Source organism: Rhinolophus ferrumequinum, chromosome 13 (genome assembly GCF_004115265.2).
Source record: "Rhinolophus ferrumequinum isolate MPI-CBG mRhiFer1 chromosome 13, mRhiFer1_v1.p, whole genome shotgun sequence".
Lineage (NCBI taxonomy): Eukaryota > Metazoa > Chordata > Mammalia > Chiroptera > Rhinolophidae > Rhinolophus > Rhinolophus ferrumequinum.
The window spans coordinates 7,510,419-7,582,507 of NC_046296.1; the positions used below are offsets into that span (position 1 = coordinate 7,510,419).

The following is a 72,089-nucleotide window of genomic DNA, read 5'->3' on the forward strand; positions in this document are numbered from 1 at the left end:
TTTCTGTTGTTCCGTTTGGGTGATCTCTGCTACCTTGTTTTCTAAGTCGCTGATTCGATCCTCTGCTTCATCTAACCTGCTGGTAATTCCTTCAAGTGAGTTCATAATTTCGATAATTGTGTTCTTTAGTTCTAACTGGTTGTTCGTTATGATTTCTACATCCTTCTTTATGTCTTCTCTAAGCTCCTTAAACATTCTTATCACCAGTGTTCTGAACTCTGTCTCTGAAAGGTTGGTTACCTCTGCTTCATTTGGTTCCAGTTGTGGAGGTTTCTTCTGTTCTTTTATTTGGGACGTGTATCTTTGTTTCCCCATTCTGGCTGACTTTCTGTGTTTGCTTTGATGTATTAGGTAGGTCCCCTGGTGTTCTTAGTTCTTGCTGGGTTATCTTATGTAGTACGTGTCCTTTATATTTGACTTGCACTACTTCATTCTTCTCCTCTGCATGTGCTCCAAAGGTGACTCTTGTGTTGTGTATATTGTCCTGTTCAAGAAGATTTTTAATTGCTTTTTGCTTGTGAGTAGGTGGGGTTAACTCCTAGGCTGACTCGTTGTGAGACTTGGCTCTGCCCACCGCAGGGCGTTCTGCTGCGTGAGGGTTGACCACTTAAATGTGGTTTGGCCTCTATGGGCTCTTGTGCCGCAGAGAATTCCCTCTGGGTGTGTGACTTGTAGGTCAAACCCGGTGGTACTCTGGTTTGGTCTGGAGTTGGCCTCTGGATATGTTGAATCTTGTGCCTCTTAAGCTGGGCCCTGGTAGGGCAATTTCAGAACAAAGCAAATCACCAAGCACAACAACAACAACAAAGAAAATAATCAAATACATTCACATGTAAAAACACCTGATAACCCCCACTCAACACAGATAAAGATATGAAAGATATAAAGACAAAACACAACAAAACAAAACAAAGCAAAAGAAAAAGCAGTGCCAGTCTTGGCTTAAGCCCACCAAGTAATGTCCAGGTTGTCCTCTGCTGTACCAAAGAGCCCCCTGCTTATTGCGCAGGCAGAGCCGGTCACCGGGTGCCCAGAGTGACTTTGGGACTGTAGATTTAAATGCGTGGGCCTGAGGGGGCTGGATGATAGTTTTTACAAAGTCAGTGCAGTTTCTGCCCTTGCCTGCACATATGCACACTGAGAGTAGCACCACCAGCCCCGTGTCCAGTACTCCTGAGTCTTAGGGCACTCTTCTTCAGTGTGTGTGTGTATGGCGGGGCGGGGGGGGGGGGTGTGGGAGGGAGATTTCTGAGCTGCTGACAGCCCAGAGCTGCGTCTGCTGCTTATTGCTGATCCCTGGGAGTGTCTCGACAGTAGCACTTGCCCCGCCCTAGGCAGGCCAGAAAGGGTGGGGGCTGGTGATGGAGGAGTCTTCTCTCTCCCAGCCCAGGCACACCACCCTCTTCCCGCAGGTCAGAAAAGGTGGTGGCTGAGGGTGGAGGAGTCTCTTCTCTCCTAGCCCAGCCAAAATCACACTCTTCCCCGCCTCTTCCCTGGGTCAGGGCTGCCTGTCAGTCTTCCCAGAGCCTGAGAAGAGAAGAGAAGAGCACACTACTACGGCTCCTCTGTAATCTGACACTACTCCTCAGTTCAGGGGCCAGCTTAAGTCTCTGGAAGGGCGGGGTAGGATTGGAAGGGGGGGGCCCAGGTATGGAGTCTGTGTTCTTTGTCCACCCTAGGGCCCACTAGCCACCCTCCCGGGGGGAGAGATCAGCTGTGGGACGCAGGGAAAGAGATCACCTCCTGGTCTCTGTGCTCTCTGTTCCGCCCTGGGATCCCGTGCGTGCCCGGAACTGTGGGTGCCACCACGGTTTTCGCCGCCGCCGCCGCCTGCGAGACCCAGCCACGGGCCCACGCGTTTTCACTCCGCTCCCTTCCTTCCTTCCCTTCCTCGCCCAATTAGTGCACCTTCAAGTAATCCTTCCACGAGTCTCTTAGCTGTTCTGTGTGATGAGCAAAGAGTTCTTTGATGGGTTATAGGTCCCGTTTGTAATAAGATCCGGAGGAGAACTCAGAAAGTGCGCCCCGCTGCCGCCATTCCTATGACGTCATCTCGAATCCATGATTTTATACTGACACTTTGTTGAAGAAAAGGATATTCAAAAAGTATTAATGACTTTTCCAAAAAACTTATTAGTTTCAAAGGGCAAAAGAACAGCTGTGAATGAGGCATTTAGGTCCCCTACTACAGTGGGGTTCTATCAATTTCTCCCTTTAGTTCTGTTAGTAGTTGCTTTTATATAGTTATTTCCATATTATTGACGATATTCCCTGGCTTTCCCTTACATCTCCGTGACTATTTCGTAACTACCTATTTATACTTAATCCCTTCACCTTTCTTACCTTGCCCCCCAAACACCCTCCCATCTATGATTCCAATAAATCTAGTACCAATCTGACCCCACACATAGTTATTACAAAATTATTGACTATATTCCTTATGCTATGCTCTACATCCCCACGACTACTTTATAACAACCAGTTTGTACTTCTTAACTGCTTCCACTTTTTCACTAGCCCCCCATTCTGGTAGTGTATTCTCTTTTTTTCAAACCATCAATTTTTTATTATCAATCCATTTCTGAGGCCTCGGTAGGGTTTTTCTAGCCAGTTTTCCGTAGTTATCAATTGGGTAAATATCTCTTTGGACCATGACAGAGGTTGGACTGCTGCTGGTTTCTTTAAGGGCTGCATTCCTGCAGAAGTGTCCGCATGTCATTTTCCCTACTTTCTAGAGAGTCGGGTTTAGAATGCTCTGGGATCTTAATAGCTAAAGCAGCATGTAAAAGTATGCATCCAATAGCATCCAATAATTCCTGAACATGTGGACCATTTTTTATTTACTCTAGAACCAAGGAAGCCTGTAGGCTCTACAACATTCCCAAATCCTACGCTACTCCAAAAGATTATCTACTATCAGTATAAAGGTTGGCAGTAGTTTGCTTGGCTTAAGTACAAGCTCAGATAAGAGCATATAATTCAGCCTGTTGGGCCGAAGTAGCTAAAGGTAAAGATACATGAGTTACATCAAAGGCTGTGGATAACGAATGTCCAGCACAATATTTGCCATTTCATTTTTCAAAACAAGAACTATCACGAAACCATGAGAAATCAGCATTCCCCAGAGGAGTTCTTTACAGAAAATCATGAGGGGTCAGGAGTTGATCCATGAATGTTAGACAGTTTTGAGGGGTTCATAGATGTTGAAAGGATGAAAAATAACTGGGTTAAGGTTGTAACAACATGAAAGAGTTACGGGAGGAGCAGTTAACAAAAGGATTTCATACAATGTGAGGCAACTGACTGAAAAAATGTTGGATATGATTAGAGCTTCTACTGGTAGAGTACAAAGTTGCTTAAAAGGAATCCCACAAAAAAATCTCCTCAGTGGCTTTAAGCAAAAAAAGAGCAGAGGCAGTAATGGCTCTAAGGGTAGGGGTTACCCCGATGCCCCAAGATCCAGTTACTGACTGTAATACCCTATGGGTCTATGGTTTTCCACATGTTTTTGATTGAGAACTGAGAGGGTGACTTTCCTTTTCATATACACAAAGGAAAAGTAAGAGAATCTGTTAATTGTGATGCCCCAAAGAGGTGGGTTTATTGAACCCTCCTTTAAGTTTTAAAAGCTATGCTGCCCTGTTCTTCTCACAAAATTGTGTCAGGGTTTTTGTGCTTCAGTAAAACACACAATTTTTGCTATGAAAGTGAGAATTGTTTTCAATTCTGACAATAATCCACTGAAATAACAGCTCAGCTGATGCTTAGTTTTGGGTTTTGGGAAACTTTGGACACCATCAAGATTTCTGGATTTAGATGAGGCCCTTGTGTTAAGATATCAGGTGTCCTAAACGTCAATCCTGGGTTTGGGTAAACCGCAACTTTTCTTGGAGACTTTATGTTTTATAAGGGCCAAAATTTTTAGGAGGTGGATGCTGTCTTCCTGTGACAAGAGCAAGAAGCAGGTCATCCACATATTGCAATAAGTAGAACTCCTAGGGAAATGTGTACCATCTAGATTAGCCTTCAGGATTTGTGAGGAACAGAAAGTGCTCTCAGCAAGACTCTCAGGCGTTAGTGTCCAGGTAACTTGTTTTCCTTCCCACAGGAAGGCAAAAAGATTTTGACTAGCTTCATTAGCTGGAATACTGAAGAATGTATTGTGTAAATCAATTACAGTAGGAAATTTACTTTCAGTTGGGATGGATGCTGGTAGTATGTGAGGGTCAGGAATAACAGGATTCTGAAAGATAACAATGTTGTTTATTGCTCAGAGGTCCTGGACAATCTCAACTCCCATTCCTTGGGTTTTCTCACAGGAAAAGTGAGAGTGTTACAGGGTCTAGGAACAGAATGATGCCTTGAGTTTTGGGATCTACTGTAAGCTTTTTCTTTATTTAAAGTTTATTGGGGTGACACTTGTTAGTAAAGTTACATAGATTTCAGGTGTACCATTCTGTAAGACAACATCTATATCTCACATTGTGTATTCACCACCCAGAGTCAGTTCTCCTTCCATCACCATATATTTGACCCCATTTACACTCTTCTACCGTCCCTCTCCATCCTTACTCTCTGGTAACCATTACACTATTGTCTGAGTCTATGAGTTTGTTTCTTCATTTGTTTGTCATTTTCCTTTGTTGTTTTCAGTAATATATACCACGTACACTGTTGGTGGGAATGATGATTGGTGTATCCACTATGGAAGGCAATGTGGAGGTTGCTCAAATAATTAAGAAGAATTGACATGTGACCCAGCAATTCCTTTTTTGGGTATCTACCTTAAAACATTTATCTATAAAGATATATTTGCTCCGATATTCATTGCAGCCTTATTTACGGTTCTCAAGACATAGAATCAACCGAAGTGTCCGTCAATAGATGATTGGATAAAGAAGATGTGGTACATATATACACAATGGAATACTATTCTGCCATAGTAAAGATGAAATAGATGAAACATGGATGGATCTTAAGATTATTATGATAAGCAAAATTGTCAGACAAAAAAAGTAGAGAATCACATGATTTCACTGATATGTGGTATATAACCAGTTTGGTTTTAAGGTAAGTAAGATTGGGGATCTCAAAAATTTCTCATGATGGCCATTGTATTGTGTATTATTTTTGGTCAAATCAGTCCACTTAGTAAGAAATGAGCATGAGGAAAAACCACGGTTTCTAAACATAAATTTGTCGATGGTCTCTCTGTGTATCAGGGTGGGGGACACCTGAAATATATAGAATACTGAGATCCCATTTTTAGAGGATTTTTTTCCTATGCAACGTCCCAAAGAGCCTAAACAGCCCAAACAACTTAACCATTTTAAGGGGGTCAAATAGCCCAAATACTTTAAAAGGTTAAAGAGCCCAAACAGTTCGCAAGCGAAATCAGTCATTCTTATCTAGAGCATTTTGATCTCCATGGGGCTAGGCTGAAGGCAGAAGCAGCAGTGTCAGAGAAACAACCCAGTCATGACGTCGTCAGGCCAGACACTGAACAGTGCAGCTCTGGTAGACAATCTGCTCATGGGAGGAATAGGACGAAAGCTGAACAACTGTGTTTCAGTGAAACAGTCCAGCCTAGAATTGAACCGAAGGTTAGCCAATTTCATAGAAAAAGTCGGGTTCCAAGGGAATCAAGCCACAGGCTAGCCAGTCTTACAAAACAGCCTGCACTTGAGGAATCAGGCTGTTTTGTCAAATCGAGTACGCACAGACAAACAGGGCCTTTAGCAGAAAAGTCAAAGCCTCTGACAGATTGAATACAGTCAGGAGAGCTTCAAAGAAAAACAGCAAGCTCAAAAGGCTGTGTGGGTGCCACACCTGTTTGCTCACCATCCGTGGTGTTCTCGGGGGTCTTCTCTGGACTCTTGTACAGGCCGCCAAAGATGTTGGCCTTAAACAAAAAGTCAGCTAGATATTTCTCCAAAAAAAGCATTTATTTGCGAAAAAGAGACAATTCTGATCTGGAACATGCACCCAGGGTGAGACACGTGCAAAAGAAGAGGAAGTTCCATTATAGGGCAGAAGACATTAGGAGGGTGGTTATAACCAGTGTTCTTCGAGTAGGACTTGAAGATGGACGTAGACATGAGACTCCTCCTTCAGGCCCTGTCAATTACAATCTCGCTTGATGTGTTGTTTACTAATTTTCTAACACATTTAAACTATTGTCTAATTTATAAGGGTGACAAAAAAAAAAATCCCAGCATCTCTTTATATATTTTAAAGGAAGTAGAGAAAATAAAATTATTTACTATACATACATGTGTTCATGACTCAAGCAATTACTGTGAAGCAGCTTCCTTAGTGTTTTTAATCCTCTGTGTTCCCTCAGGTCTTTCTGTGTGGGAGGTTCTGAAAAGGCTAAACCACATGCCTTGCACTCTTGATCGGAGATGTGACTTAGACTCTGCCCATCAGATGCATTCATGAGGAGTGGTTGTCAGAACAGAGTGAGGGGAGGGGACCTGCATGACCACAGTTGCTCATTTTGCTGGGGTGGGTCCTGGGCAGACAACACATTCTGGTGGACACGGCTTTCTGATTCTCCAGATTGCTGTTGCCATGGTAATATCTTCTCTGCTCACAGAAAACACTAGGGGGTTTGAGGGATTAGAACTTTGAGTTGCCAGGGCCTGTTCATGTGGCCTTTCTCTCCATTTTTAATCTTTCTAACCCATGACAATAAACCCCTTTCTGCTGAAACCAGCCATCAGGTCTTTTCTCATATCCCACTGGCTCAATCATAGAACACATGCCAGTAAGATGTCAGCCTTAGTTAGATGAAATGCATGACCCCGGTCAATGCCTGAACTGCCATTGCTGGTTCCATGATGTCTGTTCATTAGGCTCACAGGGAAAGCTTGGAAAATTGACTTCCTCAGCATCTTTGGGCTGCTATAACAAAAATACCTTACACTGGGCAGCTTGTAAACAACAGAAATATATTTCTCACAATTTTAGAGGCTGTAGATTCCAAGCTCAAGTTGCTGACAGATTTGGTGTCTGGTGATGGTTCTCATTTTGGTTCCTAGATAGTTTTCTTGCTGTGCCTCACATGGTGGAAGCAGCTGGGGAGCTCTGTGGGGTCTCTTTTAAAAGTCCCATTCACCAGTGTTCCACCCTCAGGACCTAATCACCTACAAAACTCCTCAACTTGTAACGTAATTACATTGAAATTTAGGATTTCAACATATGAATTTTTGAGGAGACAAACAATTAGACCATAGCAATACCTGACTGTCACTTATGCTTATGTGTCATCTAATTATGGAGAACCTTCTACTCAGCAGTGGCCCTTAGATTAGCATTCACTTGGGAAGCCATTGTTTTCAATGTTGGCCCATTTTGAAAGGTCCAATCATAATGCTTCCCAAAATACTCGTAACTGTGTCTCCAAACTTTCAGCCTGTTTCTTCTAAGGTCCTGTATTTGTTAAAACCAGGAGTCTATATCACTGAATTAGCTCTCTCTCCTTCCAAAGTGATCATCAGATATAACCCTTGAATTTTCCCTACTGTCGTGACTCCCCTTCTTTTAAAGCATTCTGGGTATAGAAGCAATATGGCATCAGTCCAGTGTTGTTCCGACAAATCTCAGGCATGAATTTGTTCCCAATTCCAGAAATGATTCATAAATATAAGGAAACACCTGAATTAATCTGCAATTTAAAACTCTCAGGGTGCTTTTTGTTTGTTTGTTTGTTTGTTTTGTTCATTCCCAGTCACCTGACCAGTGAATATTTCAACCTTGGTAAATATTTTTCTAAGTATCCATATCTTTACATGGAAAATGAAGAGATGGAGGAATCTATACCCTAATGGTTCATGCAGTGTGGCTCTATGTTGAAAGTCATTAGGACATAGTTTGAGTTATTTCACTCTTCATCAGTTTTGGCTAAATAACAACCTGTTAAATTGTTCTCATTTTCTCCAAGTTTCTTCAGTATCAATTGTCTATAAAATATGAGATATGATTACCTAAAACATCTAAATGTTTAACATATTGAGTGTGCCTTTCTAAAGTGTAATTTTGTCCTCTGATTTGCCAAAAGGCCAGGGTAAAACACAGTCAATATTTTAGAGATATAGCAACTTTCGATAAATCAATCCTAGAGAGATTTTAAAATATACTATTAAATAAATCTGATCAAACTTCCATGAGATTCTGATATACTTCCTCCAGCACTAGGCTGATTTAAATAGAGTTCATTAAAAGGAAATGGAAAAATAAGACCCATTTAACTAAAGTATATGTCATCTAAAACAGAGTATCTTAAACCTTATACATATCTTCTGATATCTTGTTGAAATGGAAACCCTCAAGGAAAGTGTAAGGTGGAACCTGCTGTTTTGCATTTGTAATAATTCCCAGGGATGTCAGTGATGCTCTGGCTCCAAAGAAAATTTTGAACAGCAAGATATTTTCATATAGGAGAGAAAGAAGTTTCCATCCACATTGAAATTTTGATTTTTTTAAATCAAAATGAGCTTCCATTCTTTGTCAAATTATTTCTATATATGTAAAACATTTCCAAATTTTTCTATTATCTCGATCATTTAACAGATTTCTTGTTATGAATCCAGACAATGATGATGGTTGGAGCACATCCAAGTGAATTGTAACAGGCAAAATTCTGAGACATGTAAAAGGAATGACCATCCAGGCTGCCGGCTGTCAGTTCCCATCATCATTCTCCCTTGTGGAAGCACATTTCTCAGAACCCCTTTGCTCTCTATGATTTCCCATAGAGTTGCTCAGTGAGGGGACCTCCCTGACATGTGGAAATCAGACGAGGAGGATTCAGTCCTATCCGTCAGGTCCTGCAGGCAGAGTGGAGGACTGGAGAATCACTGGTGGCTGAGAGCATAAGCACCCCCACTCCTGGGCCTCCCCCACAGGTCTGGGGACTACATAGTTAGACAGCCTCTGTCCGCAACAGCATGTGTTCTCCGGTTTCTAGGTGAGCACCAGGGAATCACACATTTCCACTATCTGCTTCCCCTGTTATTATTTCCCTAGCCCTTCGAAACAATGTTCTTTAAAATTAATTCCCTATATTAAGCAATTCTTGCTAGGAATAACTAGAGTGGCTTCTCTTCCCCTTTATAAATTCTGACTGATATCGCAGCCAGACAGCTCAGATGAGATTATCTTTGTTCTTTATGAAATCAGGAGAGGCGTTGTATGTGCTACTGAGGTTGAGGAGAGACAAAGAGAGTTAGCGTGCAGAGGAGCCTCCCTGGACACTTCTACCAACACTTCCAGTCACCATCAAGGAGTGGGTGCATCTGAGAAATGCTCTCAGCCGATGGAGGCCCAAGAAGAGCAGCTGGGGCAGCCTGCTCTCAGCTGTCTGCTTCGTGGTTTATGTTCAGGCTCATAACACTGTGGGAGGCCAACTGCTACGCTGTTGACAGTAATAAGTTGCCACATCTTCAGGCTGCAGGCTGCTGATGGTGAGAGTATAATCTGTCCCAGATCCTTGGCCACTGAACCTCGAAGGGACACCGGTTTGCAAACTGTTTGCATTATAGATCAGGAGCTTAGGAGCTGTCCCTGGTTTCTGCTGATACCAGGCTAAGTTACTGTAAATGCCCTGACTGGCCCGGCAAGTGATGGTGACTGTGTCTCCCAGTGATGCAGACCGAGAGGATGGAGACTGGGTCATCTGGATATCACATCTGGCTCCTGAGAAGGGAAACATGAAAGCAAACATCCTTACTCTTAATGATGTTACCAGTCTTATAACTACCCTGCAGTCTAAGTAGTACTGACCACACTGGCAGAGTAAACCCCCACTTTTCCTTCCTTACCTGGGAGCCACAGCAGCAGGAGGCTGAGGAGCTGAGTCGGGACCCTCATGTCCATGCTACGTCCTGCCCGGACTGATTCCTGCACAGGGTGTGACCACACTATTAATGTGTCCAGGGCTGTGGGTTGCACCCCAGTAACATGCAAATAAGCAGGGTTGGGGCAGGTTAGGCCCAGCTGCAGGGCTGACTGGTCTCAATAACCCGGCACAGTCAGTGTCTGCCAGGTGCCCCAGCCCCACAGGGCAGCACACATTTGTCTGCAAGAAATATGTTTCTCCCTGGCAGTCACAGAATCATTCTACTGTCCTATGAGTATAGTGTTCTTGCTCAGTTCACATTTCAGGACATGTTTCTCTTGCTATTTCTCCATAAAATACAGTGTTTCGAGTATGACACAACCCTAGCACTTGCAACAAATTTTACCAGCTCTTTGCATTGGTAACTATGCACCATTTTGAGGACAAGGAGACTTCCTTTTGGGTTGAATTCTTAAAACCTTTGGTATGATAAATTAACACTATTGGCAGCCAGAGATGCAATGAGGTGTAAGAGTAAATAACTGGAAAAAAAATGTGGGTGTCATGATTTGTAAGGAAGTGTGCGATGACTGAGTATCTGTCATTGCTATCCTGTCATCTCTAGCTTAATGATCTGTCCATCCGAGTGCTCTGACACACCACTTACATCTAGGCCAGCCACGGTCAGGGATTTTCTCCTCCACATCTGAAATGTGTCAGCCACCTTTCCTCTCTGCAGGCCTTTCCCATGCCCATGTTACATGTCCCTGAGCTCCTTGGGTTACTACCTGTGCTTCGCTTCCTTCTTAACCCAAGCTATTCTCTTCAGAAGCTGAAGGCTTCCCTAGGCTAAGTGCTTATGTATAACCTGATACTACTATGTTCCCTTAACCCGCATATTCCTCCATCACCAAAGCTTTTGTAGTTTCTAAGAGAACATAGTTCTCAGTGGCTGGATGTAGGGCCTTGGGCACAAGCAGGGTGATTGGAAAACCACATGGGAAGGTGAGGTTGGGAGACTTGCACAGGGTATTAGAGCCCACACAGTACAGAAAAGGCATCCATGTGTGATAGAGGAAGAACCCAGCATGGAGCTAGAGTGGGGTGAGGACTGGTGTCCCCACATGGCAGTGGTGGCACTAATGAACCAGTACATGTGCCAAGGCCAGAACAAGAAGAGGACATTCACCGAGGCAGAGGCACTCAATGTAGGTCTCAGAGCCCAGGCATGGAGGGGAGGGCATCCATGCAGGAGTGTGAAGTTGGCAATGTCCTGACAAGTGTATCAGAGCCAGAACAGGGTATGTGTATAGATGTATGGGGGAAGTTATGTGCAAGGGGATGGTAGTTGGCTGTAACAGAACGAAATTGCTTTCCTTCAGGATGTTGATGATCATATAAGTCCAAGTATTGAGGTTAATTAGAGATAAAATTTTCACTGTTGGAGACAGTTGTTACAGATAAGGAAAACGAAATTCCTAGGATAAACTGGTTTGGGACTGAAATCGGAAATATTAGGGTTATATATAGATTAGATATGAAAATGTGTGTTGATATATAAATAGAGGATGGATATAGATAGATAAACAAACATATTTTCCCTAGACTAGTACCAATGACACCCACGTCCCAAAAACCAATCACAGTGCCCAGATCTTGATTTGTTAATACTATATTCCACTAAAAGAAAGCAGTACTTCTTGGAGAAATGCCTCATTCCTGGTCTAGAATAGAGAAAGTAAAAAATTACTCTGGACAATTTGGGCCAGAAGTTAAGAATTGCTCAACAATGATGAGGTGAAAAGAAGCGATTTGGAACGGGACTATCATTTGCCAAATCTGAGAAATTTTGAGAATTAAAATCAATTAAGAAGGTAACTCATTGAAGGAAATATGCACCCATGATTTTATACTGATGCTTTGAGGAGGAATAGGATTTCATAAAGTATGAAGGAATTTTCCAAAAAAAAATCTTATTAATTTCAAAGGAAAAAAGAGCAGCTGTGCAGGGCCGGCCCGGTGGCTCAGGCGGTTAGAGCTCCATGCTCCTAACTTGGAAGGCTGCCGGTTCGATCCCCATATGGGCCAGTGGGCTCTCAACCACAAGGTTGCCAGCTCAACTCCTCGAGTCCGGCAAGGGATGGTGAGCAGCGCCCCCTGCGACTAAGATTGAACACGGCACCTTGAGCTGAGCTGCCGCTGAGCTCCTGGATGGCTCAGTTGATTGGAGCGCATCCTCTCAACCACAAGGTTGCCAGTTCGATTCCTCGACTCCCTCAAGGGATGGTGGGCTGTGCCCCCTGCAACTAGAAACGGCAACTGGACCTGGAGTTGAGCTGCGTCCTCCACAACTAAGACTGAAAGGACAACAACTTGACTTGGAAAAAAGGCCTGGAAGTACACACTGTTCCCCAATAAAGTCCTGTTCCCCTTCCCCAATAAAATCTTTAAAAAAAAAAAAAAGAGCAGCTGTGCAGCAGAGAAGTTGGTAGACACCACCTTGATCTTTGATCCTGGAATTGAAGTGGCATCATCAGTAATGGAATGAATTGGAATATTGGACCACCTAATAGGATGCAGTGAGAAGAGCAGACAATCACGTTCAGATATGCCTGCCAAAGATGCATTATGTGAATCTGATCATGAGGGGAAATCAAACAAATCCACATTGATGGACATCTTACAAAATGACTAGTATTCATCTTCAAAAGTCATTAAGTTCAAGGAAAGAATGATGAACTGTTCCAGGCTGAAGGAGACTAAAGGGATATAGACAAGTGAAGGCAACACGTGAGTCTGGACTGGATCCTTTTGTTATCAAAAATAGTGGTGGGATATTTGTCAAAGCTTGAGATAGGCCTGAGGACTAGATGATTTAATGTATTAATGCTGATTTCCTTATTTCGTGTTTGTACTGGATTATGTAAAAGAATGTCTTTTTTTGGAGGGAATACATAGTGAAGTCTTCGAGGGTAGGGATATCAGGTCATCAGCTTACTCTCAAATGATTAAGGAGTAGGAGGGAAAGTACCATGTGCTCTGCCTACAACATTTCTGTGAAGTTGTTTTGAAATTTTATGAAAGTACCAAAAGCAGTTCTTGAGAGTCTGTTGAAGGTATTAAAAACTGCACGTCAGACTGGATCCTGAATTCTTCCAGCTTCCCCTAATATTTGGACATATCTCTCCAAATTAATGCTTCCAAATTTCTCCTACCCTTCTGCCTTGGACTCACTAAGAACTGAAACTACCCTTTTCTGAAGCCCTACAATAGAAGCTGGATGATTTCAATATAAACTTCAGAGAATTCACCACAGGAGATGGTATTTGGGTAACTTTTGTTCCTACTGTTGTGGTGTCACTAAACAAGTTTATCAGAACACAGAATGCCATCAGCAAAGATTTAAAATGCAAAAGATGCTTGGAGCTCACCATCAAGAAACTTTGAGAGGCTGCCCCCATACTCAGAAACTGGGTTTTTGCTCCCACCATTAATTTTTTTTTTTTCATAGAGTTCCCCAATTAAATGCCTAACTACTTGAAGCATCCGGTAAATATCCTCCACAACCAAGTCCCAACAAATAATTCAGCTGGTTCTTAATGAACAAAGGAAAAACCAGATGAGAAATGGACCTTCGTATTATCTAAAGGAAAGAATAATATCTCTTCTTTCATTAAACAAGAGGGGTAAGTGACAAAGACTCTGCTGGACTAGGCCTGAACTGGGGCTTGTCTGTGGAGAATCCAGTTTGAGCAAGAATCCTGCCAAGTCAATTTAGTGAAATCCCTCATTCTTGGTATATGACCACTCTAGACATCCTATCACCCTGGCCTGACTTCAGCAAGAATTTTGTTAGTCAGTCTAACAAAAATCCTCTTTAGCTTTGATATTTTCTCTTGGTAATTTTCCATCTACTGAGCCCACTGTGTCCCTTGCATATTAATCACCACTTGTTCTTTTACACATCAGAGTTAAGTCAAATCTCCGCCCTCCACTGCAAGACCCCATTGCAGTGGTCCCTACACTGCTCATGATGCCCTTATCTTTTTTGAATAAATATTGATTTATCGTTCTTTAAAAAAAAAAAAAAAAATCCAGAGTGGAAAGCTTAAGGGAAAGCTTGATGTAGTCTCTTGTTTTTATCACTAAAATCCAGTTTCTTTCTTCCTCATCACTCTGCCTTTCATGTGCTAGTTCCATATTAAGGGCAACTTTGGAATTATATATTCCTTATCCTATAGGTGTCTATTCCTCACAGTCCATAAGGTATTTGAAATTCTCTGCATGTGGTCAAGCTTAGGTAATAACCCTCCTTTGACAGATCATTGAAGTCAAGGAAGTGGCCTCACTGAAGGCTTATCTGGTATTTGGCCTTTCATTCCTGGATTTGGGTTGGAAATGGCATTCTCAAAAACAAATCATCTATCAAATAGTAATTGAAAGATTTGAAATAGCAAAATAGATGCTTTGGAGGAGAGAACATAAATGTCCACTCTTTCATCTGTAACCAATACTCTGAGTTAAGCATTAAGAAAGGAAAAGTTAAATGAAAGCTTCAAGGAAGAGTCCTGTAAATATGAGAGATATAGGCCATTTCACTATTTTAGCCCAGAAAAAGTGTATTTTTCCACGCAAATCAGAGAAAGAGAAAGTGGAACATGTTATCTTCACTAAAAATGAATATTAAACATACTACAAGATGCCCTGTTAGGTCCCGTTTATTTTTATAAATAGCGTCAGTGCATTGATTCTTGTCACTGACCTTTGTGGAGAGTGGTTTCATGCTGAGGAATGTGGTGAATTGAAAAACCAGTGCCCATGATCAAAAGACGTTTTGGATACATGACAATTAACGAGACTACAGTAATGACAATTTTCCAAGAAACACAAGTGTTAAACTGCACCAGCTTGTTCCTCTGACTGTTCATGCTGAGGGTTGAGGATACTCTAAATGGATCTGGACACGTGTTGCCCCACTAGTCCTCAGGAAAGGCATTGCTCCAGGGGAAGGATCTCAGAGGGAGCGGGGTGGAGTGGCAGCAGACACGTTGTTTGCTTATTATCTGTCCTTCCTATTAAAATTAAAACTCTATGAGGTCAGAGTTTCTGTTTGACTTGTTTAAAATGCTCTATGCCTAGCAGAGTTCATGATGCTATGATTTCGGTAATCCTATAAATATATATTTTTTCATTCTGAGCAGAAACATTGAAGATGTGCTCTTGCAGAGGCGGGGTGCTGAAGGTATTTTACCTCTTACCCCCATGATGTTACAGACATCTTCGGTCTCTTAGTGAAGGAGAAAACAAGAACTTCAGGTGTAAGTTGATGGCCTAAAAGATCAGTGACAAAGGTGATTCCAAAGTATGTGGTAACAGATTTTCCTATCAAGTGTCTGGTTTGGATGTATTGGGGTGACTTTGTGTTGTCCAAGAAGAACTTCAAATTGCATTTAAAATTCAGAAGAGAGTCTAAGATAGACATATGAATATGTGCACTACATTCTCATTCTTGCCAGTGACATAAATATATCCTACATACTGACATCATATTAATATTATTTCAATTAGGTTCTGAAATTACATGCTTAATCATGGAATAATGTGCAAGTTTCAAGGGAAGATTGAATATATTAGCCTGTTCTATATCTCTTGCACAAAAAAATAGTTCTATGAAGCCTCTGTAATAACGTGCCATGAACACTTCTCTACATTTTTCAAGATTTTTTGCATCATTTGAAGCTGTGCTGTCCATACTGATAGATTTATATTATGGAGCCAATCGTGGCTTCAACTGCATCTTGCGGAGAATTTGTGCGTTTTACACCCTGCTGGATCCTCTCTCTCTGCCCTTTGTCTGATTAACCTCAATTTTTCCCACTTTATCCCTTTCCTGTATCCCTCTGATTTCACTCTCACTCTTTCACCTTGGGTTCATTACTCATTCCCTTATTTGTAAGCACCTCTACTCTCACTCATCTACTTCCAAGCCAGACTGTTGTTGTCAGCATTTCCAGGTCTGATTTTCTGCACTCTTGTCTCATAGTTTTGTTTCAGAACTGGCTTGTTTTCTCTATTTCATTCCTCTTGGTTATGTCTATTTTCTCATATACATTCTCATATTCCACATTCTTGTTATAGGTTTTTTTGTCTATAAGTATAGCCTGTGGTGCTCTTTATCTCTGCCAGCAGCCGTCCCTATTAACTGTGAACGTGCAATATCTCCATGACTCTGATCCATCAATTATAGGTCACCTGCAGACTTGAAATTTAAATTTAATGGGCCGTTTTCCACATTTATCTTGTCCGACCTCTCTTTCCTATTTGGACACTTATAATCATTACAATTCTTGTGCTTCTACTGTGCGTACTATGTCCATACATCCACTTATGTGCACTCTTCTAAGTCATTGACAGTGTTAAAATATTTAGTAGGAAATATTGCACAAAAAATTAAGAAAACAATTACTATATGACCCAGTAATCCCTCTTCTGGTTATCCACCCCAAAAATCTGAAAACATTTATCCATAAAGATATATGTACCCCTATGTTCATTGCAGCTTTATTCAGTGGCCAAGACATGGAAACAACCAAAGCGTTCTTCGATATGTGATTGGATAAAGAAGATGCTCCACATATATACAACGAAATATTACTTAGCATTAAGGAAAGATGAAATACTGCCATTTGTGACTACATGGATGGGTCTTGAGATTATCATGCAAAGCAAAATAAAACAGAAAAAGTCGAGAACCATATAACTTCATTCATACATATGTGGTATATAAAACTGAAAGCAACAAATGAAAAAGACAAACAAAAACTCATATACACAAACAGCAGTTTAATGGGTACTAGAGAGTAAAAGGAGTGGTAAAAGATGGAAAAGGGGGCAAATATATGGTGATGGAAGGAGAACTGACTCTGGGTGGTGAGCACACAATGCAATACAGAGATGATGTGTTACAGAGATGTGCACTTGAAGCCTATATAATTTTACTAACCAATGTCACGCTCATAAATTTAATTTTAAAAATTACCTTGCCTTTTATCTCAAAAGAGTTGAATAGACTCTTCCCTATTGCAATCGTTTCTCTCCCTTATTGCAATTGACTTAAATAAAGTTTATTCTCGGCCTCTTTAACTGGTCTAGTGCAACTTTTCTTTTACATAGCATGCCTTTGAACATTGTAAATTAGAAAAATAGAATCATGAATAAGAATCTCTTTTGTTTATAATTTTTGCACATTATTATACTTGTGAAATTTTCACATGTTCTTGGATGTACCAACAGTTTTGTTTATCTTCATCCATACATAGCTTTTTATTTCGTGCATCTGACTAATTTTATTTATTCATTCTGATGTTGATTGACACTTAGACTATTCCCAGTTTGGGGTCATCACAAATAATGCTGTGAGCAGTATTGTGCATTTGTTTCATTGTGCATTTGTTTCATTGTACATCTGTACATGCTTCTTACTAAAAGAGCTGCATTACAGGGTATGTGTATGCTCAGTGTTAGTTCTCAAACTTGTACTACTTTATATTTCTGAAGACAATGTATGCACATTCTTTCACATTACTGGTATTATTAATCTTCTTAGTTTTTTTAAACCATCCTATTGAATATTTAGTGGTGTTTTTTTGTAATTTTCATTTAAAGCTCTCTGCTGATTATAGATGTTTGTTCACCTTTTATATACTCATACCTTGTCATTTGTATGTATAATTGACAATGAACCATTTCTTTAAAAAGAGGCCTTTCCCACAGTATTCTAGTGTCATCTTTGTCGTTAAAAGCATCAATATATGCATTGGTCTGTCGCTGAATACTCTCTTCTATTATCTTTGACAGTTTGGCTGAACTCATCTCGAACCACAGACTTGACATCCACCATGTAAGTCCTCAGTCTGGTGTTTCTTCAGGTTTGCTCTGGTTTTTCTAGTCCTTGACATTGTCATATGAAATTTATAATCAGCTTATAAGTGTCCATTAAAAATAGTTGAGATTTTGATTTTGTTTTGAGATTGTGAAGAACTGACATCTTTATGATACTGAGACTTTCAATCCTTGAACATAATATGGCCTTCCATTTATGTAGGGTGTTTTGCTTTGTTTTGTTTTGTTTTGTTTTCTCTGAAAAATGTCCTAGAGCTTTCATGGTATTTTGTTTGTTTTTTCTAAACATTTGATGTTTTTGAGGCACTAGTAAAGGATGTGTTTTATAATTTTATTTTTTCAGCATTATTTCAGTTATACAGAAATCAAATTGACTTTTGTATGTTGACTTTGAAACCAGTGATTACCTATTTCTCTTATTTATAATATTTCTCCATAAATTATTTTGAATTTTCTCTGCACAGTCTTTTCATCCATGAATTATGACAGTTTTGAGTCTTCCTTTCAATCCTTGTCTGTTGTTGTTGATATTGTTGCCTTATTGAACTGGCCAGGACCTTTCCAAACAGAACAATGATGTTAAAACTCAACAGCCAACACCACAGCTGCTTATAGAGGAAGCAGCTGGTATAATGAAATAAACATTGAAGGTCTTATGAAAGTTTTTGTTTCATGTTGAATCACTGTGAATACCCACTGTTATATTGCTGACAATAGTAAATTGCAAAATCTTCGCGCTCCAGACTGCTGATGGTGAGAGTAAAGTCTGTCCCAGACCCACTGCCACTGAATCTGGCTGGAACGCCGCTGGCCCTTGTGGTTGCACCATAGATGAGGAGCTTGGGAGCCTGTCCAGGTTTCTGCTGGTACCAGGCTAAGTAGCTACTAACAGTCTGACTGGCCCTGCAGGTGAGCGTGGCTCTTTCACCTGGTGACAAAGACAGCAAGGCTGGAGACTGGGTCATCACGATTTCTCCGGTGGTATCTGAGATTGGAAACAAAACACAAAGGTCACCTGTGTAACATGGATCATACCCTGGTCTTCCCAGCAGAGCCAGATTGTTGATCTACATTGAGCTTTCATTATTATACTTGCTGAGCAAATGTGTCAGGTCACAGGACCCCACAGGGACAAAGTTTCCACTGAAATACAGAACCAGCCCATGTTCCTCTCACCTGGGAGCCAGAGTAACAGGAGGCAGAGAAGCTGAGCTGGGGCTTCCATGGTTCACTCTGTGTCCTACCAGAGGCAGACCTTCCCCAGATATGGGGACTGATATAGGCCCTGGTCAGCAGGATGGGCTGGGAGGAAGATGCAAAGCAGCGGGGGAGGGGCGAGCTGGGCTTCCAGCTGCTGAGACCATTTGCCTCCTCTTTTCTACACTTGAGCAACCCATCCCGACGTTGTCATGTCAGAAAAGCCTGTTAGCTCAGCCTGAGGGATGATTTTTTTTCTCCAGTCATAGAATTTACTTCTGTATCCCCTCATCTCATTATTGACCTAGATTCAGACAGATGGTGCTTGGCACAAAACAGATGCTGTGATTCTTGTTACTCTCTTTATCCCTACTTTGCCTACACCTCTCCCTTGGTGCATCATTGGATCAGACTGGATTAAAGAGCTGATCAGAAATTTTTCTTCCTGGCACACCTTTCCTGCTTAGTGATCTTAGTAGTATCTGTAAAATCATTTGAAAAGAAGTCAACAGCTACTTATGACAAAAACCCTCAGCAAGCCAGGAATAATGGAAAAATGTCTTATTCTGATAAAGTTCTATCAATATCCTACAGCAAACATTATACTCAGTGATAAACTATGGAACATTATACTCCTCATAGTGCAAAAAAGACTAAAATTCCCATTCTCGCCTCTTTTTTTTTTTTAATTTATTGGGGTGACAATTGTTAGTAAAATATTCTCACCTCTTTTACCAAAATTATACTACAGGTGAAACTAAGGGTCCTATGACTTTGATTAAAGTTAATTTTAAATCCTAACTATAGAAATCATCTCTCTCTTTCTCTGTCTCTCTGTCTCTCTCTTTCTGTCTCTGTCTCTCTCTCTCTCTCTTTCTCAGAAACCTAGCCTTTCCCCAGATAATCAGCAACCTTCGAGGCAGCAGAAGACAGTAGCCTAGATGTGACTAGTGGTGACATAGTCCAGACCTGTGCCAGACTAAGGAGAACACCTTGACCTAAATTACGTTTCAGTTCCTAAGCCCTAAGGTGGAACAACCACTGGCTACTTTCCCATGAGACCAGAGAGAAGGATGTCAGAAAAGACCTCAGAGCTGTCCTCAAGACCTGAAAAATGATTTATTAACCTTACCTCACCCCTGACCAATCAGCTCCCAGCACAACCCCAAACTGCTAACTCACAGTGTCTTGAGATTTTGCCCTGTATAATCTGTAACCTACATACCATCAGGGAGTTGGGTACTTAGAAGCATAAGCTCCCTGCCTTTGAATTGGCCAATTCAGTATTAAACTATTTTTTCCTTTCTATACTACAAACTCCTGCTTTTGCACATCTTTGGGCTAGTGTACACAGGCAGAAAGACTCAAGAAAAAACATTGGGGTTCCGGTCACAGGTCCTAGCCAATACAATAAGGTCAAGAAAAGATGAAAGGAATGGCTATCATCAACAAGACAAATAATAACAAGTGTTGGAGAGGCTGCGGAGAAAAAGGTACCCTCATACGCTGTTGGTGGGAATGCAGACTGGTGCAGCCGCTATGGAAGGCAGTGTGGAGGTTCCTCAAAAAATTAAGAATAGAATTACCATATGACCCAGCAATCCCTCTCCTGGGTATCTACCCAAAAAATCTGAAAACATCTACACATAAAGACACGTGTGCTCCAATGTTCATTGCAGCTTTATTTATGGTAGCCAAGACATGAAAACAACAAAGTATCTTTCGGTAGATGAATGGATAAAGAAGTTGTGGTGTATATACACAATGGAACACTATTCTGCCATAAGAAAAGATGACATAGTACCATTTGCGACAAAATGGATGGATCTTGAGATTATAATGCTAAGCGAAATAAGTCAGACAGAAAAAGTAGAGAACAATATGATTTCACTGATATGTGGTATATAAAACTGAAAACAACAAAAGAGCAAGACAAACAAATAAAGAAACAAAAACTCATAGACACAGATAATAGTTTAGTGGTTACCAGAGGGTAAGGGGGAGGAGGGTTGTAGAAGAGGGTAAATGGGGTCAAATATATAGTGATGGAAAAAGAACTGACTCTGGGTGGTGAACACACAATGTGAGATATAGATGATGTATTACAGAATTGTACACCTGAAATCTATGTAACTTTACTAATAATTGTCATCCCAATAAACTTTAACTAAAAAAATAAAATAATAAATAAGACGAAAGGTATGAAATACAGAAAGGAAGAAACAAAATATCTTTAAAATTGTATACAAAAAAAATTCTTAATATACAATGAAACCACTAGAAATAATGACTTAACAAGCAAAGTCTCTGCACACAATATCAATACATAAATCTGTATTGTGGATGAAAGGAGACTTTCATAAATAGAGTTTTTCCGTGTTCATAGGGTAGGAAACTCAATATTTTTAGGATTTAAGTTTTCCCAAATTTGACATATAGTCTCAATAAAATTCAATTAAAATACCCTAAGAATATTCTGAAATTGAAAGGGTGATTCCAGAATTTGCATGGAAATCCAAAGGACCTAGAATAGCCAACCATATATTAAAGAAGAAAATATAATACCTGATTTCCAAACCCATTATAAAACTACCGTGATTAAGTTTCTTTGTACATTGTAGGAACAAAGACAGACAAAAAGTAAATGGAAAAGAACAAACTGTCAAGAAAAAGACCCACACATACACAATCACGTGATTTCTAATAGAGGCACTAGAGTTAAATATAGTTTTTTGGTTATTGTTGCTGGTTTTTTTCTTTTGCTGTTGTTCTTTTTGTTAAATGTATTGAGGTGACATTGGTTAGTAAAATTATATAGGTTTCAACTGTACAATTCTATAATACATCATCTATATATTGCATTGTGCAATAAATGTTAAGGAGCTACGATTTGGAATGAAAATAAAATGAGAAATCAAAATAAAATCTTCACCCACCTAACACCAGGTAAAACTATGAATTATATGTCGACCATCGTCTATGTGTGAGAGGTAAAATGATGATGCTGCTAGAAGAAAGCATAGAAGAATATCTTTAGGTCCTAAAGGTAGGCAAAATTTTACTGAACAGAACACACACATGAACACACAAAACAAACAATAGAAAAAAGATACATTAAACGACCTTACAACAAAAATTTTGTATTGTATGCGTCAACAAAAAACATCTAGCTTAAGAGAAAGCTTATAAGAGTTTATTTGAACCAAACTGACAACAATTGCTGGGAAGCAAAATCTCAACGGATTGAGAAAATGCTCTGTGAAATGGCGTTTTGCAGTTTATTTTTATACATAGAATCGAAGGAGAAAGGTTACATGAAAACCATTGGTGATAGATTAAGTGGGTGGGAAAAAGCAAAGCTGGGAAATCTCTGGGGTTGGATAAAAATAAGTTGGAGAGGCAGGTACTTTTTTACATAGGTGGGTACAGGATAGTAAACAATTCACTTTTTACAGCACATAGAGATGGTACTCAGGAGAAAAGCATATGAAGAATTTTGCAGTTTCCAGCTCTGGTGGGGGTGGGGGGGGAAGGATTACTGACATTCCAAAGATGTTATCTTAGGTGCAAAAAGACAACAGACAGGCCCACTTAAAGGCACAGATTAACTTTATGAAGGAAGCTAAAGATGTGATTTCCCGCCATGGCCCACTTAGTTATGAATTTTTGTGTTCACGCAATCCTATGTGGTTATTTTCAGTCTCTGAGCTTGTCAGGTTTAATATGTGGCCCCTTTTCCATCCATATATATATATATATATATATATATATATATAGAGAGAGAGAGAGAGAGAGAGAGAGACATATCAAAAGTTACTCAACACCATTGGTCATCAGGGAAGTATATGTTTTAAATATGGCATCACTTCAGATTTATCAATATAAATTTTTTTTAAACTCTGACAATACCAAGTATTGGAAAGGATTTGCAGCTACTGGAACTTTTATTATATAGTTAGTGTAGTATACATATGTTCACCATTTCAAACTGTTTGGCAGTATTTATCAAAGCCAAGTCTATACCAACACTATGACTCAGCATTTCCATTCCTAGAAATAACCCAAGAGAAGTGAGTGCATAAGTCCACAAAAGACATGTACAAGAATGTTTACAAGAATTGTTCAAAAAAAATCTTTATTAATAAAAGCTGAAAACTATTCTTTAATTAAATAATACATAAATTAACTGTGGTACATTCATATAAAGGATAATTATTCTGTAGTAAAACAAATAAATTGTTGTCAGAGCAACATAGTTGAAGCTCAAAAATATGTTGATCAAAAGAAGCAAAATGCCAAAGAGTACATTCTGTATGACTGCATCATTGTGAAATACAAGAACAGGAAAAATTGATCAATATTGATGGAAAACAGAACAATGGAGGCTTCTGGTGGTAATGGAAGAAACATGGAATTGACAGAGAAGAAGGAGTATAAAGAGACTTTGGGATGCTGGGACAATATATATCTTGATCTGGATAGTGATTACAAAGGAGTATGTTCATATTTATTTTCACCAGCTGTGTACTTTATACACACTTAATGTGTTTAGATACAGTAATACTTTGACAAAATAAATGAATTAAATAATGAGCAGGAATTATAGAGTCAAAGTATAAGATTATATGTCCAGCTTCCCAAGCACTGGTAGTTAAGGTCTGATTTCTCATCTCTAGAAAAATCATTGTGGGATTAATTGCACTAGGTTATTAAGTCTCAATATTCAATGTGTAGTAAGTCTTCAAGACTTCAGTAAATTGCGATTGGCATTGTTGGTGTTTCTGCTGCTGCTGTTGTTATGATTTCATTGAATATGATTTCTTTTTTATCTAGTTCCTTGCCTTTAATAAATGCATCCTCTAGAGAAGAGATTCAAAGACCATGCTGAGGATGAATTCCTTTGTAGTATTCACCTAGAAATTTAAGTTTTGGAATTAACTGAGGTGTAGGGGGTTTGTGTTGCCAAGAAAGAAAGCTTTTATTAGAACTAATATGAATGTAATGAAGTCACAGGATGGAAATCAATACACATAAATCTGCTGCTTTTCTCTAACTAGTAACTAATTACCAGAAAAATAATATCAGAATACAATCCTAGTTATAATTGCATCAAAAAGAATAAAATGCCCAGAAATAAATTTAGCCAAGAAGGGGAAACACTTATATAGTGCCATTGACACCAAAAACAATGGCAACAAAAACAAAAATAAACAAGTGGGACTACATCAAACTAAGAAGCTTTTGTACAGCAAAGTAAACCACCAACAAAATGAAAAGGCAACATACTGAATTCTGGGAGAAATATTTGAAAATCATATATCTGATAAGGGGTTAATATCCAAAATCTATGAGGAACTCATACAACTCAACAGCAAAAAGATCAAACTATCTGATTAAAAAATGAGCAGAGTGAAAAAAAATGAGCAGAGGATCTGAAAAATATATTTTTTTCAAAGAAGACATGCAAATGGCTGACATATATATAAAAGATGCTCAATATCACTAATTACTAGGGAAATACAAATCAAAACCACAATGAGATATCATTTCACAACTGTTAGAATGGCTATTATCAAAAAAGACAAGAAATAACAAGTGATGGTCAGGATATGGAGAAAAGGGAACCTTTGAGCATTGTTGGTGGAAATGTAAATTGGTGCAGCCACTATGGAAAAAAATAGATATTTCTTTAAAAATTAAAAATAGAACTACCATGTGATCCAGCAATTTCACTTCTGGGTACTTATCCAAAGAAAATTAAAACACTAACTTGAAAAGATATCTGCACTCCTGCGTTCAATGCAGCATTATTTACAACAGCTAAGATCTGGAAACAACCTAACTGTCCACTGACAGATAAATTGATTTTTAGAAGTGATTGATACACACACACACACACACTAGACTATTATTCATCCAGAAAAAGGAATCACATCTTGCCTTTTGCAAAAACATAGGGCATTATGTAAAACCTCGAGGGCATTATGCTAAGTAAAATAAGTCAGACAGAGAAAGGAAAATATGGCATGCTCTAACTTATGTGTGGAATTTAAAACAAAAAAAAACAAGCTAATAGAAACAGAATAGATTGGGGTTGGGGAGTAGGAGGAATGGGTGAAGTGAGTTAAAAGGTACAAACTTCCAGGTATAAAATAAGTCATTGGGGTGTAATGTATGAGGTGTGATTTAAAAATATGGTGAATGCTGTTGCCCAATGCCATCCAAAGGAAAGGCAGGGATCTTCAATATGGGAAGCAGCGCGTTGTACCTTAGTAAGAGTGTGTGACAAGTTTCAACTTGTTCAGTGCAATCAGTCGGGTGTGAGCTCTGGTTGAGGGAAGGTGTATTTTAAAGTGTGCCATAAATCATGGATCACAAGCAACGCATTAACATGAAATGGGCAAACAGTTTCATCCTCCATCATGACAACAGTCTGTCACATCGTTTCTGGTACAACAATTTCTATCTAATAAAAACATTACAGTGTGAGATGTGATCTCACTTATATGTGAAATCCAAAAAACTGAATAAATGAGCAAAGTAAACACAAATAGTCTCAGAGATATAGAGGAAAAGCTGACGGTTGTTGCTAGGTGGGAGGGGGGTGGGGATGAGAGAAAAGGGGAAGGGATTAGACAGCGCAAATTGGTCTAAAATATTGCCACGGGGACAGGAAAGACAGTTTGGGGAATATAATCAACAATGTTGTAAAGATTTTGTAGAGTGTCAGATGGGCACAAGTCTTCTTAGGGAGACAACTTCATGGATGGTGTAAATGCTTGACCATTGCACTGTACACCTGAAGCTGAAGCTGAAAAATATTGTATGACAACTATAATTTAATATATATATATATATATAGTCACGGGATATGGAGTACAGCATAGGGAATAGAATCAATGGAACTGTAATAGATATGTATGATGTCAGGCAGGCAATAGATTGGAGGAGGGGAGTTATCACTTTGTGAGGAGTGAAATGTTTTGTACACCTGAAACTAATTTTAAAAAAAACCATTATGGTGTGTCTTCATCCACTTAGTCACCGGATCTGCCACTGTGCGACTTCCGGCTCTTCCCCAAAGTCAAAATGACCATGAAAGGTAAATGTTTTTAATCTATTCAGGACATCGAGGCAGCCATGGCAGCGCAACTAAAGACACTCACAAAAAAGAGGACTTCCAGAACTGCTTCAGAAAGTGGCAAGAACAATGGGATAAGTGTGTTCAAAGCGAAGGGGAGTATTTCGAGGGTGGTTAATAACAATGTGTCTTTTACTGTAATGAATTTTTTTATTTAAATGCTCACAGTATTTTTTGATCACACAATGTATATTTATGGACCTTTAATGTCTTATAAATTTTTATTTACAATATAAAATCAAATTACTTGAGTATTTACAAGATTATCATTCAATTGATAAAGAATAGTGAGTTCCTGCCTGCTGGCCTGGGCACTCCCTCGGTTCTCTTCTTCGGCACCTCTACACAGGGCAGCTCAAAACATTGGACCTTGCTCTCCCATTCCAGAGATATGAGGGACAGAAAGAGTCAGAAAATCACACACAGAGAAACTGAAACAGATAAAGACAGACAGGGAGGGAACTCAAGAATAAGACAGATGTAACAGAGTTTCTGTAGCTAACCTTGGACCTGACAGCCCATCACCTTGGCTGGATGTGTTGTTCAGAAGCCAGACACTAACCACTTAGCAAATACACAGGGATGTTCACACAGGACCAGGGACCACTAGCAGCCACGTGCAGGCTCCCAGCACATGGACCCACATCTTGAGGTACTTGGTCTCGTTCTCAGTTGAACTGGAGACCATTGGGAGGTTTGAGGCCCATGGATGACAATACCTGAATCTCCTCTCATTTCAGCCCCTACAGGTGCAACCCCTGAAAAGGAGGCCGAGGTGGCCAGTGACTTCCCCAAAATCACACGGCTGGAATCCAAGCCTATTTTGAGTGGGGATCCACGCTATGTCCCACCCATCCTCGGATTTCCTCCACCTCAAAGTTTGTGCATTGGACACATGTGATGCCAGCCCACAGGTGTTGTAGGTATTATCTCCTACACCTGATGATGTCACCAGGAAGTTATGTCTAGCATCATCCCCACTGTGCAGGTCCGGGCACAGGGGAGGACCTGAGAGGCACCAATCCTCTTAGGATACAGAACTGTGAAGAAACGAGGTCTGAACACAGCTCTCTCCTCAGAGCTGGGAAGCTGGTTCATTCCCAGGGAAATGTGGGCAGGGCTGTGTTGGATATCGGTGTACAGGTAGGAGATGACAGGGGCGAGGAGGGCGAGCAGTCAATAGCCCAGAAGGTGCCTTGGGTGGCTCTGATTGGAGAAAAGGGCCCAGTAATGGAATCTTGAAGTGCCCTCACTTCTTTAGTGACAGACCCCAAGGGACATTAGAACTCTGGCAACCAGGCACCCACATTCTAGAGACAGTCCCCTATCCAGCTCACTTGACTAGAGACGGTCAAGAGAGCAGGATGTTTTCTTGCTGTATACCAAATTTCCAAGGCTCTCAACTGAGGAAAGCTCCGAATGTGTGTCTTGTATGTTCCTATAGACAATGTCACAACTTTCACCTGCGACACCTCTGGCCATTTGGCAGGAGGCACCCTCAGGTAACCCAGGACAGTGCAGGACAGGGCAATCCAGACCAGGTGCCAACTGTGAATTCACACCCCTTGTTGTGTGTGTGTGTGTTCGTGTGTGTGTTGGGGGTGGTGAGGGAAAGCTTGGGATGTGGGAGGGGAGCATATTGTGCAGTATCCCGTTGCTTAGGTTTCAGAAGCCTGGCAGGTCTGTCATGTCCATCCCCCAGGTCATGGCTGGAAGGACGGGAAGCTGAGTGCTGGGGACCAAGCTCCTCCACCCACTTGTGAATTCTGAGCCCTCAAGGTGTCATGTCGTTCCTTCCCTAACTGGAGGTCCTTGCAGTTGCTCTCTGTGCCTGACCTGTGGTACACAACTTTTTGTGAGCATCTCCCCTAGAGGTAATGCCCAGGCAGACCCCTGATGCCTCGTGGCCTGGTACTGGGCTCTCTCTTTGTAGAGCTCCAGCCGGAGATCATGGAGGAGCTGGCTGACGGGTTCTCTTATACCATCTTCAGGTACAATGTACAGGTGTGCTAGGCCACCAACATCAAGGACTGAGGTGAGAGCTGGCCAGAGGGATCTCCACACCCAGGACATGGAGATCACTGGGGCAAAACTAGAACCCAGATTCATATCTGGAGCCTTCCCTTTGCCCCTCCAGGGCTTTTCCACATGAGCGTTTCACAGGCTCACCCCAAAGGAGTCTGCACCTCCACTCCTCCCCACCAGCTTCCTGGTAGGGTAGAAATACACCGGGTCAGGAGCTGTGGCCTTATTCATCTCTTAATATCCTGAAAAAGAGGTCATTTTTGTCAACAATTCAGCCTTTTAGTGATGTTGGACCTCGATATGATTTGGTTCTATTGTCATTTCTGCAGTGCTGCAGGATTCCTACCTGTTCAGTGGGTCCTAACCGACTGCATTAGTTTGCCAGGGCTGCCATGACATAGGAGCACAAATTGGGTGGACGGCCCGCGATGCCGACTGGCCCAGGATGGGGCTCTGTCTTTGCAGAGCTCTAACCAGGACATCCTTGAGGAACTGATCAACGGGCCCAACTGCTCCATCTACTGGGTCAAGGTGTGGTTGCACCAGGTCCCCCACACTGTCCAGTGCTGGCCTGAGGTAAGAGCTGGCCCAGACAGGACTCCCCAACCAGGGCCCCGACATGACCAGGGAGGACCCTGAACACAGACTCAAATCGGGGGATGCCCCTTGGGAACCCAGGGCGTTTCCATACGAGCCTTTCACAGGCCAATTCCTTCAGGAATCTAGACCTCCACTCCTCCCCACCAGTTTTTTTGTAGGGTAGAAACACAGTCTTCACACATTTGTTGGAATAGTAGAGAAAAACATTTATGCTGTCTTTGCATTTTGTTCCTCTTTTTATTGTTTACCTACCTACCCCACATATCCCATGGAATAGTCAGCTAAACTGTCATTGCAGACCTTCTCCAAGCCTTACACATCATCACACTGGATTGGGTGGTTTGCACAAAAAATGAGGAGGGATTGAGGTATTGTACACAGTTCTCTGCAACTTGCCATCTCACAGAGCACAGCAAGCCATGGTAGGCCAGCCAGGTCAGGAGCTGTGGCCTTATTCATCTCCTTAATATCCCATAAAGGAGGTCATTTTTCTCAGTGATTCAGCCTTTCAGTGCTGTTGGACTTTGATATGATTCAACTCTATGGACATTTCAGCAGGTACACACTGCTGAGTACCTATTCAGTGTGTCCTAAAAGACTGTATTAGTTTCTAGGGCTGCCATAACATAGGAGCACAGATTGGGTGGAAGGTCCCCGATGCCTACTGGGCTGATGCCAGGCTCTGTATTTGCAGAGCTCCACTGAGGACATTGTCCAAGAGCTGGTCAAAGGGTTCAACTACTCCACCTCCCTGGACCAGGGGAAGGTGCACCAGGTCACCTACACCATCCAGTGCTGGACTGAGGTGAGAGCTGGCTCAGAGGGGTCTTCATAGGACCCCAAGATGACCAGGGAGGGCCCGGAACCCAGACTCAAAGCTGGAGACTCCCCTGGTGCCCTCCCGGGACTTTCCCACTACAGTGTCCCACGGTCCCATACACAAAGGAATCTGAACCTCCACGTCTCCCACCAGGTACATAGGTGAGTTAAAGATACTCCTCACATATTTGTAGGAATATAAGAGAAAACAATATATGTTATTTCACTTCACAGTAGACCATGAGCACATTTGCATTTAGCTGATTTTTTTCTTTGAACTACCTGCCCCACGTACCCTGTGGAGTACTCAGCTCCACTCTCCTTGCAGACTTTCTCCAAACCTTACATATCATCATCACATTTATTACCTTGGTTTATACGCAGAAAGGGAGAGAAAGGGATTAAGTCATTCTTTGTTTCTCTGCTACTTTTCATCTCACAGAACACATCAGAAGGACCTGCCAGGTCAGGACTTTTGCCTTCCCTTGTGCTCATAATATCCCATAAGGGAGGCCCTTTGCCACAGCCACGCAGCCTTTCAGTGCTGTTGGACCTTGACGTAATTCAATTCAGGTGTCATTTCAGCAGTGCTTCCAGGAACACTTAAGTGTGTCCTATTGCCCTGTGTTAGTTTGCTCGGACTGCCATTGCACAGGACCACATCGGGTGGTGTAAACAGCAGACATTTATTTTCTTACAATCCTAGACTCTAGAAGTTAGAGATGCGGGAGTTGGCAGGGCGGTTTCTCCTGAGGGGCCGTTCTCCTTGACTTGTAGATGGCCATCTTCTATCTCTGTGTCACGTGGACTTGTCTCTGTGCTTTCATGTGTCCTCCCCTCCTCTTCTAAGGACACCAGTCATATTGGATTAGAACCGACTCCAGTGAACTCACTTAACCTTAATTACTTCCTTAAAGACCAAAAATCCAAATACAGGCATGTTCTGAAGTTGTAGTCATGGAATTTGGGTGACACAATACAGCCCACAATATATACTAATCCCCAGCTGGAGATAGACACCCAGGGATGAGACTGGTGGTGGAAGGACACGCCTGTGTAAAATTTTACCAGATGGAACCAGATTCAAAATCAAAAAGGCTGTAACAGTGACTTTGCCAACAGCAGTTTCTGATGTTGGCTGCTTGCTTACATCCAGGCTGGCCCCAGGATTTCTCATTTTTCACATTTTGACCAACCTGACGTCAGGCTGTCCAAGGCAATCACGGTGTTCCTTGATCTGCAATTGCCTCATGAGTACTCTGACTCACCTGTCAGTTTTTCACCAGACATGTGGATTTGCTCTCTGCCAAATTGTCTGCTCAGATTCCTGCCTGGTGATCAGCATTCTCTAGTCTTGAATCTCCAGGCATTTGCCATTTTGCTGAATCAGGGATCTCCATAATGAGGGTCTCAAAACCCCTGAATATGAAAGAAAAATCATTGTCTTTTTTAAAGTCAAGGGCTTCCATAGGCTGTGTCCATCCTGTGCACTGTCTCCAAACTGGGGAGGGACTAGCTTCCCCTCGCTTCATGTCAGGAGCAGATAAGTCTCAGGGAGCGAAGAGGGAATATTGTGCAGGGAACGTGGCGCAGCTCTAGCTTCGGACAGTTCTCAGGTCTGACCTGGATAACGCTGAGCAGCCAGTTCCCATCCCTAAGCCTCTGTGTTCTCATCTCTATAACAGGGATGTTTCTTGAGGACTCACAGGGACAATGCTTTGACTACAGACTGTTAATACATGGAGGTCTGGTGTTCACCAGCTGAAAATATGCCTGGAAGTAGTAACTGTATAAACACCCCCACACACACTGAACCTAAATGGTACTTTAAGAACCCAGAACCATGTCCAGCATGGGCATACCTGTCCCTCCTCTTGCACACATCCCTGAGGGGCTGGCAGTTCCTGGGGGAGCTCCAGACCTGTCCTCCCGGTGATTCATGGTGATGCCGCTAAGTGGACGTCCCTCCCTGTCCCACCCAGAGTGAAGCTGAGTTAACTGTGAACCTCAGTGACACCTGTAGGAAGCGGGCCCTCCAGGAAGGTACACTGGAGGAGGGGGTGGAGTCCATGGTACAAGCCCTCCTAGGTGGGAACATCTCCTACATCTCCACCTTCCTGTTCATCCACCCGGCCTTCTCCAGAGCACAAGAGGCCGTGGACCAGCCGCCCGTGCTAGGTGAGCACATGCCCTGTCGTCAGCACAGTGGTGTCTCCGCCCAAGCTGGCTGCGTGTCTTGAAAGTGTCACCACATTTCTCTGAGCCGCACTTTGCTCTCTGAAAGGTGCGGTAGTAGAGGAGAAACATCATAGCGTGCTTGTAGGGACTACTGTAGGGACAAGCCATGGCAGGTGCGTACCTGCCCATCTCTGCAGAAAGGGCGGCCGGACATGCTGTGCTTGTTCTTGGCAAGGACTCCTTCCCAGTCCCCCTACCCCCCATGAAAAGTCACCTGCCTCACCCCTCAGTGGTCTGTGGCAATTCTCAGTTTAGAATCACACATGGAAAACAACCTGTCAAGGACTTTGAGATGCTGCCTAGCTGGTCCTTGTCCTTGGTTTAGCCCAATTAGAGATCTCTGGAGACAGCAGGGGGCCCCGGGCCCCATGGGATGGTTCTGGTTGGAGTCCATTTATTCAGCAATGTATATTAACCACCTACTATAAGCAGGCACTTTTGGACACACATAACTCAGTGAATGAAGCAGACACAATCCCTCGGCCTCAGTTCTAGTCAGTGAGTCAGACAGTCACACTAGACATCATTCACAGGTCCTGTCCACCATCCATCAGACATGATGCCATCGAAGACTTCACTACATCTGGAGGCATATTCCCATTAAATGACCAGGGTGACACACCACTGGACCAAGGAAAAAAGTGAGTGGTCTTTGGGTCCAGAAGGAAGGCATCCTGTGTCTATAGAATGGGGGCTGTGGAGGGGGGAGGGCCAGGAGCAACCGTAATCTCACACACCTTCTGGATGCCATGGGAGGGCTGAGGAATGGTGGCTTCCACTGCAGGAGGACAGGAGTCACAGGGAGCTGTGGGAGCGTCCCAGGCCCCCTGGGACCAGAGTGGAGGCTGGGAGAGGTGTCCCAGTAAGACCATGCTCCCATCCGGCTCTGCCTTTCTCCACACCCATCTCTCTGGCCACCATCACCAGGCTCAGAACCGGAGGTGTGGTGAGCAGCCTGCTCAGCAGTCTGTCTCAATCCTCAGTCCACATGCCCAAGTGCATCTGGAGGATTGAGGGCCAGTGTTCAGGACCTTTGGGAGAAATGCCATTGGGAAGAAGAGGCTCACACAGACTCCGTGGTGAACCTGCAGGATCACCAGGCCTCCTACGGCCAGGACAGTCCCACAGGGGTCGGGGGTAGGATGGGGCTGTCCCCTGCACGTACAGAGGCTGGTATAGAGGGGCTCAGTTACAAACGAGGGGCCCACGGGAAGGCAGTGTGGAAGGGGAGACCGGGACTGTGACACTCTCTGTCTGATGCCCAACTGCCTCCCCCAAGGGCCATCGCTTCGAAGGTGGGAACCTGGCCGGACCAGGTGCAGTACTGAAGCCAGCCCCTCCTTTTGCCTTGGTCCAAGCTGAAGCAGGCCTTTGTGCAGGTCAACTCTCCTGCCTCACACTTGGTGGGCCATGTCCACCTTCTTTGGGTCAAGCTGGAGCATCTGGAGCCCACTGAGGCAGAGCTGGAAGGTGAGGGGACTGCAGGCTGGGAAGATCATCTGGGGAGGGGAGGTTCTTAGGCCGGAGTGCCCTTACAGGCAGTGAGTGGCACCTTTCCTGTCTTTTGAAAGGCAGCAAACGTCAGGTATGTGCATAAACCTTTCTCTTTTTCTTGCTCCACAACCACCTCCAGAGATCCAGAACACTCCAGAGCCAGAGGAAGGGCCTGCAATGGAGCCAGAGATTGGTCCAGCTATGCTAGTGCTGGAGCCAGTGGTCATCCCCTCCAGAGCTGGAGCAAGCAGCAATATCACCTTCAGCACCAGGGCCAGCTCTTGAGCTGGATCCATCTGGAGCAGCCGCTGGGATGCAAATTCCAACAACACAGCCAGTTCCATGGCCAGAACCAGACTGGGACCACCAAACAGCAGACCAGGGAGAAGTGTAACATCCTGAACTTCCCTGCACAACTGGTGGCAGAGCAACTGACACCAATGTATGTGGTGAGCATTGAGGCTCTCAGGGTACAGTGAGACAGGCCTTCCCTCCATCAGCTACCCCAACCAGCTGTTCTGTGATCTGGACACCTATGGTCTGGATCCAAGTCCCAGCTCCACCACACACTTCCTGTGTGACGTGCGTCACTTAACCCCTAAGCCTTCGCTGTCCACCTGCCGACAACAGAGGTGAACACTAACAGGACCGGATGCCCAGAATGGCTGTGCCAATTCCATGAGATAGAGCAGACAGGAAGCTGGGGGAGGCCTGTCCTCTTCGGTGGGGGAGGGAAGCTCACTGTGTGCAGCCAGGTCCGTGGGTCACCTGTCCATCTGCCCATTAGGCTCAGCAGTGCCGTCACTGATTAGGCACCGGAAGTGGACTTAACCACAAGGCAGACAAACAAACAAAGCCCAGGGTGTAGCTTCCACAGGGGAATGGCCACTGAAAGGGGAGTCGGACCAGAGGAGTGAGCAGCTGCTAGAGGATGCCCGTCTTCTCCCTTCCCCACCGGTCCTGGGTCCTGGTCATCTGGTGCTGGGTGCCCTCGGTGGACAGAAGAGGAGGCACAGGGACTCACACGAGGCTCAGGGCACATCCTCAGCTTCCTGAATGCCAGCTCTGATCAGTCACCACTGCCTGGGACTGCGGAGAACTGTGGACACGAATCTGGGATGTGACAGGTCTGGGTGACACAACCCTTTCTCCCCAGGAGCTGTTCAGGATGGTGGTGCCCCACGAGTGCCTAGGCTCTGTCTGGTCCCAGAGGACAAAGCCTGGCAATGAGCACCTGGCCCTCACTGTCCGTGCACCATCACACAGTTCAACAGAGTGGCCAACTTTGTGATTAGTACCTGCCTTAGGGACTCAAGCATGATGGCTCGAGACAGGGCCAGGGTGGTAGAGTACTGGATAAAAATCGCCAGCGTATGTTATGGGAGGCCCAGTGGAATCCCTATTCAGAGCCTTGAAAAATACCTCTCCTCCTTCATCAGCTCTCAGGATTCAAGTCTGAGGTCTAAGGCCTTGCACAGTGTCTAGGCCCTTCCTGCCAGGGGCACGCTGACTTTGACTCTCAGGTCCCCCCCAGATGGGAGGCTCACTTCCTACCTGACTCCATCCTTGAATTGAGCTAAATTCTTCCTCTCTGTGAATATTGATTTTGAGGTCCTAAATGTGCCCTTCCTGAGCATCTGTCACACCCAGGAGGGATATGTAAATTAAGGGGGACTGAAGCTAGAGCTCCAGCTCCCGCCTCACAGCTCATCTCTTCCCTTCCACAGGAGTGTCAAATCCTCAAGAACTATTCCTCACTGCACACTCTACTCTCGGCTCTGCACAGCGTGTCAATCCACCATCTCAAGAAGACATGGGGGAAAGTGTCCAGGTGGGTAGTCCTCTCCCCATAGAATAACCAGGGTGGTAAAGGATTTCACCTATGTCTGCCATGGCTTCTTAGCAGCTGGAACCTCCAGGGAGGCAAACAACCCTGGGCACAGGAAATGGGCTGGTGGACGGGGTCTCCAAGCCTCCCTGGAACTTCCGGCCACAAGTTCTGCTGCAGGAATCAGTTTCCTGAAACATCAGATCCTGGGTTGTGCCAGATTGGAGATTTTCAAATGTTACTAGCAACAGAACCCTATGCCCAGTTGAAACCAAACCTGGTGAAAACAGAGCTGCTTAGTAATAATGGATATAAAGGCCCAGGCGACCAACATGGGAGTTCCCACCCAGTTCCTTCCAGCTCAAAGGAACCTAGTGAAAACACTCACTCAGGCAGTTTGAAAAATGAGATTTTCAAAAGGAATTTGCACTTATCCCCATCCTGCATTATTCCTAAACATGTCTTTTCCTTTTTCCTCTCTTCTCAGGAGGAGCCCAGGCACATTTCAAAAACTGTGCAGCCAAGACAAATCCTGAGCCGAGAACAGCTCATCAAGGTAGAGTGGAGGCTGGACGTCTGGAAGGAAAGCGGGGTGACAGGGAAGGGAGACTGGGCACGATGTGGGTTTGATAGTTGGTCACTTCAAGTTTCCCTGAAAAGTTTCACTCTATCTGTCCTGATTTACAGGGAGAGGGATCTGTTTGGTCCACAGAGAGCAGCTTGAGGAGCAGGAGCCCCGGTCATGGCATAAAGTAGTTGTGGCTAGGTTTTTGCAGGAGGTGATGTTGAGCTGACAGATTAGTGGCTCTCTAGCTTCCATGCTGGCCATCCTGCTGGTACTTAGCTTCTTCCCGGCTGTTGGCTGAATGGCGTGGGTGGGGTACCTTTCTTCCCTAAACGAACCCAGACTGCCCTGGGGAAGCCAGACCCCACTGTTCCTTCTGACTTCAGCACATCTCCAAGTAGAGGGCACCCTGCCTGCTGCAGGGATGGGCACTGCAGGGAATTCCCACGGGCCAGGTGAACAACAGGCCTGCTCGGCATTGGGTCCCAATTGCTGGACCAGAGACAGACACATGTGCACTCTTTGACTGTCCACTGTGCCCCGATCGCACCCCGGCCAATCAATCAAGTTAGGATTCGCACCTGGCGCCCAGTCAGCCATAACACAAGCCCTGGGTGCCTTACGAGAAGTGTCTGGGGAACTGATGGGTTCTTAGAGGATCTTTCCTGAACAGACCTCAGAAGCTTCACATAAACAAGGAAGCCAAGTGCCCCATCACCCCCTACTTTGCCAGTCAGATGGGCCTCCTTGGGGTCCCATTCCTGAGTGGATGAACAGAGAGTGCTGTGCAAGGGAATATCCGGAAACATTCCTTGGGGAAGTGAAGGCCTGGCATGGCCTCGGGTCCAGCCTTGTGGACAGAGACTCCAGTGGGGTGGGGCAGCTGGGACAGAGTCTCTAAATGGGAGGGGCCAGCGACCTGTTGTCCTTGGGCCCCGGAGCCAGCCCCATGTGGGGGATGTGAAGGGATGACCATCCTGTGCTGTTGGCCTCACAGGGGGGTCATGGGGTTCAGGGAGAAAAGCACTGTGCACAGCTTTCTGCCCTGCTCCACCTGGACATGTGAGGGCGAGAACAATGTCATAGTGACATGACACCCAGTCCTGTGGAAAACCTGGAGTTCTCACACTTTCCAGAGGAGGAAACTGGGCTCAGGGAGGTGAGACCCCAGGCTCACGGTCACACAATGAGTGATGATTGGAGCTGGGATTGTTCTAGAATCAGAGCACGCTGAAGGTCAGGGTAGCACAGGTATAGCTGACAGGGTCAGACGTCCAGGGTCTGAGGTCAGAGGTCTGGGGAAACGGGGTGAGGGAAGTATGGCCTCATTCATCCTGTCCTTGACCCTCGCAGGAGGAGTCCTCCCTGTTTGCCACCCTGATGAGGAGCCAGCGGGGAGCTCAGAAGAGGCTGTAGAAAAAGCTGAGCGAGCCTGTCTGGTGGGCGCTCCAGGGTCAGAGGAGAGGGGCTCTGCTTTCCTAGCTGGAGGCCCCCAAGTCAAGAAAGGGGACCCTCCTCCCCCAGCCCTGTCTCCTGTTGCCACAGAGCCTGAAATCCTCCATAAGAGGTGGCCAGGAGAAGGGACTGGAGGAATGGGATGCAAATGGGTGTGGGTAGCCTGGGCCCGGGGCCACAGAGCCTGCCATTGGCCATAAGCAGCCCTGAGCTGTGAACTGGGAGTCTGGTGCGCTTGGTGAGGGAAGGCTCGAAGGGTCCTGGGTTGCTCCACGTGGGAACCCACTGGTGGGCCAGGAAGCGAGGGCAAGACACTTCCAAAGGAGGGTCTGCTGGGCACCTGAGCACAGGGGCTCATCCCACCCTCACTCTGGTGGCACAGTGTGTCTACTTCCTTGGCACATTTCTTATGCACCTGGAGACGCTGGATATTGCAGTGGAGGATTATCTGAAGGTGAGTGATCTGATACATGGACTGGGGTGGCCAGGATTGACATTTGGGAAGAGAGAGCCCCCGTACTGAGCTCTCAGCTCTCAGCATTTGAAAATCCTCTGACATAAGAGCATCACAGCCATCCCTGGGAGGTGGGACATTCATGCCCATCTTAGGGATCCACGCCCCCCTTCTCTGGAGCCCAGAGCCCGGCCTAAGTCCAAATCCTGTCATCTATCTGTGTCCCAGCCTCTCCTGGGTCCTGGCCCTAGTGTAACACAAGAAGGGGTGGGCACAAGGGGCTACATGGTTAGGCAGTTCTTTCTCATGGACTTTGGCTGTCTGCCTTCCAGGGGAATGAGATCAATCTTGAAAAAAAAAAAAAAGGTGAACAGCTGTGGCACCATCTGCCGGGCAGGGGAGGGGAGTAGAAATCACAGATGTTCTTGGGCTCCATCCGCTGCATGTTACATTTCATGGGAGACTTTGATAACAGAGAGGTAGGAGACCCCTTCAGTTGGTGGCTGGGGGAAATGAGATGGCAGCAAGGATAACTTCCTGGAGGAGGCGCTGTTGGAGCCCATCTCTGAGCAGAGGTAGGGCCTGGAATGAATTAGGGGGAGGGAGGGTTCCCACGTGTGCAGAGACCCAGGACAAGTCCCCTCCCCCACTCCTCACCCCCCAAACACACTCCAACTCCAGCTCCCCAACCCAGGCCTTGTGGGCCTTCTGCCCTTCCCTCTGGCCCCTGGAACACAGTCATTGTAGAGATCACGCTGCTGCAGGAAGCTGCCCAGAAGTACAAACTGGAGCCTGAGAAGGAATTTGGGGCCTGGTTCAAGGACATGGAGTGGCTCAGTGAGAATGAGAGGTGAGGCCGGCAGGAGTTGGCCCAGGGCAGGGTCACATTGTCCCTGCTGACCAGTCCAGAGAACCTGTATCCATGGCTTCCTAGTCAGCTCCAGACCTTGTGGCAAGACAACTCCTGGGGCACCTGACACTAGGAGGGACACCTGAGGTGTGGCTCCTGGGAGCTCACAGGTACCACTTTGTCCTGTAGTTATATCCTGTCCTGCCAGCTGGAGCCCTGGTCCTGGTTGGCCAGCAGAACACTCAAGGCCAAGAACATCAGACACAAATGAGTTTCCAGGGGAGGCAATGCAACCTCATCACCACCAGTGGGGACACAGCTAGTCCCTCAGGGGCCTTGGGCCAGCTCTTTCTCCCCCAGATAATGAAAAATATTGTGAGGCTTTTCCTGGTGTCCCCTGAAAGTCAGGAGGGAGGGTGCCCCTACCTCCTTCACATCCTTTTCCTAACGCCTATTTGTCTACTGGGAGGGGCAATTTCTTTTTGTTATAAAATAGTATAGATCCTGAGAAAGTTAAGTCCCTACAGAAAAGAGCCCCTGGGGGCTAACTAACCTAAAAATTGCAAAGCAGACCTTAGCAGCTGCTTCTGAACAAGTGCCTCTCACGCAAATCACACCTAAGGGGGAAGCTGCATGACTTGTCTGCCATCTGAGCCAGTCCCTATGAAGGAGTTCCTGCAATAGTATTTCAACCAATAGAACGAGGCTTTCCCCATCCAATCAGAGCTGCACAGCTATATTTCCTCCATCAACATCTTCACCAACCAATCATTGAGGCACTATCCTGACCAATCAGGACAGTGCTTCTTGGACCAATCAAACAGCGAAGATTTGGAGTCCCCATTTGCAGAAGTCCCAGAGGTGGGAAGTTTTGTCTATGTAAGTCAGCTCCCCTCTGACTCAGAGAGTGCACTTGCCCTATCCACCTTAGACTGAAGACTGTTTCCCTGGCTGGAGCCGAATCATAAAAAATGAAACAGCAAAGATGTCTTGTGGAGCAGACCAGCAGGAGGCAGAGTGGAGCAGACCTGACCAGACCTGAGCAGGTGGCCCCAGGGCCATCTCACTGCCATGCTGTGCTGTTTCATAAGCTGTAACACTAGGGAGCTGTTCCATAGCCGTGCTGCTCTCACAGCCTGCTCTATCACAATGAGCAGTTTGCACTGAATAAAGTTCTGTTCTTCACTACAACCCTAACAAGGGATTTTTTTGTTGGCACTGAATTGGCACCAATCACCATCAGTTGACAGTCCCTAGTGCCCAATATGCGGCTGTCAAGCACATATCTATTGACCCCATCCTGAAACCAACAGATCTGATGCCTGCACAAGCCCCTTGTGCTTCAGTTATCTTCCCAGAGGCACCTGAAGGTCTCAGGTAAGTCCTCTCAGATCCAAGATCTCCCACACTTGCATTTGAGGTCTGGGACTTTATTCAGTTTAGGTAGAGTACTCTCATCCGATAACCTTGGTTCACACATTTAGACCCAGAGAGTCCCTCCATACGATTGAAGTTTGTGCCTAGGAGCGGTATCCTTCAGTTGCCTTTGGCACCAAGGAGCGTACCCACCAGGGATGGCTTTCCTCAGTAGCATCTGGTACTTAGGGAAGGCGTCCTCCAGGTTGGGACTAGGCCTTGTCCGTAATGTTTGTGAGGACACTTTCGTACTCGAAAGGATGCTTTCACAAGGAGGAGAGCAAAATGGGTAACCCATGCTCTCTAAATATTCACATGCAAGCAGCCACTTTCTGGGACTTGGTTTGATTACATTTACCAAAATTGTGATCCAGAGGATTGCAATTGGCTAGGCTGCTGGACAAAATCATATGAGATGATCTCAAACTTTTTTGGCCAAGATGGGTTCTTTTGAAAACCCAAAGCTTGTTTATTTAAGCGTGCTCTAGTAGAACAATGAGAAGCTTTTTGTTTTAAAACAGGTACCTTCAGAACTCTAAATAAAATCAAAGGACTGCTATTGCCTAACTTAGAAAAAAATAAGTCTAAAATATGGTAAATGCCCTGATACATTAAAAGGAAAACTGGCACTTGTGAAACTGGGACAAAAGGGGGGTCATTGGAAAACTTTTCTTCTGACCCTGCACTTGGGACTCTACAGCCGGGTGTACTGAAAAGCTCTGGGAAGACCCCTCACTTATCAGCACCCCCTGACGTACCACACCTGCCCACCCTTCTGCACCTTTCCTTTCCATCTGCTGCTCAGGCTTCACCGCTGGAGCATTTGTCAGTGTCTCCCCACCCCCAGGAAAAGCTGTCCTTTTTAAATCTCAAGCCTTTTAGGGCCTCTCTCTTTACTTTCTGAGCTTTCCAACTTTATTATGCACACTGGCTTTCCATTTTGTTCTGTTTGTGTTTGTTGATAAGCCCACCTAAGGAGAAACTTTAAAGGAGAGAATCTCTAATCTCTCAAAGACAATGGAACGCATTCAGTCATTTTAAAAAAAACTCTTTAAAGGAATTCTTACAGTATGCCAAAATTTGGGCCATCTAAGGAAAACCACAGCTTACTCCATCGGCCAGAAAACATACCTGGATCTATAACTTTTATTTTGGGTTTTGTATTATTGTGCTGTCTGTGTGTTTATGTGTGTCTGTGTGTGTCTGTTAGAGATATGGTATATTTCTGTCTCTACAATGTATTGTGGAAATTGATTTATAAATTCAAATTTAGATTGTAAAAGAAATCTAATGGACTTAAAACAAAGGAGAACTCACACAAATAACAGAAATAAGGGAAACTCATGTGACTGCTTTTAAAGTGCACATGATTTAGGATTCACCTTTAGTAAACAAAAAGGATGTTGGTTTAATTCAGGACATGCAATTGTCCACTGCTCTCTAGCATTGGAGCTGGCAGACCAGATGGGAAACCAGGGTAATAATTTTGGCATCTTTAGTGTGTCATTTTATAAGGTAAGAAGGGAACAAGCTACTTCAGATTAAGACCCAGACACTTGTGATAAAGCCTGAGTAGGATGCTATGGTGCTTCGTAATGGTTGCAATACACGAAATGTGGGTTTGGAAAAGAAGGTCTGAGGAGTGGAAATACATTCTTATGAAAAGTAATTTTGACCTCATGTAAATTATCATTCTAGAATAAGAGAGGAAAAAATTAGGACAAATGCTAAAATGTTTATGAAAGTTGCAGCAAGTTTGTGTATGTTACAGAAGGTTCATGCCAAAGGACTCTTGAAAAAGAAATCTTATGTGTGCTCAAAGTAAGATTGAAGCTGATTTATTTAAGTTAATTTCAAAAGTATGCTGATACAGATTTGGAATTTGGGCTTCTCTGTTAAAAGAACGAAGGTTTTGGGTGGCCGGATGGCTCAGTTGGTTAGAGCACGAGCTCTTAGCAACAGGGTTGCCGGTTCGATTCCCACATGGGCCAGTGAGCTGCGCCCTCCACAACTAGATTGAAAACAACAGCTTGAGCTTGGAGCTGATGGGCCCTGTGAAAACATACTGTTCCCCAACATTCCCCAATGAAAAAAAAAGAACAAAAGTTTTTCTGTACTATTGGTATGTTCTTCATTGGAAACTATAAAGGAAAAGTCAAAATTTTATGTGCTCTGCGCCATCAGGTCTTTGATTGCTTAGGTAAACCAAACCTTACTATTTAAATACTAAATTATGCTTCTAACCATTTAACTTTCTATAATTGCTTGTGATGTTTCTAAGTAGACAGTAAATGGATAACTAAAATAATGGAATCTTTACAAAAGGGGGAAATGAAACTAATGAGGCCTGATGAAGCTGTCGTGCGGGGAGTCCACGCAAGCTCACTGGTCCCGCTCCCCACGTAAGAACACAGGACATGGTGAGGCCAAACAGAACATTCACGGAGTCATAGGTAGGGGAGTCATACCACTATATTCCCGCGGGCAGCTGGGTTGGAGACACAGGAAGCAGGAGCCACACTGTCTGCAACCCGCCGTCCTAACTGCAATCCGTGCTTACCAGCCACCATCTTCTTGCTAGCCCCCATTTTCTGCTAGCGTAGCCACGGCAGTTATATTAGTGGCCAATGGCTCACTGGTTACAGCTGACGGCCAACTAGCCACAGCTGATGGCCATCCAATCACAGTAGATGGCCATTTACTACCTGAGCCAGCACCTTTCCACGTGAGGCCGAGAGCCTGGAACCTGTACTCCTGGCTCTGTCCCCACAGAAGCTAATGTGCCCTGTTTGATATTTGGAAAGTGGATTTTAATCCAATTGCCCCCTCAAGGATAAAAATGTATTCATAATGGTCTATATGTATCCTCATTGGATAGAAACTATCCCACGTCAAAGGGCTACACTGCAGCAGTTACTAAAATACTTCTAGAAAGGGTTCTTCCTGCTTGGAAAACCCCCAGAGAGTCCCACAGAGATCAGGGAGCCCATTTTATTAGACAAATCCAATACCAGATCTGTAAAACTTGGCGGACATTGCAGCATTTCCATTGCACTTATCGTCCCCAGTCCTCTGGTTTTATAGAACAAACTGACAAGGTAGATAAAATTCATCTGGTAGAACTTGCGGAATCTCTTCATCTGCCTTGGACTAAAGCCCTTCCCTTGGTATTGCTTCACTTAAGATCTGTTCCCGTTGGTATACACCCTTTGTTCCCATCTAAAATTGTTACCGGAAGACCTATGAGACTAGACCAGGGAATATACAAGCTTGCCTTATTAAGGAGACTTTTTAACTTATTGTAAAGAACTTATAAAGATTCTTGAAGTTAATGCAAGCTCATGGAGCAATCTTCCCACAGCCCACTCTCCAAGACAAACACCGAACATCAGGGCCTGCGACCTGCAGATACTGTGTGTTCACAAAAAGGATATCTCCAGGAGGACTCCCTCCAGCCTGGAAGCATTGCTATCTAATGCCTGAGTTGCAGCATTCAAAAGGATTGATACATGATTTTATGTTTTTCATTTCAAAAGTCTCCCATACTGGTAACCTCATTTACCTGATTGAACACCACAGCCTATCGGGGAGACCTCAAATTAAAGGTATCCAGAACAGAGAAGTGCTCAAACAAAAAGCAGACAGCACTTGAAGCAGATGGCTCTTCCCAGAATCTGGGACTGGGCCAACGAAGTCAACTCCTGCTACACATAGTCCTTTTGTTGACCACAGAGTTGTCACATTTCTGGGTATGTTAGTGATCTTAATTCTCTGCAACATGCCAGTCACCTTCCCTATGTTTAAGGTTGTATGTTCCAGTTATTCCACATGGTTAAACCTCCACTATACAGCACTTCCTGATTTCTGTTGTTTTAACCCTTGTAAATGGGAAACCTCGGCACAGAAGTATTATGATACAAAGCTTTCAAACCTTAGCGTCCCCATCGGAGGTATCTGAAAGCTGGATTGCCATTGGATGCTTGCCTCTACCTCTGGTAAAACTGATGATCCCACAGTCATTTCTGTCAGCAATTTCTCAACTGTTCCTAACTTTACTACTGACTACGCCGAACCTCTCCCTTCTGAAACTTATCAGGTTAAATTGCAGAGAGGAGTTCTGCCTTTCCCTTGTGCCTACCTAAATCCGTCCTGTGCTTCAGCCACTCTCTTCCCCAGGTGGGACCCAACCATCTCCCACAGCTGAATTAGTAAATGCTTTAAATCTGGTTGCACCTATTTCAACCCTCCCTTTGTAAAACCACTGTTGAGTCAAAACAGCCCACACCCACACTGTCAATAACCTAAATGTTCACCCCACAATGCTCAAACATACCAGGAAGGACTTCTAAAGGGATGTTCAAATGAGACTGAGCCCTGGTTGGAAAATGTTCTTTCCTCCCTTCCTGTTCACGAGTCCATAAATGAATAAGCTTTTGCGGGCACGCTTTGTGCCCCGACAGGTTTTACTTTTGTCTGTGGCATATGAAAATCAGCCTTGGGTATTTGATTATCTAGATAGCTGGAGGCTTACTTGGCAATGCATTTTGGGCCACTCTTTTACTATCCTCAAAATGATAACAGTCACCGCTCTGAGTTCCCAACAGAGGTGAAAAGGGACCTTATCAGTAGTCGATAAGTACCCTGATGGGGATCCCTCTGTTTATGAAGATAACTTTCTTTTCATTAAAGTTTATTGGGGTGATGATTGTTAGTCAAGTTACATAGATTTCAGGTGTACAGTTCTGTAATACATCATCCCTATCTCACATTGCGTGTTCACCACCCAGAATTAGTTCTCCTTCCATCACCATGAAGATAAGTCTTGTGGCCTTTCTGTGGCATGTGACTTGCCAGCAGGTTTTTCAGGAGATGAGGGTAGTCGCTCTCAGAATTGTGTTTTCATGGAGAGTCCTTGGTGCTGCTCAATTAGACGTAATGATGTGGAACTTAACTAGAACTGTCCATATCCCATCGCTTGCTCAACTGCCAGAGCCATTTGAGCCCAGCAAACATCGTTAGACTCCTTAGGACGAGTAGATCTCGACAACAGTCACCCCTGATTATGTGCTCACAGCCCACGAGGAGTTTGTGCCATTGCCAATACCTCCTGCTATAACTTGATCAATACTTCTTCCCAGGTAAAACCAGAAACTAACAAACTCCTCCATCTTGCCAAATCCCTTTGGGGGCATTCCAGTTTTGCTTATAGTATCAATGACTAGTTAGGATTTAAATTTTCTGACAGTTTCAGTGAGCTCCCAAGTGGACTCAGAGATATTTTAAGGTCTGGGCTACAAATTGTTTTGCTTAGGGTCATTCTAATTTGTTCAATATATTTCATGGTCAAGCTATTGATATTCTATATAACCAAATAATTAAAAACTCTGAGAAAAACCTGAATAATGGTTGCTTGAAGTATAAAGATAATCCATCAAGCTACTGTATTCCCTCCATGTTTGTAATGCATAATGGCTTACTCCTTTACTCCTGTTTGTCAATGATCCCTGATTTCCCTCGAGAACTAAATACATGTTGTTCATTAACCTTTCCCAAGTTGTTTTAGCTGGTTTTGTAAGAGACTGAATTTTTGCATTTGGCAGGTGCCTGAGAGACCTCTTGTAACTATAGTTGCTCAATTGGCTACCGTCCTGCCACTGGAGTCCCACTGAAAGACTAGAAGAACCTGAGCAGGTAGCCAAGCCACTCTGGCACAGACACAGCACAAATTGACCTGATCGACCATCAATGCTGTCTGTGGACAAGTTCTGATAAAAAAAAAAGAGGGCAAAGGGCTAGAGGGGCAGTTGTCTCAGGGATTAACGTGTCCACAGGCAACATTGTTCCTTGAGCCCTCCCCACATACAGCCAGCAGGCTCACATGAGCGCCAAATCTGAGTCTCCATTAACCTGACTTAACACTGCACATGGCACACCCTGGTGAATCTCTGAGAACCCCCACCCCACTGAACCCAATTCAAACACCCCACCAGAATCTCTTTTAGAGGTTAATACACAATTGGCAGGCATGGGCTCATGCTGTGAGCCCACTTTCTTACAATCGCTCAAACCGCGAGCAAGCAGCAGCTAGTCTCAGTGTGCTCTATACCTCTTGATAAGTGGCCCTTAGCTGCTAGTGATAGTTGGCCTTGATTCACAGCATAGTCACTCCCCAGTACCTCTAAGCTCAGTAAATGCAGCTACTAACCACAGATTTGTATCTTCTACCAAGTGACCCCTGGCTGTGCACAGGCAGGGGCTAACCTTGGCCTACACCAGAGTCCCTCCCCAGAGACTCTTGAACCAATACACCTGGTGGCCAACCGACCACACCAGAGCACCACCCAATTAGTGCCACAAATGACACACATAAAGGGTGGACTCAGCAGGCACCAGAGCCCCATTAAAGCATATCCAACTTCATGGGGTCAGCCCTCTCAAAATAGCTTGTCTGGAATAGTCTGATGGCCAGTTCTCACAGCCAGTCAGCCTGTGGGTCAATCCCTCCCACTGACCGTAATCAAGGCTTAACTATAACAGGAGGGCACATACAACCCACACAAAGGACAACCATGGATCAGCTAGCTCAGTTTCCCAGGGAGACTGCACCACTGGGATCCTCAGGAAACCTGAGACTTAAAGAGACTCTGCCAAGACTGGGAGACATATACAGAGTAACAAACATAAGGAAGACAAAATGAAAATACAGAGACACATGCACATGTCCCAAACAAAAATAAAAATAAAAAACCAGGGCAAAACTCCAGGGGAAAAAAAAAACAAATAAAATGGAATTAAAAAAAAAAAAAAAAAAAACAGGCAAAACTCCAGGAAAAAAAAAAAACAAACAAAATGGCAGCAAGCAATCTACCAGATGCAGAGTTCAAAACACTGGTTATAAGGATGCTCAATGAACTAGGGGGAAAAAAGACGATCTCAGTGAGAGCTTCAACAAAGAAGTAGGAAACGTTAAAAAGGGAGAAAACATGAAAAAAGTAAGAAATAAAGAATACAATAACTGAAATGAATACATTAGATGGAATCAACAGTAGATTAGATGAAGCAGAGGATGAAATCAGCAATTTGGAAGAGAAGGTAGCAGAAACCACCCAACTTGAACAGCAAAAACAAAAACAAAAAATTTTTTAAATGAGGGTAGTTTAAGAGGCCTCTGAGGGTGGACGGGTAGCTCAGTTGGTTAGAGCACGAGCTCTGGGCAATGGGGCTGCCGGTTCGATTCCCACATGGGCCAGCGAGGTGCGCCCTCCACAACTAAGATTGAAAGGACAATAACTTGACTTGGAAAAAGTCCCGGAAGTACACACTGTTCCCTAATAAAAGTCCTGTTCCCCTTCCCCAATAAAATCTTTAAAAAAAAAAAAAAAAGAAGAAGAAGAAGCCTCTGACACAACATCAAGTGTAACATTATTCACATCATACAAATACCAGAAGGAGAAGAGAGAGAGCAAGGGATTTAAAACCTGTTTGAAGAAATAATGACCCAAAATTTCTTTAACTTGGCAAAGAAAAAAGTAGGCCTACAAGCCCAGGAAGCACATAGAGTCCCAAACAAGATCAACCCAAAGAGGCCCACACCAAGACATGTCATAATTAAAATGTCAAAAGTTAAAACCAGAGAATCTTAACAGCAGAAAGAGAAAAGCAGTTAGAAAAGCCGTTAGAAAAACCGTTAGAAAAGCAGTTAGGGACCACCCCCTATGATTGTCAGCAGAGTTCTCAACAGAAACCTGGCAGGCCAGAAGCAATTGGTATGAAATATTCAAAGTGATGAAAATAAAGGACTTACAACCAAGATTACTCTAACCAGCAAGTCTATCATTTAGACTCAAAGGACAGATAAAGAGCTTCCCAGAAAATAAAAAGCTGAAGGAGTTTTTCACCATCAAGCCAGTATTAAAAGAAATGTGAACAGGATATTTTTTAAAAAGAAGAGGAAAAAATAAAGTATACAGGAAAAAATTCTCACTGATAAAGGCAAACACATGATAACAGCAGCAGATCAACCAACAGTAACAAACAGCTAGTACAAAGATTAAAAGGCAAAAGTAGGAAGATCATGTGTAATTACAAAAGTAAATTAAGGGATACACACAAAAACACACTGCCCCCTCAACAAAGTTTAAAATAAGGACAAAAACATAAATCTAGAGAGGGTGAGTAAAAATGGTGGTGCTTTTAGAATATGTTCGATCTTAAGTGACCATCAACTTCAAATAGACTGCTATAAATATAGCGTGGTATATAGGAAGCACATGGTAACCACACATCCAAATCGACAAAAGATATCCAAGAAATAAACAGAAAGGATTGCAAACCCAATGCTACAAAAAGTCATCAACACACAAGAGAAGAGAGCAATTGAAGAGGCAGGAATGGGTTTAGCTGATGGGGTAAGATGCTCAGGCAGAGGCAGGACCACCTTGCCTTCCCATCCAGCCTCACTCCCACCCCAACCAGGCTGGGCACCTGGCCCACCAGGGCACGTGTGTGGACACTGGCAGTCCAGGTGCATGTACATTTGGAAGAAGCATGCTCAGGCTGACTTTGCTGGCTCCCTTCTCCTTCCTCAGGTCATCAGGGAGTCCTGAAGCACGACCAAGTCTGCTGGAGTCTGTATTGTGACAGGACCCTCCTGTGTCCACCTCTGCTCCAGCCCGTGTCGCTAGGAGCCTGAAATGCCTCTTAACTCTGAGCTAGCTGACTTTCTAGCTAGTTTCACTGACCCCAAATGGGAGGTACCTGCCTCCCGGCTTGGAGGAGAGAGTGGAGCTGCTGATTTTCTCTTTGCCACTGCACTTTAATCCTGTGGGGCCCCGGCCCTTTGCAAAGTTGATGAATGGTGTGGAGGGGCCCAAACAAAAATGTTGCATACAATTTCTGAGCTTCACAGACACTCACCCAGGCGATTCCTAGACCTGGGTTAAGAACCCCAACTTTACTTTCCTTCCTTGTCTGTGGATTTAACTGTACAATATATCACACTTATGGAAACTAGAAAACATTTTTGAGCTCTAATCTCCCACTGCATGGTATCTCTAGGTTAAAAGTATTGACAGGCATCCTATTGCCTAAGAAATAAAATTCAAATTCTTTATCCAGACAGGTAAAGTTAGCTGAAACTTCATGTCTTCAGTAAAATGGTCTCGTGGGAGTCCCCAAACACCTTCACTTTGTGGCCTTGGCATGTGGATTCATTCTTCTCACATTATTCGGAATGTCACCTTCAGAGTTTAGCACCAATGCCTCTTCTCAGATTTCACTCCCAGAGGAAGGAGCCCACTGAGGACTCAATTCTGTGTCCCCCCCACACACACACACCCCAGATTCCTAATGTTGAAACCTAAGGCCCTAAGTGATGGCATTTGGAGGTGGAACCTTCAGAAAGTGTTTTAGGTCGTGAGGGTGGAGCCCTCATCTATGGGATTAGTGTTCTTTCTGAGAAAAAGAGTCCACAGGGCCCTGGCCCCGTCCACCAAGTGAGGACCACAATGAAAAGAAGCTGAAATGAGCCAGAAAGCGGGCCCTCAGCAGATGTTGAATCTGCCAGTGCCATCATCCTTGGACTTCCTGGATGCTCATAGTCTCTGGAACTATGAGCATTCAATCGTTGTTTATAAGCCATGCAGTTTATGACATTTTGTTAGAGCAGCCCAAACAGACAAAGACAGAACCTCTCTCAGAACTTGGAGTAACCTGCCTTTCATGGTAGTCATTTACCTGAAACCCAAATGTTCCCAGACTTCCTGGCCTGAGGAGACAAGGACACATTTTGGTCCATGGGAACAGGCAGGAAGGAGCCTGACAAAGTCCCTTTCCTTCTCCCCCTGGCGCACTGTTCCGAGGCAGGCTTTCTCCGCGCGGCCTGTCAGGTGTGCTCTGTAGCTGGCTGGGCAACACCTGCCAGCGGTCGGCCGAGGTTCTGAGGCCTGTGGGGAAGTAGTGCCAGCACAGGACTTCTCACCTTCCCTGCTCCGTTCTCCCTTCCCTTCATTTTCTCTCTCTCTGGGGCCACAGCATCAGCATACCTCAAACTGGCCCTGATCCTGGTTTCCAGGGAACCCAGGCAGCACACTCCACAGTGTCTTCTGCTGCTGATCATCTCATCAGTGACGTAGCATCACTGACAGGGTCCACCCAGCTCTGCCTCCTGAGTGTCCCCTGGCATGCCGTAAATTCTCTCCAGATGCCTCTGTGTGGCCTCAGCCAACGATGTCCTCCTGTCAGGTCCCTCCAGTATTCAGGTGCCACAGTGGTGCTGCATTCCATGCACAGTGGCAGAACGTGTCAACTCTGCCCCCCCGCAGCACTCCAGTGTCATTAAGAGCACTGCTTGGACTCCTGCTCTGACAAAGTCCCTTAAAGCAAACACTTCTCCTCGGCCACGAACCGCTCTGCTCATGGATCCAACCACAAACCCCGTGGTTTACAGAGAACAGTCATGTCCTGTTATCCCCACCCTCCCCCCATGGTCTTCTGCTGGCACGTGAGGCGTCCGCTGGCTTGACAGCACAGACGCCCTCGTGTGGGCTCCTGCAGACCACCACTCACTGCTCTTCCGCTCTGTCCTCCAAACAAGCGGCAATTCCCTCCAGGGCCTCTGAGGTGGCATTTCAGATAGAGAAACAAGATATGTCCAATATTGCATTAGGTTGGTACAAAGTAATTGTGGTTTAAAAAGGTTAAAAAAAATTGCAAAAACTGAAATTATTTTTGCACCAACCTAATAAAATAGACCGCTTTTGTTGAAATTCTGACCACAGTTGTTAGCAAAACTCTCCATATAAATTGGTATGCAAAGAAATTTGGATCGATCAAATTCCTATTTCTCACTTTTAGTCAATGTGTGACAAATGTCCAGTATTAGTGAGCTCCCTCTATTAGTAGCTCATGCTACATAACAATATTACCACAAACTTCGTGGTTTAAAACAACATACTTATTATGTCCCAGTTTCCCTGGGTCAGGAGACCAGGCCCAGATGAATCTCCTGCTTAGGGTTTCACAAAGCTGACCTCAAGGCGATGCTTGGGGCTGTGCTCCATCCCAGGCTCTCCTGGGGACAGTTCTGTGTCTGGGATCACTCAGAATTCAGTTTCTTGTAGTTATAGGAATGAAGTCTTCAGAATTTTGCTGGCTGTAAGCAGAGACTCTCCTCAGCCACAAGAGGCCGCCCACAGCTCCGTGCCACAGGGGTTTGCCACCATCATCAAAGCATGCAAGCCAAGAAGGCGACAGACAGTCGGCTAGCAAGAAATCAGTCACAATCTCAGCTAACCTAATCTCAAAGGGGACATCCCAAATCCCACTTGAAGAGATGAGCACACAGGAAGCAGGAACATTGGGAGCCATCTCAGAAGCGGGCCCACTAATTTCCAGCATCTGTCTGGGAAGTATAATAAAAGTTTAAGGCTTTAATAAAGCCTTAAACTACTCATTGTAGCCAGGAGAGTGAAATTGTGCATTTTCCTTTCTTTTGAATCCTTGCAGCCCTTCCCCTCACAGCCTTCACAGGACTGGACACAGCGTCTCTGCCAGGCCCACACAGGGCCCCATGCTGCCTCTCTGCCAGCTGCACAGAATCCTAGAGCTGCCACTCGGCCAGGCCTGCATATGGCCCCACACTACAACTCTGCCAGCCATGCACAAGTCCCCATCCTGCCTCCCAGCCAGGCCTGAAAAGTACCCCACACTACCCTCCACAAGACTATAAAGGATCACACATTGCCTCTCTGCCAGGTCTGCACAGGGCCCAGTGCTGCCTCCCTGCAGGGCCTGCACAGGACCCCACACTGCCCTCTACCAGACTGCACAAAGCCCTACAACTACCTCAGTTCCAGATTCACAGGGCCCTACAGCCCCCCTCTACCAGACTGCACAGCGCCCACACCGCACCTCTACCAGACTGCGGAGCTCCACACCGCACCTCTACCAGACTGCGGAGCTCCACACCACACCTCTACCAGACTGCACAGCGCCCACACCGCACCTCTACCAGACTGCGGAGCTCCACACCACACCTCTACCAGACTGCACAGCGCCCAAACTTTCTCTCTGCCAGACTTGCCAACGCCCTACAACTACCTCACTTCTAGATTCAGAAGGCTCTACAGGCTCCTTCTCTACCAGACTACACAGGGCCCTACAGCTCTCCAAATCTCACCTTCTAATCTCTACGATGTTGTCGTCCCAGTAAATCCCCCCACAAAATTACTAAAGCAAAGTTTTATGTTTTTTAACTACTGCTGAGGAAAGACGGGCAAAACACACTGCTTCTCAAACACCTGAAATCGTACTTGATTTTGTAGAGTTGGAGGAAAAAAACCCAAAAGGTTGGGACAAAGGAAAAGGAAAAACAAAAGGATGGAGGTCATTGCCAGTTGATTTACGTGGTATGTGATTAACAACAGGTACCATTAACGAACTATCACATAGCCATGATTTCTGAATTGATTCAGTTTTCCAATACATGGTTCACAAACGTGAAGGCAATTCAAGCATGGGGGCTAGCATTTATATTTCAAGTAGGGTGAACATTCATCCTAGTTTTCCCAGGACTAGGGTTTCCTAGGACATGGGACTTTCTGTTTACAAAGCAGATATCCAGACCAACTGGAACAACTGGTCACCCTAATTTAAATGACCAAAGGTAGCCTTATACGAATCTGAGCAAACCCTTCCATTCTGGGACCTTGGGTTACGGGGACATTAAAGGGAAATGGACCTCACCGCATATGAAACACAATGTCTTCTCCATTTCAAACTTCTGTCTATCATGACTGGCCCACCTTTATTTCTCACAAGGTATCTGTCCAAACATTTTCAAGTTCAGGAGCAATTGACATCAATGAACATACAGGAAGTCTAAAAATCTAGGAAATAAGCTTTACTCATTTCATCAAAGCTTTCCCATCTTAACAGGGGAAGTTCACATGTATGATTTAAAATTTTCCTCATCAAAGAGAGATTTTACATTTTGATTCCATAATGGAAATGCTATATTTCCTAGTCTCAATAACCCACAACCCCCAAGAAAAATGCAGTTTTAAAGAACAGTAATTTGAGACTAAATTGAATAGGTGGCATATGGAAACTAAAGCATAAAAGATTGGATTCCACCATGTTTTACAGAAGCAACTCTGAGGGGAGTTTGATGAGTCCCTTTGTATCAGGTTCTTACCTCCCGATTCTCATTTGAACCAGCAATGTTTTACTGTGTTAAGCCTCTGGGTCTCTTCGCTCTTGTAGAATTGCTAAATTAGTAGACAGCAAGACTTGAAATGGTGACTGCAGTGGACTCTGTCACAGTACAGGGGACATGTTATCCTACAGAACTGAATGAGGGCATTTGCTACAAATGGCAGCAGGCAGTCATTCTCTGGAAGGGACCGCAGCCCTGGTCATGCAACGAGCAACAAATAAAGAAAAACTTTCTAAAACCCCTCCATGATGAAGGTATTCTTAAGCATTGTTCATGCCTAACTAAGGGATATACCTCATGCCTAACTAAGGTAGGTGTGGAGACTTCACCAAATAATCATGGGTGGTTGAGGTTGGTAGAGAAGGAGTGACATCATGTGCTGAGGGAGAGGAATGACAATCACTCGCCTAGTCAATAGGTACAGAGGTAACTTTGTATAGTGTTTACATTTCTGCCTGCTTCCAATTTTCCTAGGTGAGTATGTGCTGTACATCACTCCGATTGCTTTGCCAGAACTCTCAGGGGTCTGAGAACTGACCCTCTCTGCCTGTCACACACCCATGAATGCTGATAGATCCCAGCAAACTGCTGGGTCAGAGATGAAGGAGAATGTATGACTTACGGCACAGCAGCAGAATATCACCATTTCTGTGCCAGCTCTCTGACCCCAGTTCCCACAGCGTGATATGAAGAAGGTCCGATAACATCTGCATTCACACTGGGTAGCATCACGGAAGAGGAACAGTGGGCTTAGGAAACCCACAACTTTAGTGATGGGCAGTAAGAATGTCTGCCTTTTGCTCCAAGGGAGACCCCATGTCCATGTCCCAAGGCTGAAAGCAAACTTGCCCTTTGCTCCAGAGCCACACACTATCTTTTTGTCCCAGGATGGTCCCTACACACAAAAGAATAAGGGCAGACTGTGTCCCCCTTGCAAGACAAGCAGAACCATGAGGACCCATGGAGAACTGTCGCCCAACATGGAAACATACAACCTGCACTTTCAGGAAATGTTAGGATGAACTAGCACCACTCTCCAACATCAAGTCTTTTCTCTACAAGTCAAGTACAAGATGCAGGACCTGACTTCATAAAGGTGTGTGTTAGTCATTTCTTGCTGTGTAGATGTATGACCACAAACCGAGTGGCAATACACACGCATGACTATCTCACAGCTTCTACAGTCAGCAATCAGGGCACGGAGTGAGAGGATCCTCTGATTCGAGTCTCACAAGATGCCACCAGGGTTTGGGCTGAGATTCTGGTCTCATGAGGGAAGGTCTATGAGGGAAGGAGATGCTTCCAGTCTCACTCTGGTTGCAGGCAGAGTTCAGTGTCCTGCAGTTGCAGGACTGAAGGATTGGGTTTCTTGCTGGCTGTGAGCCGGAGGCAGCCCTCAGCCCCAGAGGCCACAGGTAGCCCCTTGCCTCGTAGGGCTCTCCAGCATGGCCACTTCCTACGTCACAACCCTCCAAGAACAGGGCCAGCAAGTCCAGCAATATGGTCTCTGCAGCCTGTGTGAGGGATCGTCGTCAGGTCTGTGCCATCATGGTGAACAGGTGCTATCCCAGTGTCCTCACATGTGTTTATGTGATGGCCTCGGGAAACTGGCTGGGTGCGAGGGTATCCTACCAGGAGCTACCATTCAGGGCTAAGTAACAGTGTGTGTGTAAGCAGGGCTCGTGGCTTTGCAACATGGGAGAAGTGGCCACTGGGGTATTGTGTGGATGACCTGACTGGGTCTGGCTCTGTCCTGCAGCTCAACCATCGCTGGTGGAATTCCCCAAAAGTCACCAAGTAGATCAGGGTCCCAGGACAAGAAGGCATGTACTGGGCTTCTCCTCCAAAGGCCTTCGGCTGAGATCCCAGGGTCACACTCTGTTGAGCAATCAAGTAGAAGGTAGTTTCTCCGAGATCTGGGGCTGCACTTTTGATTCTTGGGGGCAGGAGTCCTGCAGCTGGTCAGTGCCGGGTTTGAGCTTTTTCCAGGTCACACTTCTAACACCCAAGGGCATCATGGGTGCCCTGACCAGGGCCTCCACGGACTCCCACGCTCTGCCCCGTCCACAGATGCAGACCCAGTTGCAGTGCAGACAAACACATGTCCTGACTCACCGCTGCCCCTGCAGCCACCCCAGGGACGTTCTCATGTCCTTGAAGGGCAATGGATGGGTCTTTGCTGCCTGAGCTCCAGGCCACAAGTGATGTCTAGGACATGTCCTTCCAGATGAGTGTCAGGGTGACTGCAACTTCTGGGAAGCCATAGGCAATAAAAAAAATATTGTGGTAAAATACATGTAACATAAAACTGACCGTCTTAATCAGTTTTCAGTCTACAGCTCACTGGTATGAAGTGCATTCATATTGCCCTGCAGCCGTCCACACACACCATCCATCTCCAACACTTTTTGCATCTTGGAAAACTGAAACACTCACTCCCCATCCCCCTCTCCTCCCAACCTCTGGCAGCCACCATTCTACTTTCCGTCTCTTGAACATGACACTAGGGACGTCATCGAAGTGGGATCTTCCGTAATTGTCCTTTTGTGATGGGTTCATTTCTCCTAGCACAGTGTCCTCAAGGTTTATGCATTGGTTGTAGCATGTGTCAGAATTTCCTTCCTTTTGAAGGTTGATAACATTCCGGCAGCAATTTGGGGAGGGTGAAGTGGCTGGCAGCTCCCTCCCCACCACCCTCTTTGTGCCTCCCTTAGAAGCTGAGGCTTATTCGTCAGGATGGCAGAGACCAGCACACAGGCCATCACCTTGACCTTGAAACTGGTAATGGACCTGCCGCTGTGTCTGGAAGATGACGTCCTCATCTGGTCCCACAGACAGTCCTGTAGCTCCCATTCAGCAGCCAGGTTCACTATTTTCAATATTTTGCACCTGTATAATTTGAAACAATAAAAGTTGAATTTCCAGAGTCAAAAGGAGTCATTCACATACCTCAGCCCAGGCCTCCCACACAGCAGGAGCAGCTGATGATATGGACCCTGAACGTCTCCTCCTGGCCACGGCCTATTCCATCTGAGCCTCCTGGGCTGTGTCTGCTCCTCTTCTTGGCTTCCAGGCCCTGGGCCAGCAGGTTCTGTTCACAGCTCAGTGCTCCTGCCTTCCCCCAGAGAAGGCTCAGCTGACCCTGACAACCATCTTCACCCACACCAGGGAGTCCTCTCTCTCTCCAGAAGTCCCCAGGATCCTGAGACATTCTGGCCTCAAACCATGAAAGGGCCTGCATGGATCTAGGGCCCTCACCAGTGTCACTCATTCATCTATTCATCATGTGTTATAGAGTGTTTCCTGCAAACGGTGAGGAGCAATTTCCAAACTCAGGGACTAACAGACAGTGTAAGGAGAAATTTTAAATTTATTTACAGCCCTTGTGATATGCCAGGTGTTCTCACCAGTTTTCAAACATTAATTCTTTAAGACTCTCCATAACCTTTGAGAGGGTATGTTTATTATTATTATTATTATTATTATTATTACCAAGTGTCAGATGGAGGAAACCAAGGCACAAAAAACATTGCTCCCAAACCTCACACCTATAAAGAACAAGTATTAACATCTCACGATTCCTGTGAACCAGGCATCTAGGCCCGGTTTAGCCTGGTGTCTCGGCCTCAAGGTCTCTGTGAACCAGAGACTGTGCTGCAACTGTGGCAGCTTCACTCCCAAGGACACTCGCCTGATGACTGTCAGCAAGCAGTTTGGACTGAGAGCCTGAGTGCCTGCCTGTTGGCCTGGGCACTCCCTCGGCTTCGGGGCCTCTACAGGGCAGCTCTCCCTGTTCTAGAGATATGAGGGACAGACAGACAGAAACACACATAGAGAAATTGAAACAAAGGTAGCCAGACAGGGAATGAACTCAAGAATAAGATAGACATAACAGAGTTTCTGTAGCTAACCTTGGACCTGACAGCCCATCACCTTGGCTGGATGTGTTGTTCAGAAGCCAGACACTAACCACTTAGCAAATACACAGGGATGTTCACACAGGACCAGGGACCACTAGCAGCCACGTGCAGGCTCCCAGCACATGGACCCACATCTTGAGGCACTTGGTCTCATTCTCAGTTGAACAGGAGACCATTGGGAGGTTTGAGGCCCATGGATGACAATACCTGAATCTCCTCTCATTTCAGCCTCTACAGGTGCAACCCCTGAAAAGGAGGCCGAGGTGGCCAGTGACTTCCCCAAAATCACATGGCTGGAACCCAAGTCTGTTTTGAGTGGGAATCCACGCTATGTCCCACCCATCCTCGGAATTCTTCCACCTCAAAGTTTGTACAGCAGAGTCATGGGGTGTCAGCCCACAGGTGGTGTGGGTATTATCTACCACATGTGATGATGTCACCAGAAGTGATGTCTAGCATCATCCCACTGTGCAGGTCCGGGCACAGGGGAGGCCCTGAGAGGCACCAAGCCTCTTAGGGCACAGAACTCAGAAGAAAAGAGGTCTGAACACAGCTCTCTCCTCAGAGCTGGGAAGCTGGTCCATTTCCAGGGAAATGTGGGCAGGGCTGTGTTGGATATCGGTGTACAGATAGGAGATGACAGGGGCGAGGAGGGCGAGCAGTCAACAGCCCAGAAGGTGCCTTGGGTGGCTCTGATTGGAGAAAAGGGCCCAGTAATGGAATCTTGAAGTGCCCTCACTTCTTTAGTGACAGACCCCAAGGGACATTAGAACCAGGTACCCACATTCTAGAGACAGTCCCCTATCCAGCTCACTTGACTAGAGATGGTCAAGAGAGCAGGATGTTTTCTTCCTGTATCCCAAATTTCCAAGGCTCGGCTGAGGAAAGCTCCGAATGAGTGTCTTTTATGTTCAAATAGACAATGTCACAACTTTCACCTGCGACACCTCTGGCCATTTGGCAGGAGGCACCCTCAGGTAACCCAGGACAGTGCAGGACAGGGCAATCCAGGCAGGGTGCCAACTGTGAATTCACACCCCTTGGTGTGTGTGTGTGTGTGTGTGTGTGTGTCTGTGTGTGTGTGTCTGTGTGTGTGTTCGGGGTGGTGAGGGAAAGCTTGGGATAGGGGGAGGGGAGCATATTGTGCAGTATCCCGTTGCTTAGGTTTCAGAAGCCTGGCAGGTCTGTCATGTCCATCCCCCAGGTCATGGCTGGAAGGATGGGAAGCTGAGTGCTGGGGACCAAGCTCCTCTACCCACTTGTGAATTCTGAGCCCTCAAGGTGTCATGTCGTTCCTTCCCTAACTGGAGGTCCTTGCAGTTGCCCCTCTGTGCCTGACCTGTGGTACACAATTTTTAGTGAGCATCTCCCCCAGAGGTAATGCCCAGGCAGACCCCTGATGCCTCGTGGCCTGGTACTGGGCTCTCTCTTTGTAGAGCTAGAGCCCTGCTGAGGCAGATCCTGATCTGTAAGGTCAGCCCCTGTACCACAACTCCTCCACTGTAGTCATGGCCAGTCCTCACAATCAATGAGCCCAAAGGTCAGTCGCTCCCATTGACATGCAAACAGCAACCAAGGCTCAACTACAAGAGAAGGGAACACACAATCCACACAAGGGACACACTTGGAATGTGTGGCTCAGGTGACCAGGAAAACTGTGCCACTGAGCCTCACAACACACCTACTACATAAGGCCACTCTACTAAGACCAGGAGACATAACAGCCCTAGCTAATACATAGAAACAAACACTGGGAGGCAGTCAAAATGGGGAGACAAAGAAACATGTCACAAATAAAAGAACAGAACAAAGCTCCAGAAAAAGAACTAAATGAAGTGGAAACAAGTTATCGACCAGATGCAGAGTTCAAAACGTTGGTTATAAGGATCCTCAGTGATCTCAGGGAGAAGAACTTCAACAAAGAAATAGGAAACATAAAAATGGAGATAGAAAACATAAAAAAGAACCAGTCAGAAATAAAGAATAAAATAACAAAAATGAAGAATACATTAGAGGGAGTCAACAGTAGATTCGATGAAGCAGAGGATCAAATCAGCAATTTAGAACTTAAGGTAGCAGAAAACACCCAATCAGAACAACAAAAAGGAAAAAAAGCAAAAAAAAAAAAAGCGAAAGAGTTTAAGGGGCCTCGGGAAACCTCAAGTGGACCAACATTCCCATTGAAGAGAGAGAGAGAGAAGAGAGAGAGAGCAAGGAATTGAAAACCTATTTGAAGAAATAATGACAGAAAACTTCCTTAACCTGGTGGAGGAAATAGACATACAAGACCAGGAAGCACAGAGAATCCCAAACAAAATAAACCCAAAGAGGCCCACACTAACACACATCATAATTAAAATGGCAAAGGATAAAGAGAGAATCTTAAAAACTGCAAGAGAAAAGCAGTCAGTTACCTACAAGGGAGCCCCCATAAGACTGTCAGGTGATTTCTTAACAGAAACTTTGCAGGTCAGAAGGGATTGGTAGGAAATATCAAAGTGATGAAAAGCAAGGACCTACAACCAAGATTACCCAGTAAGGCTGTCACTTAGAATCAAACAACAGATCATGGGGCTGTAATGTACAGCACGGGGAATATAGTCAATAATATTGTGATAGCGTGGTACGGTGTCAGATGGTTGCTGGAATTTCATGGTGATCACTTCTTTAGGTATATAAATGTTGAATAACTATTGTGTACACCTGAAACTAATATAATATTGTATGCTAACTATATTTTTAATAAAAATCTTTTTAAAAAAAAGTACAATTGGTAGTTACATAATAGTCATGGGGATGTAAAGTAAAGCATAGGGAATATAGTCAATAATATGGTAATAACTATGTAAAGTGCCAGGTGGTACTAGACTAGTCAGGAGGATCACTTCTTAAATTATTTAAATGTCTACCCACTATGCTGTACACCTGAAATTAATATCAAATAATATTGAATGTCATCTGTAATTGAAAATTTTTAAAAGGGGGAGAAAGGTAAATGGGAATAAGAGGTTCAAATCTCCAGGTATGAAACAAATAAGTCATGAGGTTGTGATGTACTTCACAATATAGTCATAATATTGTGATAGCGTGGTATGGTGTCAGATGTTTGCTGGACTTCGGATGATTACTTCTTTAGGTATATTAATGTTGAATAACTATGGTGTATACCCGAAACTAATATAATATTGTATTTTAGCTATATTTTAATAAAAATCTTTAAAAAAATAGAAAATCTACACTACTCAGCTGGACTTGCCTGAAAGGAGTAGGAGAAGATGTAGGGATACTCTAGGTATATCCTGAGCAGTAAGAGGAAGGAGAGAGTGGCAGGATTCTCAGGGCAGAAATTGGGCAAGTTACACAGGGCTTGGCGAAGGAGATGGAGGAAGACACACTATGTGGGGGGGGGGGTGGAGGAGAGGTGAGGGGAGAGGCGGGGGAGGAACCTTAGAAACTTACAGCATCTTCAAGAATTAGACGATTCTATAAATGTGGGCCTTTACACTCCCGCATTGGTTAGTCATTGGATATAGTTGCCCCAGAAGGAGGTGTGACCTTGGTTGAAGCTGATGCAGTCAGTGTCTACAATTGTATCTTCAGCTGATAAAATCCCCAAAGAAAGCTACCCACTGAAGGCCTTCAAGCTGTTCCCAGAACCTAGGGAAGTTCTTTCTCCCTGAAGGAGGATATGGACAAAGCATTGAGGCGTCTACCACATTTAAAAAATGATTTAAGAGGAATTAGGTGTCTCATTCTGTCGGAGCTGATATTATTAAAGTGATGGACATTTACTCTGCCACTCGCTCATTTTTATTCCATAAATTTATATAATATGACGTATAATTAAATATATTTCATATATTGTGCACCTAAAAAGTACAATGCACAGGGCTGTAGACATGAAACAAGACCTCTGCCTTACACGATCCCACAATCTGGGAAGCAAAAGGAGAGGGACAGACAGAAAGACACGCTCAGCCCAACTGAGAAGTGCTCTAAGGGAAGCAAGCACAACCCTGCCTGAGTACAGAGTTGGGACTCAGGATACACAACTAAGGTTTCACAGGGGCAGTGGCCCCTGGTCCAGCCTAAGTGACGGGTTTGCAGCTATAGGTGGAACAGAAGAGGGATTCTTTTTATCCACTCACGTCAGGCAGAATGTTGGCTGATACAGAGCGTTTCGTTCCGTTGTCTCCTACGTGGTACCGCCGTCCTGAATTCCAATTCTCTGCTTCCTGGTTCTGGCATAAACCAAGGTGTTTACATTTATTGCCACTAGATGGCAGTATTTGGTCAAAAATGGTGGCTACAGCTGCTTTATTACAAAGTCAACCCCAGTTCCAGTTCGGGGGGTGGAGTTGGGAGGCGAGGTCCTGGTAAGTAGCAATAGGATATTTAAATTTTTTAATTTTATTTTAATCAATCAAATTGCATATGACATATACAGTCATGTGCCCAAAAAGATTTTAAAAATCAATCAAAATACTACCGGTAGGCTCTCCATGGTAGGTTGGAAATTGCTTCCCAATGTTTCCTAGGAAAATAGGAAAACTGAAATTTGACCATGGGAATTATATTTTTTTTACTGTGTCCCCTGCCTTCTGGCCAGGTATCAAATGTGCACACTGATAATGTTATACTTAATTTTTTCATGACCTCCATCCAGTTGGCACTATCTTCTATTCCTTTTGCCTGTTCTCCCAGCTTCTGTTAAGTAGATGATGATTGGAAAGCAGCAATTGTCTAAAATGTTTATAATATGTTAGAATCAGAAGATAGGTTGCACCTTCCCCCATAATTTACACATGCAAAAAAAAAGAAAAAAATGGGGTGGGAAGTTCCATCTCCAAGGTCACCTGGCTCCTTTCCCAGTAATCTCCTTTCAATGGGATTACAATTCTCATTCTTATTAACCAAGGAATGTTTTTCATAACTTTAGGGAAACTGTACTAAAGAATGCACTCTTTTGTAAAGCAAAGTTATTTATTCAACAAACAAGTATTAAGCATTTGCTGATATCAAAGTGTTAATGGAAGGCAGGCTCTTCTTGGCACGGTGTTCAGGTTCTTAACATCTTAAGCATAGAATTGAATGAGACACAGAAATAAAGTGGTGAAAGAGTAGTTTATTAGAAGAGATAGTACACTCCAAAGAAATCGGAGCAGACCCGAGCAGCAGAGAATGGCTCAATGGCTCATTATTATAAGAAAAAATACACTCCAAAGAGTTTGGAGCGGGCCCCTGAGCAAAAGCAAGGCTCAAAGGGGCTGGACTGGAAAGGAGTTGGAGTTTTTATCCTTTTTTTCTCTCAAATGGTCTGTTCCTTTCTGGGCATGGGACAACTTGATTGACGCTTGTGATTGACAAGAGGCTATTATCTCATCTGTTAGACTGCGCATGTTCCTTCCCAGAATTCAGTCTGTTATAATGATACTAATGAACTTTCAGGCATATGTATAATATTATAATGATGGTATAATGGGGCCCAGGTGAAATGAAGGTCATTGCGGCTTTTACTGCACACACAGGTATGAGTGGCCAGTTTAATCTAGTTGGGTATTTTGTACCCATTTGTTCCTCATAGGGGTAGATAATTACAACGAAAAGGGGGAGTTTTGGGCAGAGAGGAGAGGTCTTTTGGGCATTCTATGGGTTGTGCAGGAATACAGAGACCCAATGCCTATCTCTAACTGCCTGCCTTGTTTTCCTCTTTAGCGACATGATCCCCATAAAAATCTCTATGGGAAGTTGAGGGACAGGAGGTCTTTCTTTCTGTATCTGCTTCCTGCTGGGCAGGGGCGTAGAGCTGTCCCTACCTATTGGGGGATTCATGGAGCTCTCACCCTATCTGATCTCAGATGAGAGGAAGGGGTCTCGAGATCTGCCTGGAAGACCACGTTGGCTTCTTTAGTTGCGACCAGCAATTTTGCTGGGGTATTTTGGGGACAGAGCCCCAGAGAGCAGTTTCCAGGCTCTCGGCCTCACGTGGAGGGGTGCTGGCTCGGGTGGTGGATGGCCGTCAACTGTGGCTAGTTGGCCGTCAGCTGTAACCATTGAGCCATTGGCCACTAATATAACTGCCGTGGCTACGTTGGGGAGTCGAGTCGAGGAGAGTCGTCAGTCGGTTGGCAGAAAAGCAGACAGCACGTCGCACGTCGTGTGAATCCAGCCTCCAATGAGACTATAGTGGTATGACTCCCCTACCTATGGCTCCGTGGGTGTTCCTTTTTGGCCTCACCATATCCTGCGTTCTTGTGTGGGGAGCGGGAGCTGAGACCCCGCAGGCCACCCCGCATGACAGGTATCCGCTGTATCCCCAAAGCCCCTGAATGAGGAAAAATAGATTTTAATTAATAAATGCATTAGTTATGAAGAGCCTGTGGCCATTCAACCAGTCATTCAGGTGTTAATTGTCCAGGAGCTGGGCCCAGAATGGGTAGGAGAGAATATTAGGCTTCAATGATTACAATCAACAAGTATGAATCACAAGTTTTAGGTAATTATCTAAAGCAGGGGTAGGAGATTTCTATGATTCAGGTAAAAAGCAATGTATTGTTTATGATTAAGACACTAATGGAATTAAAACACCAAAGAAAGAAAACTTAGAGTTTCTGTAGCGAGAAGCCCTTTCGTTTGGTCTATATCAAAAGCACTTTATGAGGGTGGAAAGTCAAAGATGAATACAGTGGTCTGAGCTTTGCAGACACTTACAGTCAAGTCAAGGAAGTGGAAGATATTACAGAACTCAGTGCCTTACTAGAGGAATTACCTTTTGAAAAAGCGAACACAAATGGAAGAACAAATGAACTTCTGTTCTATCAATTTCTCATGAGTTGGTAAAATGACATAGAATGTAAAGAGTACAGTCAAAAAAATGAAGCAGACAAACTGGTGTATAGGGGCAGCAGAGAGCAGCAGGTAAGGAGAATGCAAAGATCCCCACTCTTACCTACACATTCTTATAGAGATTTAGGGGGCATCCTTAGGTGTCTTGAAGGCTCAGGGCAGTTAGGGAAGGCACGTGGGAACATGGACCATGGACCATGGACCAGCTCTCCAGTGCTCCCCAGGTGGGGAGAGGTTGAACACGCTGTGGCAGATGAAATGGGACACATCAAGTGTGCCTCAGGATTATTCCCTGACAATGGAGATGGCAGAGTTGTTCCAATTGGGTACGTGAAACCCACCAGATAAGTCTCATGATCTTCATCTTCCATGATAAGAAATCAGGTGATAATATCTAAAGCTTAAAAACGGAATGAGAGGAGCAAAGAAGGAAGAAAAAAGAAAAAGAAATCATGGTGTATTAAGAAATGTGGAGAAAAAAGGTTAAAATAGCTGAAAAGTGGTTGCAATCGTCTTATTACTTTACTTTTTATGTGTATGTTTTATGTGCATTTTTTTCATTCTAGGAAAAGTCCTATGTTCTCAAGCTTTAGTGTGCTCAAAAATACTAGGGGAGCTGACTAAAGAGCTAGGCCCTACTCTCAGAGACTCTAACTCGGCAGGTCTGTGATGGGCCCAGACATCTGATTGTTTAACCTGATAAAGGAGCTAGGATGACCATTTTAGAGATTTTTTGTTCTAGATTCCAAGCAGAGATAGAGAGTGGGATGAAACCAATCCACAAGTTCTGTTCCTGCTCCACTGCTTCCTAGCTGTGGGACTTTGAGCCAATCATTTCACTTCTCTGTTTCCTCATGTTACCAAGGGATTGCATTAGTTCAGAGCTTCTTGAACTTTTTGGAAGATGACTGTTGAGAATCTAATGGAAGCCTTATCTGAAAAATGCAACACTACACTTTGCACACAACTTGAGGGTGTTCCTGGACCTTTCAGCGTCCCACAGATTGTTGGTTACCATCTCTTGGAATGAATGTTCTCAAAGCACAGGTTCCTTTCAGCTCTGGCGTTCAAGGCTGATCTGGATTCTGAATGTTGTGGACAGATTGGCTGGATAGCAGCTTTAGAATCCCATCTCATGGGTGGTCTTCTGAGATCCATTAAATGGGCACATTGTACTGTTTTTTAGGGGACTGAAATTCTGGTCTTGGCAGATACAAACAGGATACAAATCTCCCCCACCTTGACCAAGACATTAGTAGCTAAACCTCTTGGAAGTGATGAAGACCAAGGATATCCAGGTCCATAAGAAAGTAAAACATCTCAAAAGAATTGCATGTAATCAGAAACTGACTATTGTGAAAGATAACATATCAACTTGAGGAAGTGGTCCCAGCTCTACCTTTCTCCTTCAGATTCTAATAAGAATGGCTTTTCTAGATAAGTAAGGATTTTGATAATGGCTACTATATTTATCCCTGGGCTCAGATTTGCTGGGAAGGGGTAGGGCAATCCATGTAGTTGTGAGGTCCAAAGGTCTTTAGCCATCTTTGTCAAGCATGAAAAAACCTTTGATCCAGATGGGAGCCAGGGTGCAGCTTTGCCCATTATCTGGGGCCATCAGAGGCCACTGGATTGGGTGCTGAGTTCAGACCATTTCAGGCCTAATCAAAAGACTCTCTGTCACATGATACTTCCCTAATCTCAATGAGATTAATTGTATCTTTGGATGATGACCAGCTGGTCAATGGTCATAGGGCCAAGTTCTTAGATAGGAAGAGCAAACTCAGGACCACTAAAGCTGCAATCCACGCACTGGAACATGTGTACTGGCACAGGGTTCTCAACCACAGTCCATCATTCTTCCCAGCCTGGAAGGAGAGGCCCTTGGTAGAAGGAGGTTGAAACAGTAGGGGACACATCAGAGGACTCACCTGCCCACGATATTGATTTCCCTCATCAGCCTGCTGTCCTCCTCTTCTCATTCCCTGTCTGAAAATCCCACTGTTACATCATGACTGGGATAGATAACATACCAGAATAAGTTTACCAACTGTTCTATCTGAGATTATGCCTTTCTTGTTTGTTTGTCTTTGTTGTAATTTATGGTGTGACATGATAGTCTATGGTAGTTATTATTACTGTTATATTTTAACATCTTTGTAACCCAAATTCTTTTGAAAATGTTACTGGTTTATGAAATCCAAAACCTGGGGACACTGAGCTATAAAGCAGTATTGCTAAAATGCCCCTCTTCACTGCACCCTACCCAAGTTCTCTTATTTCACTAGACTTCTTTTATCACTTTATCTGGTTGACACTGAAAACCATAAAACAATGAGAATAGACAACATACCCGTCAGAGTGTTAAGCCCGGGTTATAGATAAATATGATTCACAGATTCATCTCTACTCAACTCAGAAAGTAGTTACCCTCCAAAATGAAAGTTAAAGTGTATCCAAATGCCATCATGATATAACTAAGCCTACCTTTCCTATTTCACTTCTCACCACTCCCATCCTTCCCTCAAATACTCATTGCTCGTAGTCACATAGACTATTTGCTTCGCATAAGCTTTTCCTTCTGCCTTTAGTCAGATTGTTGAACTCCTACTCATCCTTCAAGATTAGGCCTAAGTATCATTGCCTTTGTGAAGTCCTCCCTGATTTCTCCCCACACATTTTCCTTCAAGTAAGGTCATATGTCTTTTATCTCTATGTCCATAGCACCCTAGACATAGTTCTTGTTCAGCATGTAATACACTGCATTTGGAACAGCTGACTTGCTTTTCTGTTTTCACTACTTAGCTATGAACTCTCCCTCAAAGAGTTTACCACATGCATCTTTCTATGCTGCACACCTAAAATAAAATACTTGGCATATATTTGTGCTACTGAACTCAAAACAGGTTGAAGCATGTAAAGTTACTTGACTAAAACCTTCATCAACCATCATACCGTGTTTCCCAAAAAATAAGACCTACCTGGACAATCAGCTCTAAGGTGGGTCAATATAAGATGGGTCTTATATTAATTGTTGCTCCAAAAGATGCATTAGAGCTGATTGCCCAGCTAGGTCTTATTTTCAGGGAAATATGGTACTTCAAGTTACATACTTAAGTTAAAACTTAAGAAAACTTTAAAATTAGAAATAACATAAGGTAACTTACCATAATCATCATTGTTATCACAGTACTAGAGGTCCTGGCCAAGACTATAAGGCAAGAAAAATAAATTATAGTTATAAGGATTGGAAGAGAAAAGATTAAATTGTTATTATTTGAAGATTATATGATCATCAATTTTAAAACAGGGTGGGGGATCTTCTGTTTCTGGCCATGATTATCCTTCCTGCCTGAAACAACCAAAAAACTAACAAAATATATGAAACAAGTTTTCAAGACACTGGACAGCATGCAATGAAGGAAACTGATCTCCAAGCGACTGGAAATAAATGGCATGAGACTTACAATTACCCCAACTTATGACCTTGAGAGATTTTCTAGGCAATGGCACAGGTAGGGATGACCCAGAGAGACCACGGAGAATTCCTTGAGCTGAATTGAGGAAACAGAGCTGAAAGTCCAGGAGTTTGCAGAACAGAGTACTGGAAAGGAGAGTGTTGCACAGGCAGAGAACCTCAGAGATCTGCAAAGTGCTTTTCAAGTATTCACCAGAGAACTGTTCAACAAGGGAACTATCCAAAGCCAAGGAAAGAACCAAGCTAATGAATTAGAAATGATAGTGCCTCACACAGGCCCAGGAATAATGTCTGTTCCTACCACATGATTTATGGGGCATTGAATACATTACACTGAAAGGTTTTGTCTCAGTACTGAGGAATAATTATCCCTAGTCAGAGCACTGTTCCAGTCCTGCCTGTCAAATCTTAAAATCAAGATCCAAAGTATCAAATTATTTTGAAGTAATAAAACTGTATTGCAGAACAAAGGTCAAAGAATATTAATGAGAATAAAAAATATCCGCATGGTAAAATTTACAATTTATGGCATCCAATCAAAAATTACCAAGTTTGCAAAAAGACAGGAAAAAACAACCCATAATTAGTAGAAAATGCAATCAATTGTATATTCTCAGTCTGACATAGAAGTTAGAAGACAGGGACATTAAAATGGGTATTGTACTTGTAATCCATATGTTCACTCAGATGAAAGATTTTTTTTTTCAATTCACATTGAACTTCTAGAGATGAAAACTGCAATGCCTCAGATGAAAAATATGCTGGATGGGATTAAAAGCAGATTAGATATTTTAAAAGAAAAAAATTAAGGAATTTGAGGAAACAGCAATTAAAACTATCAAAATGTAAAACACAGAGGAAAAGAAAACAGAATTTAAAAAAAATAAATAGTGCATCAGTGAGTTGTGAGACAACTTCAAGCATCTAAATAGAGGTGTGATTGGAGTCACCAAAGGAGAGGAGAGAAAAGAGGTATAGAAAAAAAAAAATATGGAGAAAGAATAACCAAAAATTTTCAAATTTGATTAAAGTTGTAAACATGCAGGTCCAAGAAACTCAACAAACTCCAACCACAAGAAAGAGAAGAAAACAGTCCCACAGTTCCTCTTATGTAACATATGTAAAAGTAAAATGTATGACAATAGTACCACAAAGGTCAGAGGGGGAGAAATGGAAGTATACTATTTAAAAGTTCTTATGTTACATTATATGAAATTGTATAATTCACTTAGCTCTCACTGGTCAAGATGGCAGAGTAGGTAAATGCTTTGCTTGCCTCCTTTCATGACCACATCAAAATTATAACTAAACTACAGAACAACCATTATTGAGAATCACCTGAATTCTAGTTGAACAGAAGTCCTACAACGAAGGGCATGCTGAAGAAGCCACCTCAAGACTGATAGGAGAGGCAGAGACACAGACTAGACTGGTCCCAAACCCACGTGTGGCATTAAAAAATTGGGAGGGATGTCTCAGCTGTGGAGTTCCCGCCAGAGGAGCAAGGGATCCCAACCCAGGCTCCACAGCCCAGGGTTCCAGTGCCAGGAAGAGAAGTCCCCACAATTTCTGGCTGTGAAAACCAATGGAGATTGTAGCTGAGTGAGATAGAGGGCTGCTGGAGACCCTCTTAAAGGGCCCATGCATAGACTTATTCACTGATGGACTTACTCCTCTGAGCTCCAGCACTGGGCAGCAGTTCCAAAGGCACCAGGGACATAGGGGGAGGAAATTAATTGCCTGGCTTCAGAGCAAAGGCCTGAGGGGCAGCTTTCTCCAGACAGAAGTGCTGCTAGAATCCATTATTGCTTTATTGAGCCTTCCACCTCAGTTATAATGGCCGCCATATCTGAGTTTCCAGCAACCTGGCCAACACTGGTCTCCCCGCCCTGGTTATTCCCTGAGACTCTGCCCCATCCAACTTGCAGGCCCACCTAAGCGGCTTCCAGTGGCTTTTTCATACAAACTGCCCTTTTCGGCTCATGCTACAGACTCTCCTAAAATCTGTCAAAGGTTCACAAAACCCAAACAAGCAGCATCTGACCTCAGCATGCCCCATACCTCATGCTGAGCAACCCCTAGCCCAGCACTATGGCAGCTAGCCTTGGTTCATGGCTTGGCCTCTCCCAGGCACATCCAAGCACAGTACAGGTGGCAGCCATTTGTGGCTTATGCCAGATGACCCTGGGCAGGGCATAGGCTGCAGCTGAACTTGGCCTGCAGAAGGGCCCCTCCCAGGAGGCCGTAGGGCCAGCATGCCCAGTGGCTGGTTTCAGACCAAGCTGGAGCACCAGCCAGCTTCCTCCACAGGCAACATACCTAAAGAGCAGACTGGGTACGCAACAGAGAATGTTAAAGTGAATACTGCTTCATAGAGTCAGCCCTTGCAGACCATCTCCTCCACTGTATTCACGGCCAGTCTTCACAGTCAATCAAATTGAGGGCCAACCCCTCCCATTGACATGCAAACAGCAACCAAGGCTCAACTATAATAGGAGGACACATAAAACCCACCAATGGACACACTGAAGCACCTGGCTCAGATGACCAGGGAGATTGCACCAGTAGGCACCACAGGACACGAGGCCACTTTACTAAGAGGGAGATATAGCAGCCTTACCTAATACATAGAAGCAAACACAAGGAGGCAGCCAAAATGGGGAGACAAGGAAACACGTCTCAAATGAAAGAACAGAACACAGCTCCAGAAAGAAAAACTAAACAAAATGGAGACAAGCAAACTACCAGATTCAGAGTTCAAAACACTGGTGGTAAGGATGTTCAATGAACTTAGGGGAAGAGTAGATGAACTCAGCGAGAACTTTAGCAAAGAGACAGGAAATATAAAAATGGAAATAGAAAACATAGAAAAGAACTAGTCAGAAATGAAGAATACATTAGAGGTTCTGAAACTAATAAAAAAAATACATTAGAGGAAATCAATATGAGATTAGATGAAGCAGAGAATCAAATCAGTGATTTAGAAGTTAAGGTAGCAGAAAACACCCAATCATAACAGAAAAAAAAATCCAAAAAAAAAAAAAATGAGGACAGTTTAAAGGTCTTCTGGGACAATACCAAGTGTACCAACATTCACATCTATGGGGTACCAGAAGGAGAAGAGAGACAGCAAGAAATTCAAAATCTATTTAAAGAAATACTGACAGAAAACTTCCCTAATCTGGTGAACAAAATAGACATACAAACCCAAGAAGTGCAGAGAGTCCCAAATAATCCCACACCAAGAAACAGCATAATTAAAATGCCAAAGATTAAAGATGAAGAGAGAATCTTAAAAGCAGCAAGAGAAAAGCAGTTAGTTGCTGACAAGTGAACTCCCATAAACTCAACTGATTTCTCAACAGAAACTTTGCAGGTCAGAAGGGAGTGGCACAAAGTGTTCAAAGTGATGAAAAGCAAGGACCTACAACTAAGACTACTCTACCCAGCAAGGCTATCATTTAAAATCCAATGACAGGTAAAGACCTTCCCAGACAAGACCTTCCTTTAGCTTTAAAAGGCTAAAGGAGTTCATCACTACCAAGCCAGTATTACAAAGAATATTAAAGGGACAAGAAGAAGGAGGAGAAGGAGAAGGAAAGGGAGGAAGAGGAGGAGGAGGAGAGGAAAGAGGGAAAGAAGAAAAAAAAATTTTTAATGAAAAATGAAATTGAAACAACTACATATCTATCAACAATTACTTTAAATGTAAGTGGAGTAAGTGCTCCTATCAAAAGATAGGGTGGCTGAATGGAGATAAAACAAAACCCAATATATATATGCTACCTATAGAGACTCACTTCAGAAAAAAAGCTGGGGTAGCAATACTTACACAAGACAAAATAGACTTTAAAACAAAGGCTATAACAAGAGACAGAGAAGGACCCAGCAATCCCACTTTGGTATTTATTCAAAGAAACCTAAAACACTACTTCAAAGTGACATGTGCATCCATATGTTCACTGCAGCATTATTTACAATAGCCAAGATATGGAGGGCAACCTGGGTGTCCAAAAATGGATGAATGGAGAAAGAAGAGGTGGTACATATATACAGTGGAATATTACTCAGCCATAAAATAGAATGAAATCTTTCCATCTGCAACAATACAGATGGATCTAGAGGGTATTGTGCTGAGTAGAGTAAGTCAGACAGAGAAAGACATATGCCATATGATTTCGCTTATAGTGGAATCTGAAGAGCAAAATAAACAAACAAAACAGAAACAAGCTCATAGCTACAGAGAACATTTTGATGGTTGCCAGATGGGAGGGGTGCTGCGGGGTGGATGAAAAAGGGGAAGGGATTATGAAGTACAAATTGGCCTTAAATACCCCAAGCCGGTCTGAGAAAGTTAAGGCAGTTTTTGGAGGTGTTAACCCACTGCCTTCTCAGACCACCAGTGCTCTGATAATAAATGCTCTGACTCTCCCCCCAAAAAAATACAAATTGATTGTTACAAAATAGTCATGGGGATATAGGGTATAGCATAAGGAATACAGTCAATAATATTTTGATAACTATGTGTGGTGTCAGATGGGTACTTGGCTATTGTCAGGTGATCAATTCAGAAGTTATATAAGTGCTAACCATTATGTTGTACACCTGAAACTAAGAACAAATGAGACTAATAGTAAAGAAATAGCAAGATGATAGGTTTAAACCTAACCATATCAATGAACACTTCAAAAGTTAATGGTCTATTGTCTTATTAGGGAGATCACTTCGTGGATGGTATAGGTGCCTGATCACTGCACTGTACACCTGAAGCTGAAGCTGAATAATAATGTCAACTATAATTTTA

General features: G+C 44.0%; 2 gene segments (V, D, J or C); both read right to left on the reverse strand.

Annotated features, from left to right (window-relative positions):
• Positions 1 to 9,388: 9,388 nt before the first annotated feature.
• Positions 9,389 to 9,953, reverse strand: LOC117032864 (immunoglobulin kappa variable 1D-13-like). The segment is given in 2 exon segments: positions 9,389 to 9,699; positions 9,825 to 9,953. Coding segments are annotated over 2 exon segments (366 nt in total).
• An 8,470-nt stretch (positions 9,954 to 18,423) lies between these two features.
• LOC117033321 (immunoglobulin kappa variable 3-15-like) lies at positions 18,424 to 18,968 on the reverse strand. The segment is given in 2 exon segments: positions 18,424 to 18,728; positions 18,920 to 18,968. Coding segments are annotated over 2 exon segments (354 nt in total).
• Between the last annotated feature and the right edge of the window lie 53,121 nt (positions 18,969 to 72,089).